At 45.7% G+C, this 71,833-nt stretch overlaps 3 protein-coding genes across 25 annotated transcripts in view; 2 read left to right on the forward strand and 1 right to left on the reverse strand.

Moving 5' to 3' along the window:
- Positions 1 to 532, forward strand: part of LOC125525592 (cysteine-rich receptor-like protein kinase 26) — a 14,266-nt gene extending 13,734 nt beyond the window's left edge. For 4 of the 7 annotated variants that reach the window (XR_007291363.1, XM_048690601.1, XM_048690600.1 and 1 more), the window contains one exon: positions 1 to 532. This exon is cut by the window's left edge. Coding sequence is in view for 1 of the 7 variants with exons in the window: in XM_048690605.1 (XP_048546562.1) it covers positions 385 to 462 (78 nt within the window). In the remaining 6 variants the exon portion in view is untranslated. The other 3 variants (XM_048690604.1, XM_048690605.1, XR_007291364.1) reach the window with 2 other exon arrangements.
- A 20,758-nt stretch (positions 533 to 21,290) lies between these two features.
- LOC125525107 (receptor-like cytoplasmic kinase 185) lies at positions 21,291 to 38,997 on the forward strand. Of its 3 annotated transcripts, XM_048690133.1 has the most exons (11): positions 21,312 to 21,448; positions 21,830 to 21,934; positions 22,576 to 22,720; positions 23,148 to 23,409; positions 23,608 to 23,827; positions 23,918 to 24,044; positions 33,777 to 33,989; positions 34,101 to 34,526; positions 37,307 to 37,456; positions 37,532 to 37,645; positions 38,585 to 38,997. In XM_048690133.1, exons 3-11 carry the CDS (start codon positions 22,580 to 22,582, stop codon positions 38,678 to 38,680), a joined length of 1,749 nt encoding a protein of 582 aa, XP_048546090.1. In that variant the 5' UTR covers positions 21,312 to 21,448; positions 21,830 to 21,934; positions 22,576 to 22,579; the 3' UTR covers positions 38,681 to 38,997. The 3 variants fall into 3 exon arrangements, with proteins under 3 accessions (XP_048546089.1, XP_048546092.1, XP_048546090.1); XM_048690132.1 differs by lacking the exon at positions 21,830 to 21,934 and having other exon boundaries at positions 21,291 to 21,448; XM_048690135.1 differs by lacking the exon at positions 21,830 to 21,934 and having other exon boundaries at positions 21,291 to 21,448; positions 37,535 to 37,645.
- Positions 38,998 to 52,564: 13,567 nt separating this feature from the next.
- Positions 52,565 to 57,067, reverse strand: LOC125524585 (DNA polymerase zeta catalytic subunit-like). 15 transcript variants are annotated; one of them, XR_007290847.1, is made up of 8 exons: positions 56,482 to 57,067; positions 55,991 to 56,302; positions 55,415 to 55,498; positions 55,189 to 55,240; positions 54,015 to 54,085; positions 53,493 to 53,608; positions 52,997 to 53,040; positions 52,565 to 52,860 (listed from the first exon to the last, which is right to left on the reverse strand). XR_007290847.1 is itself a non-coding variant. In XM_048689622.1 (6 exons), the coding sequence occupies exons 1-4, from the start codon at positions 56,659 to 56,661 to the stop codon at positions 54,065 to 54,067; spliced, it is 597 nt and encodes a 198-aa protein (XP_048545579.1). In that variant the 5' UTR covers positions 56,662 to 57,067; the 3' UTR covers positions 52,565 to 52,860; positions 52,997 to 53,040; positions 53,493 to 54,064. The 15 variants fall into 15 exon arrangements, 5 of the variants coding, with proteins under 5 accessions (XP_048545579.1, XP_048545576.1, XP_048545577.1 ...); XR_007290843.1 differs by having other exon boundaries at positions 53,493 to 54,085; positions 55,415 to 55,491; XR_007290840.1 differs by having other exon boundaries at positions 53,493 to 54,085.
- Positions 57,068 to 71,833: the final 14,766 nt, after the last annotated feature.

The raw sequence follows: 71,833 nt of genomic DNA on the forward strand, positions 1-71,833 counted from the left end.
TCATTTGGACATTATTTGGACAAAATTTGGGCAGCACTTTGGTAGTATTTTCCAATTCTTGCACATAAAATTGGAACAAAATAACAAAATGGACAAGCGAGAAATAAATTTAGAATCAGTATTCACATATAGATTCGTAAGCACATTAAACACACAAGTCCATGGCAAATACATCACATAAATAAGATTAATTACCAAAGGGAGGTTCCAGTTCAATCAACAATCAATGTTGCTAGCCACCAAGCAATTGAAGAAGCCTTTTCTGCATCAAGTGCATACTTACTCGAGGTATAATAGGTGCAAATGGAACATTCTTCTTGGCCTTCTTCTATTTAGAGGTAGTCTTCACAAGGGTTGTTTTCTTGGTGTTTTCTTGTGTTGTAGGTTTCTTCACATGGGTCTTTCTTCACTCGTGATGTACCTTTCTTCACATGGGCCTTCTGCTTTGGCCTTCTCTTGTGATGTAGCTATGTTAACACATATCTTCTTGGCTGGTGTGTTGGCCTTTTCATATATTTTGGCCTTCTTTGGAGTTCTTCTCAAGTTTTTTCTCTGCATTCACCGCATGTGTTTTACATTGAGAAATAACAGACTAAATTTGGCACTTGCAGGGACTAGCCCATGTCTTATTTTTTTAAGAATAAATACCTATAGAGCCAAGGCCCAATGTTTAAGATTGACACAATTAATAATTCACTCAGGAAAGTGCATCAATTTACCTTAAAAGATTTACTAGGATTTCATCATCTTCTGCATCAACATTTGTTATGGCAGTTGTTCCATCACCTTTGTTTCTATGATGCACAATAGATGAATCGTTTTTAAGTTGGACTAGTTATGAAAAGGAATTTAGAAAATACTTCAGGTGTAGAAGTTGTCGCATCACCTTTTGTTTATCTGTCTATATGGATCTGGTACATCTTTTGTAGGTATATCATTATCTATTGCCATGTGTTCATTATGCATGCCAATGCAATAGGCATGGTTATTTGGTCATAGGCTGGACGACTAAGCATTAGAGCCGTTTTAGGATGCCATTTTGATATGTTTTTTTGCATCATCTACAACATGTTCATTTTTCCTGATCCGCTAGAACTCCAACCACCTGCACTAGTAGCTCTGTAACATCCAAACCGCGCCCCACACAATGCTTTCTTGGCCACCATAGGAGTTTTCACCATAATCTTGATGTCGTTTCCATACAAGCATCTGCATCGGAGACATACAATCATGCTGACTTTGTCAACACTAACCATAGACACTTGTAGAAGTTGCCTGTACCATTTTCACCGTCACCATAGAAGCTTTTGTCGGCTCTCACCCATCAGCTCATCAGCCCTGATCTTGGACTTCAGCTCATCACACAGCCTTTGCCCCTGGCTCGTTTAGCACAAGCATCTCTCACATGCTATCCATGACATAGGGTTTCTTCTAAAACCGTTTTGTGATGGTGATTCCATAAGTTGTATGCCAAGTTCATTTTAGACTATTTAGTAAGTAATAAATGATGAAGAGTATTGGATGACCATTTTCTATGTTAGATAACTATGAGTTAAACAAATAATAAATTAGATTCCATATATCTAACTGTGAGTGCCAACTATTTTTCTCTACTCCTGTAAAAAACTGAGTTGGTGGTGATGGTCTGCCTGCCATCTTTCGTTTATGAACGTCCGATCTGCATCCAACGCACATGAGACAATATGCGACGATACTTCAAAACGACACCCAAACTTCGTTACACATTTCTATACCACTATATAGTGTAGGAATAAGTTTGAATTTGAACCATACGGTCTACACATCCAATGGAGAGTAAGTGGAAAATCCCTACAACATGGCCCGTTGATTTCTTCATCCAACTGTTGAAGGACACGTCTGCTCTGTCTCCCATCGCGCTCGCCATCCAGGTTCCATTTCTCCTCCCCAGCGTCCTGGCCTCCCTCGTCCATTGGCACATGCACGCGTCTCACATCTTCCTAAAGCGTTACCTAGAGCTGGCTTAATTTCGTTCCATGAGAACGCGCAGACCTCAGCATCAGCCAAAGCCACGGTGGCCAACAGGAGGACGGAGAAGTTGTGCATGGCAGCGGCCGCGGTGCTGCCTGGGAGGCCCGAGAAGCCATAGTCGTTGGGCGGCAGCTAAGTGATGTCGGCAAGCATAAGAATGATGGCGGTATTACTAGACTAAGGATGTTGTAGAGGAGATGAGAACAAACTGTGTGAAGGATCTGGAGACAAGGGGCGAGTAGGGAGAGAAGATACGTCCCCTGCAAAACAGAAAAAGGGAGAGAAGATACGAGAGAGTTCGAGGGACACGCATAGATTCACCGGATGAGGTGCAGCGCAGTCTTAGAAAGCAGAGTGTTCATGGGCCGTGGATTACCTCTGCTCCGACAAGGTTGGTGGGCTGTATTGGAATTTCTTGTTCCAAGTCAAAAAAACTGAACCCCCCAAAAAAGTAAAAAAAATCAAAGGTTTGTCTAAAAAAATCTCAAAAGAAAAAACATGACGTCGGGTAATAGGTGGTAATAGGCATAAAGATACATAAAACATGACGTCGTGTAATAGGTCTGTAAAATACAGACAATCTACTTAATCAACTACTACATACATGCACACATGTTTGTACTTTACTAAATGCCAATATGAACCATCTGTGTGCACTTCATCAACGTGCAAGCACGTGCCATTTACTAGTAATATATATAAATGTGATTCAAACCGTATAGGTGATAGACCAAACTTGACATGGACGAGTCCGTATAGAGATGTTTGAAGTACATAAATATCACCAAAGATTTAGAAGTGGACACATGTGCGTGAAAGTTAGCTATCCACATGTCAGAAGTATGACTTGGTTTCAATATCTTATGTGTTTCAACTCTAAGCTTTGTTGTTCAAAGTAGACAGTGTTCCGGAGGCCTACTCTCTTGTGTGCATTAACGCACGCGCGAGAGAGGGATGCTATTTGGTGAGTGAGCGCACCTCCTTAAGTCCTTGACATCATGGTTCATCCGATGAGATCATCGTGGAACATGTGGGAGCCAACATGGGTATCCAGATCCCGCTGTTGGTTATTGACCGGAGAACGTCTCGGTCATGTCTGCATGGTTCCCGAACCCGTAGGGTCTACACACTTAAGGTTCGATGACGCTAGGGTTATAAAGGAAGCTTGTATGTGGTTACCGAATGTTGTTCGGAGTCCCGGATGAGATCCCGGACGTCACGAGGAGTTCCGAAATGGACCAGAGGTAAAGATTGATATATTGGACGAAGGGTTTTGGAGTCCGGGAGTGTTCCGGAGGTACCGGGTGATGACCAGCATGACCGAAAGGTGTTTCGGGAGCCCCGGCAAGTGTTGGGGGGGCTTCATGGGCCAAGGGAAGGGGGCAAACCAGCCCACTAAGGGGCTGTGCGCCCCCCTCACCTAATCCCACGTGACCAGGGGGTTTGGGGCGCCCCAGCTAGGGTTCCCACCTCCTGGCTTGGGGGCCAAGTCACCCAAGGGGGAGATCCCATCTGCCCTGGCCGCCGCCCCCCCTAGGGGAAACCCTAGGGCGCCTTCCCCTCCCCCTTGCCCCTATATATAGTGGAGGTTTTGGGGCTGCACATGACACGAGATGAGTTCCTCTCCTCTATATGACGCAGCCCTGCATCTCTCCTTCCTCCTCTCCCGCGGTGCTTGGCGAAGCCCTGCAGGATAGCCACGCTCCTCCATCACCACCACGCCGTTGTGCTGCTGCTGGATGGAGACTCCCTCAACCTCTCCCTCTCTCCTTGCTGGATCAAGGCATGGGAGACGTCACCGGGCTGTACGTGTGTTGAACGCGGAGGTGCCATCCGTTCGGCACTAGGATCTCTGGTGATTTGAATCACGACGAGTACGACTCCATCAACCCCGTTTTCTTGAACGCTTCCGCTTAGCGATCTACAAGGGTATGTAGATGCACTCTCCTTCCTCTCGTTGCTGGTCTCTCCATAGATAGATCTTGGTGATACGTAGGAAAATTTTGAATTTCTGCTACGTTCCCCAACAGTGGCATCATGAGCTAGGTCTATGCGTAGTTACTATGCACGAGTAGAACACAAAGTAGTTGTGGGCGTCGATATTGTCAATTATCTTGCCGTTACTAGTCTTATCTTGATTCGGCGGCATCGTGGGATGAAGCGGCCCGGACCAACCTTACACGTACGCTTACGTGAGACCGGTTTCACCGACAAACATGCACTAGTTGCATAAGGTGGCTGGCGGGTGTCTGTCTCTCCCACTTTAGTCGGATCGGATTCGATGAAAAGGGTCCTTATGAAGGGTAAATAGCAATTGGCATATCACGTTGTGATCTTTGCGTAGGTAAGAAACGTTCTTGCTAGAAACCCATAGCAGCCACGTAAAACATGCAAACAACAATTAGAGGACGTCTAACTTGTTTTTGCAGGGTATGCTATGTGATGTGATATGGCCAAAGGATGTGATGAATGATATATGTGATGTATGAGATGATCATGTTCTTGTAGTAGGAATCACGACTTGCATATCGATGAATATGACAACCGGCAGGAGCCATAGGAGTTGTCTTAATTTATTTATGACCTGCATGTCAACATAAATGTCATGTAATTACTTTACTTTATTGCTAACCGTTAGCTGTAGTAGTAGAAGTAATAGTTGGCGAGACAACTTCATGAAGACACGATGATGGAGATCATGGTGTCATGCCGGTGACGATGATGATCATGGAGCCCCGAAGATGGAGATCAAAAGGAGCAAAGTGATATTGGCCATATCATGTCACTATTTGATTGCATGTGATGTTTATCATGTTTATACATCTTATTTGCTTAGAACGACGGTAGTAAATAAGATGATCCCTCATTAAAATTTCAAGAAAGTGTTCCCCCTAACTGTGCACCGTTGCGACAGTTCGTTGTTTCGAAGCACCACATGATGATCGGGTGTGATAGATTCTAACGTTCACATACAACGGGTGTAAGACAGATTTACACACGAGAAACACTTATGTTGACTTGACGAGCCTAGCATGTACAGACATGGCCTCGGAACACAAGAGACCGAAAGGTCGAGCATGAGTCGTATGGTAGATACGATCAACATGAAGATGTTCACCAATGTTGACTAGTCCGTCTCACGTGATGATCGGACACGCCCTAGTCTACTCGGATCATGTAATCACTTAGATGACTAGAGGGATGTCTATCTGAGTGGGAGTTCATAAGATGAACTTGTTTATCCTGAACATAGTCAAAAAGGATTTTGCAAATTATGTCGTAGCTCGCACTTCAGTTCTACTGTTTAGTTATGTTCCTAGAGAAAATTTAGTTGAAAGTTGATAGTAGCAATTATGCGGACTAGGTCCATAAACTGAGGATTGTCCTCATTGCTTCATAGAAGGCTTATGTCCTTAATGCACCGCTCAGTGTGCTGAACCTCGAACGTTGTCTGTGGATGTTGCGAACATCTGACATACACGTTTTGATAACTACGTGATAGTTCAGTTAAACGGTTTAGAGTTGAGGCACCGGAGACGTTTTGAAACGTCGCGAAACATATGAGATGTTTTGAGGGCTGAAATTGGGATTTCAAGCTCGTGCCCACGTCAAGAGGTATAAGACCTCCGACGATTTTCTTAGCCTACAAACTAAGGAGAAAAGCTCAATTGTTGAGCCTGTGCTCAAATTGTCTGAGTACAACAATCATTTGAATCGAGTGGGAGTTGATCTTGCAGATGAGATAGTGATGTTTCTCCGAAGTCATTACCACCAAGCTGCTAGAGCTTCGTGATGAACTATAATATATCAGGGACATATATGATGATCCTTGAGATATTCGCGATGTTTGACACCACAAAAGTAGAAATCAAGAAGGAGCATCAATTGTTGATGGTTGGTGAAACCACTAGTTTCAAGAAGGGCAAGGGCAAGATGGGATACTTCATAAAACGACAATTCAGCTGCTGCTCTAGTGAAGAAACCCAAGGTTGAACCCAAACCCGAGACTAAGTGCTTTTATAATAAGGGGAACAGCCACTGGAGCAGAATTACCCTAGATACTTGGTAGATGAGAAGGCTATCGATAGAAGTATATTGGATATACATTATGTTAATGTGTACTTTACTAGTACTCCTAGTAGCACCAGGGTATTAGATACCGGCTCGGTTGCTAAGTGTTAGTAACTCGAAATAAAAGCTACGGAACAAACGGAGACTAGCTAAAGGTGAGATGACGATATGTGTTGGAAGTATTTCCAAGGTTGATCAAATATCGTATGCTCCCTCTACCATCGAGATTGGTGTTTGCGTTGAGCATAGACGTGATTGGATTATGTCTATCGCAATACGGTTATTCATTTAAGGAGAATAATGGTTACTCTGTTTATTTGAATAATACCTTCAATGGTCTTACACCTAAAATGAATGGTTTATTGAATCTCGATCGTAGTGATACACATGTTCATGTCAAAAGATATAAGATAGTACCACCTACTTGTGGCACTGCCACGTAAGTCATATCGGTATAAAACGCATGAAGAAGCTCCATGTTGATGGATCTTTGGACTCAATCATTTTTGAAAAGTTTGAGACATGCGAACCGTGTCTATTGGTGTATATGCATGAAGAAACTCCATGCAGATGGATCGTTTGGACTCACTTGATTTTGAATCACTTGAGATATGCAAATCTTACCACATGGGTAAGATGACTGAAAGCCTCGGTTTCAGTAAAATGGAACTAGAAAGCAACTTGTTGGAAGTAATACATTTTGATATACGTAGTCCAATGAGTGCTGAGGCGTGTAGTGGATATCGTTATGTTCTTACTTCACAGACGATTTGAGTAGATGTTGAGTATATTTACTTGATGAATCACGAGTCTGAATTATTGAAAGGTTCAAGTAATTTCAGTGTGAAGTTGAAAGATCGTCGTGACAAGAGGATAAAAGATCTATGATATGATCATAGAGATGAATATCTGAATTACGAGTTTGGACATTGTGGAAATTGTTTCACAACTAATACAGCCTGGAACACCATAGTGTGATGGTGTGTTCGAACATCATAACTGCACCCTATTGGATATGATGCATACTATGATGTCTCTTATCGAATTACCACGATAGTTTATGGGCTAGGCATTAGAGACAACCACATTCACTTTAAATGGGGCACCACATAGTTCCGTTGAGACGACACCGAATGAACTATGGTTTAGAGAAACCTAAGATGTCATTTCTTAAAAGTTTGGGTCTGCGATGCTTATGAGAAAAAGTTTCAGGCTGATAAGCTCGAACCCAAAGCGGATAAATGCATCTTCATAGGACACCCAAAACAGTTGGGTATACCTCCTGTCTCAGATTCGAAAGCAATAAGGGATTGTTTCTAGAATCGGGTCCTTTCTCGAGGAAAAGTTTCTCTCAAAAGAATTGAGTGGGAGGATGGTGGAGACTTGATGAGGTTAATGAACCGTCACTTCAACTAGTGTATAGCAGGGCACAAAGAGTTGTTCCTGTGGCACCCACACCAATTGAAGTGGAAGCTTATGATATTGATCATGAGACTCCGGATCAAGTCACTACCAAACCTCGTGGGATGACAAGGATGCGTACTACTTCAGAGTGGTACGTAATCCTGTCTTGGAAGTCATGTTGCTAGACAACAATAAACCTACGAGCTATGGAGAAGCGATGGTGGGCCCGGATTCCGATAAATGGCTCGAGGCCATAAAATCTGAGAGAGGATCCATGTATGAAAACAAAGTGTAGACTTTGGCAGAACGGCTCGATGGTCGTGAGGCTGTTGAGTACAAATGGATTTTAAAAGGAAGACGGACAATGATGGTAAGTATCACCATTAAGAAAGCTCGACTTGTCATTAAGATGTTTTCCGAGAAGTTCAAGGAGTTGACTACGATGAGACTTTCTCACTCGTAGCGATGCTAAGAGTCTGTTGGAATTATATTAGCGATTACTGCATTATTTATGAAATCTTGCAGATAGGATGTCAAAACATTGTTTCCTCGACGATTTTCTTGAGGAAAGGTTGTATGTAATACAACCGAAAGGTTTTGTCAATCCTGAAAGATGCTAATAAGTATGCAAAGCCCCAGCAATCCTTCTAAGGACTGGAGTAAGCATCTCGGAGTTGGAATGTATGCTTTGATGAGATGATCAAAGTTTTTGGGTGTATGCAAAGTTTATGAGAAACTTGTATTTCCAAAGAAGTGAGTGGGAGCAATATAGAATTTCTGATGAGTATATGTTGTTAACATATTGTTGATCAGAAATGATGTAGAAATTCTGGAAAGCATATAGGGTTATTTGGAAAGTGTTTTTCAATGGAAAGCCTGGATTAAGCTACTTGAACATTGAGCATCAAGATCTATAAGGATAGATCAAAACGCTTAATGGTACTTTCAAATGAGCACATACCTTGACATGATCTTGAAGGTGTTCAAGATGATCAGTCAAAGAAGGAGTTCTTGCCTGAGTTGTAAGGTATGAAGTTAAGACTTAAAGCTCGACCACGGCAGAATAGAGAGAACGGACGAAGGTCGTCCCCTATGCTTAAGACATAGGCTCTACAGTATGCTATGCTGTGTACCGCACCTGATGTGTGCCTTGCCATGAGTCAGTCAAGGGGTACAAGAGTGATCCAAGAATGGATCACAGGACAGCGGTCAAAGTTATCCTTAGTAACTAGTGGACTAAGGAATTTTCTCGATTATGGAGGTGGTAAAAGAGTTCGTCGTAAAGGGTTACGTCGATGCAAGCTTAACACCTATCCGGATAGCTCTGAGTAGAGATACCGGATACGTATAATGGAGCAACAATTTAGAATAGCTCCAAGTAGAACAGTTATTTGGAATAGCTCCAAATAGAACGTGGTAGCTACATCTAGGAGATGACATAGAGATTTGTAAAGCACACACGGATCTGAAAGGTTCAGACCCGTTGACTAAAACCTCTCTCACAAGCAACATGATCAAACCCAGAACTCATTGAGTGCTAATCACATAGTGATGTGAACTAGATTATTGACTCTAGTAAACTCTTTGGATGTTGGTTACATGGCGATGTGACCTGTGAGTGTTAATCACATGGCGATGTGAACTAGATTATTGACTCTAGTGCAAGTGAGAGACTGTTGGAAATATGCCCTAGAGGCAATAATAAATTGATTATTATTATATTTCCTTGTTCATGATAATCGTTTATTATCCATGCTAGAATTGTATTGATAGGAAACTCAGATACATGTGTGGATATATAGACAACACCATGTCCCTAGTAAGCCTCTAGTTGACTAGCTCGTTGATCAATAGATGGTTACGGTTTCCTGACCATGGACATTGGATGTCGTTGATAACGGGATCACGTCATTAGGAGAATGATGTGATGGACAAGACCCAATCCTATGCATAGCACTAGATCGTGTAGTTCGTATGCTAAAGCTTTTCTAATGTCAAGTATCATTTCCTTAGACCATGAGATTGTGCAACTCCCGGATATCGTAGGAATGCTTTGGGTGTGCCAAACGTCACAACGTAACTGGGTGGCTATAAAGGTACACTACGGGTATCTCCGAAAGTGTCTGTTGGGTTGGCGCGAATCGAGACTGGGATTTGTCACTCCGTGTGATGGAGAGGTATCTCTAGGCCCACTCGGTAGGACATCATCATAATGTGCACAATGTGATCAAGGAGTTGATCACGGGATGATGTGTTACGGAACGAGTAAAGAGACTTGTCGGTAACGAGATTGAACAAGGTATCGGGATACCGACAATCGAATCTCGGGCAAGTATCGTACCGATAGACAAAGGGAATTGTATACGGGATTGATTAAGTCCTTGACATCGTGGTTCATCCGATGAGATCATCGTGGAACATGTGGGAGCCAACATGGGTATCCAGATCCCGCTGTTGGTTATTGACCGGAGAACGTCTCGGTCATGTCTGCATGGTTCCCGAACCTGTAGGGTCTACACACTTAAGGTTCGATGACGCTAGGGTTATAAAGGAAGCTTGTATGTGGTTACCGAATGTTGTTCGGAGTCCCGGATGAGATTCCGGACGTCACGAGGAGTTCCGGAATGGTCCGAAGGTAAAGATTGATATATTGGACGAAGGGTTTTGGAGTCCGGGAGTGTTCCGGAGGTACCGGGTGATGACCAGCATGACCGAAAGGTGTTTCGGGAGCCCCGACAAGTGTTGGGGGGCTTCATGGGCCAAGGGAAGGGGGCAAACCAGCCCACTAAGGGGCTGTGCGCCCCCCTCACCTAATCCCACATGACCAGGGGGGTTTGGGGCGCCCCATCTAGGGTTCCCACCTCCTGGCTTGGTGGCCAAGTCACCCAAGGGGGAGATCCCATCTGCCCTGGCCGCCGCCCCCCCTAGGGGAAACCCTAGGGCGCCTTCCCCTCCCCCTTGCCCCTATATATAGTGGAGGTTTTGGGGCTGCACATGACACGAGATGAGTTCCTCTCCTCTATATGACGCAGCCCTGCATCTCTCCTTCCTCCCCTCCCGCGGTGCTTGGCGAAGCCCTGCAGGATAGCCACGCTCCTCCATCACCACCACGCCGTTGTGCTGCTGCTGGATGGAGACTCCCTCAACCTCTCCCTCTCTCCTTGCTGGATCAAGGCATGGGAGACGTCACCGGGCTGTACGTGTGTTGAACGCGGAGGTGCCGTCCGTTCGGCACTAGGATCTCCGGTGATTTGAATCACGACGAGTACGACTCCGTCAACCCCATTCTCTTGAACGCTTCCGCTTAGCGATCTACAAGGGTATGTAGATGCACTCTCCTTCCCCTCGTTGCTGGTCTCTCCATAGATAGATCTTGGTGACACGTAGGAAAATTTTGAATTTCTGCTATGTTCCCCAACATATATACCCCTCCACCTACTCTTCATTCGTAGAGAGATCCATCAGAACATACCTACACTTCCAATACACATTTTATGAGAGAGAACCACCTACACTTGTGTTGAGGTCAAGATATTCCATTCCAACCATATGAATCTTGATCTCTAGCCTTCCCAAAGTTGCTTTCCACTCAAATCTTCTTTCCACAAAATCCAAATTCTGTGAGAGAGAGTTGAGTGTTGGGGAGACTATCATTTGAAGCACAAGAGCAAGGAGTTCATCATCAACACACCATTTGTTACTTCTTGCAGAGTGGTGTCTCCTAGATTGGCTAGGTGTCACTTGGGAGCCTCCAACAAGATTGTGGAGTTGAACCAAGGAGTTTGTAAGGGCAAGGAGATCGCCTACTTCGTGAAGATCTACCGCTAGTGAGGCAAGTCCTTCGTGGGCGACGGCCATGATGGAATAGACAAGGTTGCTTCTTCGTGGACCCTTCGTGGGTGGAGCCCTCCGTGGACTCACGCAACCGTTACCCTCCATGGGTTGAAGTCTCCATCAACGTGGATGTACGATAGCACCACCTATCGGAACCACGACAAAAACATCTGTGTCTCCAATTGCGTTTGAATACTCCAAACCCTTCCCTTTACATTCTTGCAAGTTGCATGCTTTACTTTCCGCTGCTCATATACTCATTGCATGCTTTACTTTCCGCTGCTCATATACTCATTGCATGCTTGCTTGATATGTATTGTGTTTGTTAAACTTGTGCTTAAACTCCACTTAAACTTAAGAATATTAAAAACTGTAAATTTTGGCACTTAGTGTCTAATCACCCCCCCTCTAGACACCTCTTCTTGATCCTTTCAAGGACAGAGAAGAGAAGCGTGGCTTGAAGGATTGACGGGATCATCAACCACTCGCACCGACGAAGGATCATGGAAAACACTGTGGAAGACGGCGGTCCCCTCCAAAGTACGTATGTTCTTGTGGAGGTTATCTAAGCAATCCTTACCCACTGAGGATGTCAGAGCACACCGTAAAATGTCGACAACAAGTACATGCGGCTTATGTGGGGCTCAAGACTCATGGTGGCATTCCCTCCTACAATGCACTGTTTCAAGATGCACTTGGGCATTGGTCGACGAAGAAATGAGTTGCACCCTCGCGTCCTCCACAGAAACGAGTGCCAAGAGCTGGCTCTTTAGCCTGCTTGATACATTACCGCATGATAAATTTGTCCTACTGTCGGTGACCCTATGGGCAATATGGACAGCACGACGAAAGGCCATTCATGAGGCGATTTTCCAAACTCCACATGCAATACAAATGTTCATCACCCGGTTTATTGCAAACCTAGAAGCTATCCGTACTCCTAATCCTACACGGGCTCCGTTGGTAAGGACAGGTACTTCGATACAGCGGCCGCGGGCACCTCCAGCAACATACGCCAAAATCCATGTTGACGCAAGAGTACGCACCCGCAGAGGAGGAGCAGCCGTAGCCATGTGCAGGGATACCCAGGGCTTGTTCTTGGGTAGTTCGGCACTTGTCATTCCAGGAATTTGGGACCCAGCCACACTGGAGGCGATGGCATGTCGGGAGGGCATCGCATTGGCAGAAGATCTTAATATTCGGCGTTTTGTGCTGTCGTCTGATTGCAAGCAGGTGATTGGGGACATTGCCAAAGGAAACAAAGGACCCTACGGTGCCATCATCACGGAAATTATCTCTAGATCGTCACCACTATCTTGTACCTTTACTTTTGAAAGTCGTCGATGTAATTTCGAAGCTCATAAGTTAGCTAAATTTGCTTTGTCTTCAGCTTAGGGGGCGTCATGTATGGCTTGGCCAGCCGCATGACCAAACATGTATCCCACTTTCTGTGGATTTTGAATAAAGTGGCTTTACCCCTCAAAAAAAAGCAGACCGCGATCACAACAACTCCATCGCTCAATTCATCGTCGCCCTCGTCCGCCGCCGAACCTCTGCACACCGCACAGTCGCCGACTCCAACTCCAGCTCCACCCCCAAGCACCGGGGTTGTTGCCCGTTCCTACGCGGCGGTCGAGGCGACGCTTCAGCGCCCCATGGCGGGCATTCCTCCGACGGCGCGTGGTGCCGTAGCCTCGGGAGGGCCAAACCCTCGTGCCCCTCCGATCGTGGGGCCGACTCCCGCTCCTTCGCGTCCTCCGGCTCAGGCGCCGGGATACTCCGGTCCTCCACATCAGCAGCAGGGTCCGGCGCCGGTCTACAGCTATGGCCCACCAATGCAGCAGCCCCATGGATATGGCCATGGAGGGCAGTACGCCTTGACGTACGGTACGGTCGTCGCCGGAGGGCAACCGTCCATGTACGGGGTTCCGCCAACCGGGGTATCCGCCCCTCTGCTATTCCATCCCAGTGGGGTTGTGGCTCAGCCGGCTCAAAAACGCAAAAAAAGAAGAAGCCGCCTCAGCAGCAGCAACACCATGCGGGTGGAGATTTGCAACATGGTTTTCATCACCCGCCGCACCATGTGCCAGTTCAACAACAATTTCAGCAGCAATCCATACCGCAGCAGCACATGCAATCATATCAGCACGGGCAATATCAACAGGTTGTGCAAAATACGCCACAGGGGTCTGCTACTATCGATGTCACACCGTTGGCTGCTCTAGTGTCTGATGTGCAGGTGGATACGGCGCCCAAGTACAAGGCTAAGAAAGGGGTACGTTGCTGGAAGTGTGCGGTTGATACGCATGCAGTGAAGGATTGCACTGTGCAACACTACTGTTATATTTGTGACAAAATTGCTCATCCAACACTGCAGTGTCCGGTTCTCAAACTCCCTAGACCCAATGCTTTTGTTTTGGGAGTTGGTGCTGAGGAAACATACTTTTTCCAGTTGCCTGATTGCGTGGTGAAAGATCACTTAGCACCAACACAGACTCCGATCGCCCGAGTTCAGGCTACCGGTTTAATGGTACCGTCTAGTATTGTTGAGAGCCAGATTGCCAGGAGATGCCCGATACATGATCAATGGAAGTGGGAGGCTATTCAACACGGGCATGATGCATACCTTGTTAGCTTTCCGTCTTTCGAGGACTTGGACAGGGTGGATGGTATACAGATGACCGTTCCGTCTGTTAATTCTCAGGTGACCGTTACCGTATGGAGGTCTCAGGAGGTCCCTCATAAGCTAGAGCTCCAGAAGATTTGGCTCCATGTCGAGGGGGTTCCCCATACGGTGCGCCATTTTTGGGGCTTATGGGCCATGGGTACTTTGATGGGCAATACCTTGGATGTGGATCTTATTAGCCTGTGTCGCCGTGGAGTTGTTCGTATTCTCATGGGTATGACTAACTCTCAGATTTTGTCAAAGGACAAGGACGGCGCTGGGCCTTTTGTTGCTTCAGATGTGGTGGTTAAGATCAAGGGCTACACGTTCACGTTCAGGAGGGAGCCGGCAGGATACATTCCGGACCCTGAATTTGTCCCGTTCATTTGGAGATGCAAGGGTGATGATGTTGATGATGGTAGCGGCGCTAAGGAGAAGGATGATGAGATGGACACTTCGGAACACACTGGAAATCCGTCGAACCATCCGTCGTCTAGTTTAGCCCCGAAGGATAACACTCATGTGACTCAAGTTCAACGCCGGGAATTGTCGAGTGCTGGCTCTGGTGGTGCAACGAGAGGTGGTCCTGTGCTTTGGGCGGTCACTCCGTTTAACTCTTCGCCGCAGACGCCAAGAGGCATGGAGCTTGTCACGAATCTTAGAGTCAACTCCACTTTGAGTAGTTCTCTCGAAAGATCGCCGCGGGATCATACACAGGAGTCGTCCTCAACTTCTTCACCGTGCGCTTTGTTTGCATCGCAGCCGGCGCCGCATTCTCAGCCGGCATCATCGCAGTCCGCTGCCCTCCAGTTGGTGAAAGCCACCGGCGGCTCGGCGGGGCGCCCGGAATCTTCTTCAGTGCACCTACAACCTGCTGCGAAGGTGGCGTCGCAGCCGCCTCCGCCGACGCGGACGGCGGCGGCCAAGCCGGCCGTCTTCAAGCCGGTGCAGGCCGCCGGAGGCATAGCGAGACGTCCGGTCACGCCTGTGGTGAGCCGGCAACCCATGGCTTCAGTTGAGGCGGACAAGCAGGCAGCTCACGTGGAGCAAGACATGCATGCAGCTCACGTAGAGCTAGACATGCATGCTTCTAGTGGGCTTGGACGTGAAGGCCTACCCCAGGGTGTGCAGCCATGCATAGTTGAACCTACGGCTGCTGTTCAGTCTCAGTCGGAGCCGGACTTGTCCGCTGCTGCTCTTGGGTCTCAGGCAGAGCGGACGTGTTCGCCTCACCCATGCCTGCAGTCAGGCCATCTTTGGCAGCGGCGCCACGTGTACCGGCGGTCGAGATTGCCGGGGAGGGGGTTGCTACTCCACCCTCATCCCCTTCTCCAGCAGCAGTGCATGCGCGACATCCTTCACCAAGGGTGACATCCACACACCGAAGTGGCCGTCATGTGGTGGACAATGATGGAAGGACGGACACCGACGAGGACTCTTTGACCAAGGCTATGCGGCGTAAAACTGTGCAGAACCTTGACAACCAAGGTACTTCGTCATCGCCCAAATCATTTTTATCTTTTTCTACTTCATCCATTGTTGCTAAGTTAAATAATGTGGGTGTTAGTCTAGGAAATAATGAGAATGATATTTCTGTTTCTGCAAACGCTTTGAGACATTTGGAATATGACCGATTGAAGGTTACTCCACGTGTTATTAGCAAATCTTTTATCTCACATCTAGATGAGGAGGAGCTGCATGCCACATCAGATGGTCAGCTACTCGCTCATGTAGTAGGGGAGGTTTCAGACGTGGGTTTGGAGGAACCCGGGCTTAGTTCATTGATTGAGCTTACAGCTTTCGGTCGTAAATCCAAGTCTGATCGGTCGTAAAAAGGTCGTGAACCCTCTAAAAGGGCGAAATTTTCTAAATCTCCTATTGTTTCCTCATGAATGGCATGTTCTTTAATAGCAGAGGTCTTGGTGACTTGGCTAAACATCTATTCATTGCGGAATGTAATAGGGAGTACAATTTAGATTTTTTGGCTTTATCTGAAACGGGAAGACGTGATTTCTCAGTAAGTCTGCTTAACCGCCTTTCTGGCGGGATAGATTATAACTGGATTTCACGACCACCTCGAGGTCGTTCTGGGGGCATTTTAGTCGGCATTAACACAGAGACTATGGATGTTTTGGCTAGTTCGGAAGGAGAGTTTCATATTAAACTCCATATCCGAAGCAAAGCTGACAACTTCACATGGACCATCGTCGCCGTGTATGGGGCAGCCCAGGATGAACTCAAGGCCGTTTTTCTCCGTGAACTGGTTAATCTAGCGAAAGATAATCCCTACCCCATTCTTATTGGTGGGGATTTTAATTTGCTACGATTTCCAAGTGAGAAAAGCCGAGGTAGGTTTGATAATCACTGACCTTTCCTTTTCAACGCTGTCATAGACAGTCTAGATTTGCGAGAGGTTTCAATGATTGGAAGACAGTTCACTTGGGCGAACAGTCTTCTAGAGCCGACATATGAGAAACTAGATCGCGTTTTAATGGATACCGACTGGGAATCCAAATTCCCTATGGTTTCTGTTCGCGCTCTTCCTCGTATAGAGGCTATCTCAGACCATGCACCCATCCTCTTAACCACTGGATCGCCACGTCCACAACACCGACGCAAGTTCAAGTTTGAACTAGGTTGGTTGCATCAAGATGGATTCTATGAAATGGTCAAGGAGGTGTGGGATAAACCGGTTGCCGGGCCTACCCCAATACACAAATGGAACAACAAAATGCGTGCATTACGTAAGTTCCTTCGTGGTTGGGATAGGCACACTGCGGGTATCCTCAAAAAGGAGAAGCTTTGTCTTTCATCCATTATTGATGATTTAGAAGCTTTGGCAGAGATTAGAGCTCTCTCTGACCTCGAATTAGAGATCAAGAGTCAATCGAATGCCAAGTTAGCTCGCATGTTGCGCGAGGAGGAACTCAAGTGGTACCAACATTCAAACTCTCAGTTTATCCTCAAAGGTGATTCGAATAAGAGATATTTCCATGGTGTCGCCAATGGTAGACACCGGAAGAAACTTATTCATTCCCTACAACAGGAGGAGGGCATGATTGAAGGGCATGAGCAACTTAAGTCTTATATCACTAATTATTATAAAAATCTATTCGGGACTCCTCAGGAAGGAAACTTCTCAATGGATGAGTCTCGAACAGATGACATTCCCCAGGTTTCTGATGCGGAAAATAGCCTTCTAACAGCTCTATTTTCTGAGGAGGAAGTTAGAAAGGTAGTTTTCCTAATGGAGCATAACAAAGCACCGGGTCCAGATGGTTTTCCCGCTGAGTTCTACCAGAACTTTTGGGAGGTTATCAAACATGATCTCCTACTCTTGTTTGGCTGCCTTCATGCTGGTCAACTAGAGTTGTTTCGCTTAAACTTCGGTGAAATTATTTTAATACCTAAGGTTAATGAGGCTGAAAGGATACAACAATATCGTCCAATATGCCTCCTTAATGTTAGCTTTAAAATCTTCACTAAGGTAGCGACTATTAGGCTCAATATGGTTGCTGAACATGTGGTTCGTCCTTCTCAAACTGCTTTTATGCAAGACAGGAACATCCTAGATGGGGTTGTTGTCCTTCACGAAACAGTTCATGAATTGCATCAAAAAAACTGAATGGGGTGGTTCTTAAAATTGACTTTGAAAAGGCTTATGACAAAGTCAAGTGGTCTTTTCTTCAACAGACTCTCAGAATGAAAGGATTTTCTGCAGAGTTGCGCGCAATGATCCATAGTTTTGTGGCTGGAGGTAGTGTTGCCATTAAAGTCAATGATGACGTTGGCAACTATTTCCAACCAAAGAAAGGATTGCGACAAGGTGAATCAATATCGCCCATGCTATTCAATATAGTGGCGGATATGTGAGCGGTCATGATTGAGCGTGCCAAGGTTGATGGTCAAATTGATCGGGTAGTGAATCATCTAGTGGATGGTGGTCTTTCTATCCTTCAATATGCCGATGATACGATTCTCTTTATGGATCATGACCTCGAGAAAGCAAGAAATCTGAAATTAATTTTATCAGCATTCGAGCACCTCTCAGGGCTTAAGATAAATTTCCATAAAAGTGAATTGTTTTGTTTTGGCGAGGCTCAAGACGAGGCCCATCTGTATGCCGACCTGTTCGGATGCGGGTTGGGCCAGTTTCCGATCACTTATTTGGGTATACCGATACTTTATTGAAGACTCACAAATGCTGAATGGAAACACGTCGAGGAGAGACTACAAAAAAGGCTTAGCAGTTGGAAAGGTAAACTGCTATCTCTAGGTGGGAGATTGGTCCTCACAAATTCAGTACTAAGTAACATGGTACAGTATATGATTTCCTTCTTCCAATTGCCGAAAGGAGTTTTACATAGATTGGATTACTTCCGATCAAGATTCTTTTGGCAAGGAGATAGCGAGAGAAAGAAATATCGGCTGGCTAAATGGAGTGTGGTTTGCCGTCCCAAGGACCAAGGCGGGTTGGGAATTCATGACCTTGAGGTTAAGAATAGGGCCCTCCTTGGCAAATGGTTATGTAAGTTGTTGACCGAAGATGGTGTATGGCAAATCCTCTTTAGAAGAAAATATGTGGGTTCAAAGGCGATATCCCAGGTATACTGGAAGCCTGGGGACTCTCATTTTTGGGCAGGATTAATGGCAACGAAGAAATATTTCTTCCGCTATGGGTCCTTCTCAATTAAGAATTGCTCGGAAATTAGATTCTGGGAGGATAAGTGGTTAGGTAATGCTACTCTCCGGGAACAATATCCAGCTCTATACAATATTGTACGTCACAAGGGTGATACTATTGCCAAGGTTTTGGAATCATTTCCGCCCAATGTGACGTTCAGAAGGGATTTAATTGGACCTAGACTCCAATCGTGGAACATATTACTTCAACGATTATCCACGGTACAGTTATCACAGGGGTCCGATTTATTTCGTTGGAACCTACATGGGAATGGGCAATTCTCAGTGGAGTCTATGTATAAAGCTTTGATCCAGTTTGACGTGCCAGTTGATAATAATAAGAAGATCTGGAAGATGAAGATACCTCTTAAGAATAAAATCTTTGCATGGTATCTTTGTCGCGGAGTCATTCTTACTAAAGATAACCTTATTAAGAGGAATTGGCATGGAAGTACGCAATGTGTATTTTGTCCGCATGATGAGACAATAAAACATTTGTTCTTCCAATGTAAATTGGCTCGTTCTATATGGTCAGTCATCCAAATAGCTTCTGGCTTGTACCCTCCTTGTAGTGTTGCTAATATATTTGGCAACTGGTTACATGGGATTGATCACAAGTTCAGAATTCTACTTAGGGTGGGAGCGCTTGCCGTGATTTGGTCGCTTTGGCTATGTAGAAATGATAAGATTTTTAACGATAAAAGTACTTCCCTTATGCAGGTTATCTACAGATGTACTGGGACGCTTCGTTTATGGTCCTCTCTACAACGAGTGGAGAATCGAGACCTGTTTACGGAGGTGCGTACACGATTGGAGGCTACGGCGAGGGATACTTTTACCCAACTTGGGTGGCAGCATGATTTAGGATTGGGCCACCGACGGTTTAGGCGCTATACAAATATACATTTTTCTTTGTATTTCGCCTTCCTTTTTTATTTTATTTTTCGCTTGTCGTGAGGACATTGTTGGCTGTGTGCATCTTAACTATGCAGAGGCCGGGTGTTACTTAAATCTTTTAAGTAATAAAGCGCCCCTTTTCGAAAAAAAGACTATATTTTTCTTCTATTTGGCCATCCGATGGACCACAAGCATCAAAGAACACTACTAAAGCTTAAGCTAGATCTAACCTAGAAGTACGAGCCAGTACAAAAACTGGAGCTGTGCCATTTGTTTAGCAGGACAGACCGACCATTGAGGTCGTTGTTTCTGACGCTGTATGATTAACCAAGAGAGGAATCTTAGGCCCCCATTCAGACGGATGGATATTCTTTACACGTAGCATTGTACTCCTAGGCATCAATCAATTGGATTATACGAGGACGCAGCGTGAACCTCCTGACATGGTCATGGTGCGCACCAAGGACATGTTTTCCTAATATATACGCTTGAACCCCGGGCCATTTAAAATAACACAACCCAAGGTGGACAGTCCCATGTGAAGTTCAGGTTTCTTTACCTGTAATGCAGAGGAGGCATCCAAGAAGTTGCCAACTCAATCCCTGCAAGACTAGCGGCCACTAGGTAAGAAGCAAACAAAGAAACAAAGAAATGAAATGATGGTGGTGATCAAGGTTTTGTTATGGTCAGAAAACCACTAAACACGCACATCAAACAAAAAATAATGATTTGCTTAAAAAATTTGAACTTAAACTTTCGATCTATATATAGGTAAATACCATACAATCATTTATTTATAATAACAAACATAATAAGAGGTGGCGTACTTGTAAAAAAAAATCCCTCCATATTGGCATTTCGAATCCAAGGTGCTTAGACTTTTTCTGTTGTTAGATGCATACATATGTTGACAATAATATGAAAACATATATGGCCAATGAGGTTAAAAAAGGTGAAAGATTACTTGCAACGCCAGCAAGTTGCATGTAACCTTTTGCTGCCAGAGAATGGCTGTTCCAGTATGTTATATAACCATAAAGTTACGCGACTTAATTATCTATCAGAACTGAAATACTCAAAGCAGTCAGGGACTCAAGGCACACCTAAGACACCTACCTACTATGTAGGTGGAAGAATTCTGTACCAGAAAATGTATGTGGAAGAACTACCAGGTACCTTCCGAACTCTGAAAATGGTTGCTTATTTTGCAGGTGTATTTGTACATAGGTTATGTTTTATTGGCTATAAGCATGTATTTGCTCATTCATATCTTGCATTCTTGAGTTATAAGCTGATTGTCTACTCTCGCTGTGGACGTAGTGATGTTGTTCTCCTCTTGTTGTATTCTGCTGCTGCCTCTACATATTCTAGATCCGTGCATATAGTGTTGCTCATTTCATGATTTTAACGGTTAGTACTAGGGACGGTTTGTTAACACGCAACAAAATAGGATGTTATTAGATTTCCGCTATTTTAGTGCTGACCTACAGCTGCACCTGTGAGCCATCACATGCACTGTCCTCGTATGAAATTGTTAAATGTAGCTATATATTCTGTTCATGTCGTTCATTTTCCTTTTTCTTCTCGAGATCCACTTGAAACTTTCGGCTACACTGAGACTACCGGGGTTATCTAGGCGGGATTTGTCAGCCATCACGTGCATCATCGTAATCTGACGATGTTAATTAATAAATGTCTATAGATCTCACCCACATATAACGTTCGTCTCGTCTAGCACCTCTCCTCAGTCCTCATTTCTATGTATACCACCCCAAGCCCTCTCCTCCTTTCTACACCAACCTGATCCAGTCAAATCTTCCTGCGCCCCTCATCTAGTTGGATGTTCCTCGAGTAGTTAGCTGGATCCCCAAAGAGTTCTTCCAGGTTAGAACCTCCAGCCCTTTCTACCTAAATAGCCTGCAGTTTTAATGTTTGTATACTTTCTATTGGATTATATCCTGTCATTTTTCACATTTGAGAAACAGATGAAACTCCCATTGTTAAGTAGCTTGTTAATTGTGAGCCGGATATGTATTTGCTTACTAACATGTGCAGGAATTTCAGTTACAGTAAACTGAGAAGCTGTCGATCCGTGGTTTGGTAAACTGGGAAGTTGTATTGTTAATCCATAGCCTGTGCCTGCTCAATTCCTAGTTGCTCTTGCTCTTGCAGTCTTATCACCTCCGCTGGCCGGAGAGGACGGGAGCTTCTCTCTCCCTGTTCATATCCAGATCCAGAGTAGATAATAGATACTGTATGTTCCAGCGTTGTCTTCTCGATGCAACCTCAAGCGGTCGGACAGCAGTAAAGCGTCTCGCCCAGATCTTAAACTTACGGAAGCGAGCGGAGCAGCGTCCCTTCAGATCCGAGGTTTCCCCCCTTTCCATTAATCTCCCCTGCTTTGCATTTGCCTCCAGATCTGACCAATCAAGTGTCTAATCTATGGCCATTTCCACGCACTAGGCTGCTCCACTGCCTTAACTCTGCTTCTTTCTGATGTTCTTCACGCCGTACTCTACTTCTTTCTTCGTCAGCAACCAATGCCCCGGCCCTGCGGCAAAACCGGTTTCTTCCTTCTGCCCGTGTGCGCGTTTCAGGAGGCGACGGTGCATCCAGATGGCCGGCACCGAAGCTTGTCGCTGCTGCTGCACCATGATGTCCCTACTTCCTGACGTACCGAGCCCTTGTCTGCCATTTTGGACAGGCAGCGAGCTATTTCGTTTGGGGCAGGGAAGGCTCTGCAAAATATACGCATGATTAATTAATCTCCGGGAGCTTCTAAATGCTGCAAAATATGTAGAGTAGTGTTCTCTTCGGGATCTCTGAAAAATATTTGTTGTCGCGTGATGATTTACTAGACAACTTTCTCGTACAACCACCATATGCTTCTATAGAAAGGTACCAGTGATCTAGTCATTCGTCACTTCTCCTTGCAATGGTGCTCTAGTTGGAACAAACCTTTTTTTTTGTTAGTGTTGAAAGTGCATAGTATGAAATGTATTCCACAACAGATACATGGATCTTCAGTTCTTGGAGCGTATACTTGATGGAAGAGAGAAGCCAACAAATCTATCATTCACACTTTTGAAGAGTATCACACAAAATTTCTCGGACGATCGAGAAATTGGCCATGGTGGATTCGCAACGGTTTATAAGGTAAGTTAGCTTAACAGAAAGAGAATTACGCATATGTCATCATCTAAAGATCATGCTTGAAATTGTTATACCGACTTGAGCCTCAGTAGTTAAAATCACAGTATATATACAGCAGGTGTTACATACATTTCCAAGATACCCCTTAGTTTCTGGGGAACCCTGCGTATATATTGAAGTCAGTCAACCAGGCAGATTCTTGTACTAAAAAAAAGGGCAATTCTGCGTGTGCCGTGTGGTACACCTAGGATAGAGACACGGTGTGTCGCGCTAATGGCACAAACCTGTGCCCATGCATTAATTAGTTGGCCAGGGAGCCTCAAATATATGGTGGCCCGAGTGTTGTGTTACTATACTCCATCTCTTTATTGCATAGCACCTTCAAATTCAGCTAGACATTCTTTAAATGCTCACAAGAGAGGTTAAACAGGGAGTGCTCCCAAATGGGAACGTTGCGGTAAAGAGGATAAGGAACAGTCATTCAATCAAGGAGGCATTATTTTATCGTGAAGTTGACAGCCTGTTGAACGTTGAACATAAAAATGTGGTACGGTTTCTTGGCTTCTGTGCTAGCACAGAGCAAACAGCCATACAAATCAAGGGATCAAAACAACATATTTATGCAGAGGTAAGAGAAAGATTACTCTGTTTTGAGTATATCAGCAATGGAAGCCTGCAAAAATATATTACCGGTACGTTGTTGCATCCGATAGCTGTTATCTCTGTTTATTTATCTTTTTCCATTCATTTCATGTTGACGTGTTTTATTTACAATAAAGAAGGTGTAGACTAGAACACATATGTTGATGTCACTTATTGTTCAGTATATAGCATGCATAAATCAATTGTTGGAAATTTTCATTCTCGCTGCTACTTTTTCTATTATTCAGATGAATTAAGGGGACTTGAATGGAATACACGTTATAAAATAATTAGAGGCATCTGTGAAGGTTTGCATCATCTGCACAAGGAAAAGCAGATGTATCATATGGATCTGAAACCCGATAATATACTACTAGACAATGATATGGTGCCGAAAATCACAGATTTTGGTTTATCGAGACTTGATGAGAAGTCAAAAACTATGAGTGAAGAACGTCATGGATCACTGTAAGCTATGCATCAAAAGAACATGTTTCTTTGCATTTACTCTCACATTGTTTGATGTTCTAACGCATTGAAATACAACCTTTTATGCAGAGGATATTGTGCTCCAGAATATCTACATCAGGGAAAGATGTCATTCAAATCAGACATGTACAGTTTGGGTGTCATAATTATTGAACTAGTGACTGGACAAAAGGCGATCCCTAGTAATAATAACAATGTACGAAGGTTTTATCTCGCCATGGAGCAAATCTCTTTTCCGAAATATAGTTAACTTTCTACCTTGCATATTTGTTACAACATTTTTGACTAATCCTACTTAATTTGCATATTATGGTGTTGGATGGCATGCATATCTAGTAAAATTATACATGTTAGATGAGAAAAATAAGCCATGCGATGTTCTTTCTCAAAAACCTATCTGCGCACCATCGAGAAGTAAACTCTTTGGCAGATAGTGATATTGAGTTACACATTACTCGTACCACAGTTTAGGAAATTGATTCTGATGGATGGTAGCTTCATGTGATGGCTCATAACATTTTCAGCCATCTGGTCCCGGGTCACCAGCCCTGTCTCTTCATAGCTTCCCAGAGTCCTTGGACCACTCTCCCTTCACGCTAAAATTGTATAGTATACCATGCTAGGTTGCTTATATGTGACTTTGGTGGATTTAGGAAATACCCACACACTTGATTTATCCACAACAAAAATTAATTAGTTTTGCTAAATTTTAGTCGATTGAGACTTAGTTATGTCTCAATTAATGCTATATTCATGAGATCTTACGGAGAGATCCGTGCAATTTTTTCTTTTTTCATTTTTATATGTTATGTCACTCGATTGAGACTTGGTTAAGTCTCAGTCGACTAAGATCTAGCCACACCCAAAATTAACAGGAAGGTTCTTTTCCTACTAGAAAACACAAGTTGTGGGCGTTGTTTATTCTGTTTTTTACAAGACCATGTCAAAAGGGTAGCGAGCTTCTGCACATATAAGTAAGGCCGTTGTCGATTAAAGGACGACCAAGCAAAACCGTGACAAATGAGACAAATTCCCTAGCTAAACTAGACCAGGAGTGTTATCCCGGAGAATAGCAACACCGGCAACCCGATGGCACCAACTTGTTTTAATCACCTATGCGCCCCCTTGAAGTTGACAAAACCGATGCCAGCCCAAGCCAACCTCCACGTGGAATTTGTTCGCCATGCCTAGTGAATTGTGACTTGCGAGCAAGTTCTTTGGCAACTCCTCCAAGGAGGAAAACAACACACGTGGGCACCATCTTTGCCAGCATCGACCCCATTGAAAACGTATGATTTCGCCTCGAACCGCACATGACCACCCTATCAAACCTTGCGGAGGGGCTCACTACACCAATAGCCCTCTCTTGCTCCAGATCCGACATCTCGAACATGGGAGAAGACGAAGGAAGGGGAGAAGGCCCTGCTGTTGCCCAAATTGCCGTCTACGTTGTCGCTAGGTGAGTGTAGAAGGGAGACGGTAGGTGAGCACTAATTTAGAAGGGTGACGCCAAGGGGTGGCTCCCTGGGTTCCTCTGCCATCTCCTACCCTAGATCCGAAGTTCCGACATGACATGCGGGACCATGATGGCTATAACGATGTGGAGGATGATGGTGACCCAGGTGGCATCCTTGGACGACAACCTCTGCTCGTCCCCATAATGTGTCTGTTCCGGTTTGCGGATAGCGACGATGGGGCAGGCACGGGCTGGATGGCTCGTGATTTTTTGTTTTTGTAACTAACCCCCCTAACCAGCGTGTTTGTTGCATCAACGGTGAAAGTAGTTAACAGTGACGTTTAATCCCTGACCAGCCCAAAAACCGTCAATCCCGGGGTTTAGGCACCCATCAGTGATGTATGAATCCATAGTAGTGAGTGTTGGCACTGTTATCTCTAATGCAGTCTGGTAGGTGTTAAGTTCTTGTTTGAGTTCAGGCGCTTGCTGTAGTACTGGTCTGACAAGTATTCTTGGAGGCGTGGACGCTCAGCAAGGTTGTATTAGAGTCGGTTTGTCGATGTGTCTTAGTAGTGTCCGTTGTTAGTGCTGATTGATTCTAATTTGGTTTAGGAGTTCAAGTTTGAGTCAATTAGGAATTGTAGCACCACGTGTACGTGGTGTGCTCGAGTCTAGATACCAGGCAGGTTTAGTTATCCGAGTTCGAGTGGTACAAGTGCTGGTCTGGTTGATGTGTGTACATACACAGTAAACCACGTTGTGCTTTGCATTAGATTGTGTCCTTGGCCACCGAATTAGATAGTGCGCCTTCATCCGGTTTGGAGACATTATCAATATTATAGCTGTTGTGACTTTGTTTATCAGATAGGTAGTTTCAGGTTAGTCCATGTATTCATGATGTCAGACTCTATTGATGGCTGTATGTATAGATTGATGTAGAGGCATGGGTTATCCTCCTTTTCAAAAAATAGGAAGAAAAATAAAACCACTGCTAACTCGCAGGACATAACCGAACCAACCAGATTTGAGGAAATCCAACAACCACCACAGCCACCATGAAGTTCAACCTATGTTGACGGCCAGCACCACCCCCACCGCAACAGTTTTGGCTCTGGCCTCCACCGGAAGTTATGGTCCTTATATGTGTATATATAGTCCCCTTTTTGTATATCCTCATTATATATAAGGGGCTTCATGCATTTTACCATACATATACATGCATTGACCTTTGGCCCTCTGTGAATGTTAGTTGCTCATTATCCAACATGATATTAGTTGCCAGGTTAGCCTCTCTCCCGCAAGATGCAACTCCGTGGGTGCTCCACCCAAGCCGCCGCTGCTGCTATGCCCCGTCCCTAGTCAGCCGTTTGCTTCATCTCTGGCCCCCTCTACTCGGATCCGCCAGCCGCCGCTCCTCTGTGCCCGCCGCCGGCCATCTCCTGCTCGGCTCCACCCGGATCCGCCGCCACTGCTCTGCCAGATCCGCCCCCGACAACCTCCTCTCGACATCGGTCGCCCCCTCCTCGTCCGGCCGTGGCCACCTCCTACTCCGGCCGTGGTCGCCTCCTGCCCGTCCGGCTGCCTACGCCCTTGTCCGGCTGGTTGGGTGTTGTCCGTCGCCCGGCCGCTGACGTCCAGGTCGATCTGGATCCTCGGCTCCCCGCTCGCGTTTTGGCTTCGGTTGTGCCTCTGCCCGATCCAGATCCCGTCTCCTGTGACAGTTGACTTCCAAAAAAATATAAAAAATTAGAGACCTCGTCATGTCTTCTTCAGGCTATGTGGATGTTCCTCGGCGCTCGGTGATCTTCGACGGCACCAACTATGCCGAGTTTGTGAGTTTCATGCGTATCCATATGCGCGGTCTTCTCCTGTGGGGCATTCTGGCCAGATCCCCTCTCCACTATGCCGTGTTGCTCCCGTGGCTCCTACCCGCTGGTGCCGGCCTTGCTGTTGATGCTTCTTAGGCTGATTGGGATGCAACCAAGGCTCTCGATGATGATGCGGTTGATGCTTATGATCAGCAGGTATCGTCTTATTCAAATGATCTTTCTGTCTACCGAGATGATCTGTCTCCTTACACTCAGTGGTGCAATGATGATGCTCGAGCTGCTGTTGTTCTCACTGCGAGTGTCATCCCTCAGCTTGCTTCGGAGTTCATGGGCCTTGGCACCATTGCAGCGATGTGGTTTTATCTCTGTCAGCGCTACCAGCCCTCTGGTGATGCTCTGTACTTATCTGTGGTGTGTCAGGCGCACGCTCTTCAGCAAGGCGACTCTTCTGTTGATGAGTTCTACACAGAGAGCTCTGCCATTTGGCGCCAGCTTGACTCTCTCCGGACAGTTGTTTGTGGTGCTTGACGTTGCTGCCAGACCATACGGTCCGACTTGGAGTTTCGGCATGTCCATGAGTTCTTATCTCGCCTCCATTCCGAGTTTGAGCCTCACCGTGCTCACTTGCTTGCTCGTGGTTGTGTTCCTATGTCGGAGGTGCTTGCTGAGATTTGTGCTGAGGAGACCCATCTTCGTTCTGTTGGGTTGCTTGTCGTTTCCTCTATGTTGGCTGCTCGAGCTCCTGTGTCGTCCGCTTGCCTAACGGCTCCACCGTTCCTGCCCACACCTTCAGGGGGTGGGTCTCCCTCTTTATGCAGAGAAGGGCCGGTCACGCCGTGACACCTCCTGTGGCTATTGCTCCAGGTCAGGTCACCCAGAGTTTGATTGTCGCCAGTAGTAGCGAGACCCGAGACGCTCTTTTTCTAGTGTGACTAATGTGTCTTCCGCGACTCGGTCACTCACTGAACAGGACATTGTGCGGCTCAAGCGCATACTGGCTTCCTCCGAATCTTCATAGGTGGATTCCGCTAATGATGTAACTGCTTCCACCTCTCCATCACTCTGGCACATACATAGTCACGTACATCTTCATGGGTTCTGTATTCTGGAGCTTCTTTTCATATGTCTTCTGATTCTTCCCCGTTGTCTTCTCTCTGACCTCTTGATTCTCCTATTAATGTTCTCACTACCAATGGCACACCCCTTTCGGTTGCTAGTCGTGACACTCTTTCTACTCCGTCTTTTTCTGTTCCTAGTGTTTCTCATGTTCCCCCGTCTTACGATGAATCTCTTTTCCGCTGCCCAACTTACTGATTCTGGTTGTCGTGTCATTCTTGATACCGAATCTCGCTCTGTTTAGGATCATTGCACCAAGGCTCGGGTTGGTGCTGGCCCTCAGCGCCGTGAGTTAGAGGGCCTTTGGGAGGTCGACTAGCTTCGTGTTCCTTCTGCTGCCACCACTTCTGCCTATTCTCATGCTCTTGCTGCCTCCTCTTTCGCGTCTTTCTAGCAGTGGCATTGTCGACTTTGTCATATCAGTGGCTCCTGCTTGTCATCGTTGGTGCGTCAGGGCATCTTAGTTAGGGTCTATCTCTGGAGATGTTTCTTTACATTGTGATGGTTGTAGACTTGGCAATCAGGCCCAATTACCTTATCCTACTAGTGAGTCGGTATCGCAGCGTCCTTTTGACTTAGTTCATTCTGATGTTTGGGGTCGTGCTCCCATTGATTCGAAAGGTGGTCATCGCTACTATGTTCTGTTTATTTATGATTTCTCTCGCTATACTTGGCTTTACTTTATGAAATCTCGTAGCGAGGTTCTCTCTATATACAAGCGATTTGCTGCCATGGTACACACCAGTTTTCCACGCCTATTCATACTTTTCATGCTGATTCCGCTGGAGAGTGTATCTCCTAAATGTGGCGTGGTTTTCTTGTGGAACAGGGCACTCTTGCCCAGTTCTCATGTTCTGGTGGCCATGCTCAGAATGGCGTTGCAGAACGTAAGCATTGTCATCTGCTTGAGACTCGTGCGCTGATGATCGCCGCCTCTCTTCCACCCAACTTTTGGGCTGAGGCCATTTTCGCGTCCACTTATCTCATCAACATTCAGCCTTCAGCTGCCTTGTAGGGTGGTAATCATATGGAGTGTCTCACCGGCCACTCTCCTGACTACCTAGCTCTTCGCATGTTTGGATGTGTGTACCATGTTCTTCTTGCCCCGCGAGAATGCACCAAATTGATTGCTCAGTCAATTGAGTGTGTTTTTCTTGGCTACAGAGATGAGCAGAAGGGCTATCGATGTTGGGATCCTGTTGGTCGTCGGCTGCGCATTTTGCGTGATGTGACTTTCGATGAGTCTCATTCTTACTACCCACGTCCTTCCTCCTCGAGCTTTTCTGTGGACGATATTTATTTCCTTCTCCTTGATACACCCTCCTATGTGCCTCATGTATTGCCTCTTCCTCCGGCACGTCTCACTCTTCCTCATACACCGGCGACACCACCTTCCCCTCCATCCTCCTCCACACCATCCTCGTCGATATGTCGGCCTCTCTCTCGGTTTGCTCTCCACTACACTCGTTGCCCTCGTGTTGAGGATGATCCTACTGACGCACATTCCACTTCCGGAGCACCTCCTTTCACGCCTCCACCGGTTCATAATCTCCGTGCTCTGCCTCGCCCCCACTAGATCGCTATTCTCCTGACCGGTATGATCTCTCTACTATTGCTGAGCCCACTTCCTATCGAGCTGCCATGACTCAGGCTGAATGGCAGCTTGCGATGGCCGAGGAGATTGCTGCCCTTGAGCGCTCTAGCACGTGGGATCTGGTTTCCCTTCCTTTTGGTGTTCGTCCCATCACGTGCAAGTGAGTCTATACGATTAAGACTCGCTCCGATGGTTCTCTTGAGTGTTACAAAGCTCATCTTGTGGCTCGTGACTTTTAGCAGGAGCAGGGACGCGATTATGATGAGACATTCGCTTTTGTGGCCCACATGACCACTGTCCGCACTCTCCTTGTTGTGGCTTCGGTTCGTCATTGGTCTATGTCCCGGCTTGACGTTCAGAACGCCTTTCTCAATGGTGAGTTGCGTGAGGAGGTTTATATGCAGCCACCACCGGGGTACTGTGTTCCTGATGGTATGGTCTGCCTCCTTTGACGCTCCCTCTATGGTCTCAAACAGGCCCCTCGCGCCTGGTTCGAGTGGTTTGCCTCTGCCGTGACTGTCGTTGTCTTCTCGCCCAGTGATCATGATCCCACTTTGTTTCTTCACACACCTCCTCGTGGTCGGACTTTTCTCCTTCTATACGTATAGATGACATGATCATCACCATTGATGACTCTGATGCCTTTGTTAAGCCCTGCCTTCGCGACCAATTCCTAATGTCTGATCTTGGTCGCCTTCGCTATTTTCTTGGGATTAAGGTTTCTTCGACCTCTGCTGGCTTCTTCATCTCCTAGGAAAAAATATATTCCAGATCTTCTTCCCGAAGGCACAGACTCGAGTGCAGCATCGGTTCTTTCCCTCCAAACTTAGTGTTGTTAACCCACCATGAGTTTGGGGGGGGGGGGTGTGGGGGGGTGTTAGATGTGTATAGTCCCCTTTTCTGTATATCCCCATTGTATAAAGGGCTTCCTACACTTTACCACACATGTACATGTATTGGCCTTTGGCCCCCTGTGAATGTTAGTTGGTCATTATCCAACAATGATCATCAACATTTTGCAGCGTCCCTGTATAGAAGTGACATAGAGGAGTAGCAACTAGGAGATGGGTGCTGCAGAAGGACAAACTGGTGATTCAGAACAAGCGATCATGACATGATGAAAGCGTCGCAAGCTTCAGGCGCATCCCATGCAAAGTTAACGTCCTTGTTCTGCATCAGACATGAGACATCAAGGTTCCAAAAGCTACGGTGCATGCCTGACGTTTAGTCTACTCTGGAACGCCCATTCTTACGCCTTGGAAGCATAGCACCATGAAGCTTTTGTGTTGTGTATAGATTGACTATTTGTCACCCTGGATGAGGAATAGTTATTCTTCACCTCCTCTATTTTAACATCAAAGCACCGTAATTTTACGTTTCATCAATTTTGCCTTATTCTAGACGTAAAATGAGAACGTAGGAAAATGTATAATCGCCATAAAAATATTTTATGTTATGTAAAATTATTAATATAAAATTACAGTGTAAACTATACATAAAATGCAATTTTTGAATCTTGTGACCTATATTTTTGTTTTCTTATGCCAAATTTTAGTAGTGAATAATATGAATGTACCTATTTGTATTTCAAATGTAATTTATTTGTGAAACGACCGTAAGATTACCTCGGGTGAAAAATAACTTATTTCTGTACCCTAGATGATGAATAGTATTACTATATGTATAATAACGGTAACTAAGCGTGACTGCAGAATAGCTTATTATACACCCCTAGTAACGCTCTATTCAAAATATAGTAGCGTATCATACAAAATATAGTAATTTGTTTCACAATGTAGTAAACTAAAAACTTGGACAGTATTTTTTTTTCATAATTACTAAATTTTATACAGTGTTTTACTAGATTTTTTACATAGCGTTACTAGGTGTGTAGAACTATTCTACACTCAGCTTTCGCAAACAGATTTTTTTTCTTTTGAAAAAGGAGGTTGAACCCCTGGCCTTAACCAACAAAGCCTTATAAGATAAAACATTAGGCCAGTTTTATTAAATTATGCAACAAAGCCTTACAAGATAAAACATTGATCTATTCGAAGCCACACTCTAGGAGACAAGTGTCGCCACACCTACAACCTTAATGATGGGGGTGGCATGATCTGGGCGCCCTGACCTTACACCTATGCACATCACCTAAAACCGGAGCACTGGTTTAGCAGATCCTTAACGCGCGCCGCATGCGCACGCTCCCAAAGTCGTTGTAGCCTTCTTTCACGAACCCATCTTCAGGACGGGGGTCAACGCATAGACCTTGCCAGACTTGCCATCAACGCCATAAGGATGCCAGGCAATGCCACCGCCCTGCATGGGTGCATAATCATGAGACCGCCGCCGAGACCCCGTTAGACCAAGCCGCCGAGACTCGCCGTCTTTGACTAGGAAGAAAGCATGCCGCTCCACCTCAGCACCCCTCCAGCCAGCACTTGCCCTAAAAAACAATGCCCTCGGGAGGGAGAACGGCACCACGCGCTGCCGTCGTCTGATCCAGGTCTCCCCGATTAAGGGTTTCCCTAGAGTAGCCCTGGCTAGAAGACGAGAGCTATAGTAGCGATGCCTTCAACAAGGTAACGACACAAATACACCACCATCGCCCGCCATGACCAAAGTCGGCCCGTTTTTCACCGGCAGCCGCACATCCCCGAAGCCGCAGCCGGCTAGATCGCCACCAACCACGAGGTCAGTGTCGACACCATCATCTGGAGCCATTGCCCTAGCTTTCGATCCGTGAACCCAAAGTGTTGTGGTTCTCCCGCATCTAGCGTCATCGACTTCAGATATAGCTCCAGCCGCCACGCGCCTCCTACGACGAAACTGGGCACGGGATCCCGTGAATCGCCGCCCCGGAGGCACCGCCACATGGAGCCACCTTCTCGCCTGTCATCCCCGGCGGAGGGGCGCTGCCGCCAGCGTTTTCATAGCCAATGCTTTGAGGTTCTTGTGCCTCAAACAGGTCACACCCTTGCCAAGTCCGCCGTCCTCGCGATGCCATCGGAGCAACGTCGTTCCATCAGGAGGAACAACCGCAGGAGGAGGATCTCGCACCACCGTGCACTGCCCCTTTAGATAGCCGCGAGTTGCCAGATCCCCGCCGTCCCCTTCACTAGCGGCACGCGGGCTTTCCCGGCGTCCGCCTCCGGGGATGACGAGGGGAGAGAGGGGAGGGAGGAGGGGGCTGCGGCGGCGGGGGAGGCCAGGGTTTACTCCCTCGGTCCTCCTGGAGGATGTGACGTGAGGGAGCCTCTTCCTTTGTTCCTTCGGAAACTGAAATACTCTGTTGAGAATTGAGATGCTACGATTTTTTGCTTCACCATTTTTCTAAATAAAGGGAGAACTTTCCAGCTCTGCATGGAAAGACTACAACAACCAGATTTGCACATGTTAAAGAACATAGTTTGGATGCGTTATATAGGGAAAGCTTGAAGAACCACTTGAAAAACTTACAAAACTAGAAACCATTTTTTTAATATAAATCAACAATATTCAGAATATCGAATTAGTAGCCACAACTTCACTACGTGCATGCCGGGAGAAAACCCATCTGTATTGTCTCTAGCGCCTCTTTGTATGTATGAACCCTTCTCACGTCTCTCTCTCTCTCTCTCTCACACACACACACACACACACACACAGAGAGAGAGAGAGAGGAGAAAAACAAAGAACATGGGATGCTCGGTATGGCAAAAGATCTTTGGAGTGAGTGAGAGAGATATTGGGATCTTACGTGATTGATGATATTGGGAATTAAAACCTTATCTCTCTCTTTTTGCATTGATCCTTAGCATCCGTCGCCTTGCCTAATTTTGTGTAGATCAGAGAGGCTTGTCTAAGCTGGTTTACATGTCATCATCCCGATGCTTGAGTTTTTTGTTGTTGAACATTTCAACTTATTCTATGTCACATTTTGCGGGATGACAGGTACTTAGGAGATGGAGGCACAGATGGAAGAAAACTGGGAATGAAACACCATTTGTTTACCAACAAGTAGCAAAATGCCTCGAAATTGGGTTACTCTGCAAGGAAATTGACCCATCCAAACGGCCTTATGTATGGCATCTGATACATGTTATAAGAGAAGTTGAAGGTGCTAATGCAAAAATCAGCAATGCCTATGAACATACATTTGGACATGTAAGCTCGTAAGCTGCCTGGGAATGATTAGTTCGCTTTGGACTATTTAGCCCCCGATTTCTTTCTTTCTTTCTTCTTAACACATATATGTACTCCTGCTCCTTTATGCAGATAAGCCCTTACTTGGAAGATGATATGCTTGGAATTGAGCCACTCCAACTACATTTTCCTTTTGAGCTCAACAACCAGATGTCATGTGAAATTCAGCTAACCAATGATACAAACTCTTACATTGCCTTCAATATCGAAAATACAAGCCCCCTGTCATACCACACACAGCCGCAGAAAGGCATTATGCCACCACAGTCCAAGTGCAATGTTGAAATAACAATGCAGCTGCAGGGAAAGGCACCAGGATATATGCATCGTGCAAATGAACTTATTGTGTGGAGCACCAAAGTGAATGATTGCATTGCAGTTGAGGATATAACTATGGGAATGTTCATTAATGATGCGGTCAGAGCTGTTGATGAGGTGAATTTGGATGTTGTTTTTGACGACAATGAGCCACAGGAATCAAGTGACAAAAGCAATGAGGTCAGCTCTCTAAGAATACTAAATTGCAAAGCCTCGTCTATTTCGTTTGTGTCTAGTGCAAATGATCTTTGATTGTAGTTAGAGTGCCAAATTGATAAATATCCAGCTCAATCTGATTTTTAACTATTTGATACCACAATATAATCAGTTGTCCTATTGTATGTAGATTAGATTGTCTTGTGCTTCCTTGTCTTTTCTTTCATGAAGTATTAATTCAACAAATTATTTAACTGTTCATGAGTCAGAATTTTGTTTGTTCATAAGTCTCGCTAGTTGTGTGTGTGCATCGGTGCGTGATACTCGCACCTAGAATGAGGTGAGATGGAAATTAAGAAAGAGAACATTTTGTGAAGCTCTGTCCAGTTAATTATAGGTAAGTCCAAATGTAACTTGTGTGCAATGAATAATGGTGCAACCAAGGGTGATGTATGGAAGAAAAAAGCGTGCAAGACAAAAATCTAAGACATTCAATGTATATTGAGATAAGTGAACTATTGGTTACGAGGGTGTCTCATGCTTTTTTGACCAAAACTATACATAACACTAATGCACCTGACTCCCAAGCAGGGGCCCGTGCGCGTGTGCATTGCACCAGCGTGGGTGTGAACGGCAACATGGTTTTAGTGTTTGTTGGGACGCGGTCAACATGTTGGTCCCATCCACGTGACTCCCCCTTCTCTCTCATCTTCCCTTTCCTCTCTTCGTGGGGTCCATACCTTTGTGCGCTCCCATTTTTTTCGGTTTTTCTGTGAAGCTCCAAAAGCTCATAGATACCAATTTTCATATTCGTTGAAATTAACACTTGAAAACAAATTAATTTTAGAATTTGGGGCAATAGCTTCCGAAAGTCGGTAGTGTAAAATCAGGAAAGTGCCAAAAATATAAACTTCCCTTTTTTGTATGTCGGAATTGATAGTACCCTGGCTCCCTGGTGTGTAACGGCTAGTTAGCCCTGCTCAGAATTGAATTAACTATTATTGTAAGTCTATGACTCCAGCACTTGTTTGTCACATCGGCTACTATGACCAAAAGAAGTGATTAGGATCTAGGATGCTACAGAATATGATATCTTACATTCAGTTTTTCGTAAAGAACCGCAATGTTGGAGAAGGTGTGGAGTATATATAAACTTTGATAGGTGAAGTGGTGGTTATGGTTCAATGGCACATGAATAATTACTGAGCCATGAGAAAAATTGGACCAAGTAGTTCACTTACTGATCTTCCACATGAAGTTCTATCAGATACAAGTATCCACTGGTTGGACTAACTCAGATCATATTATTATAGAAAACTAGGATACTTGCCCGCTCAAAATGCATGGGCAGCATCTTGAATTTAATTTAACTTTTTCATCAAAAAAGCATTGCTGTGTATTAATTTAATTGATTAAAAGGTGTGTAGCGTGATCTTTTTTATTTTAATGAAACACAACTCTTCCATCAAATTTGGCACCGACATCACGCACAAGCATCTTGCACCCCAAAAAAATATGGATTTTTTTTGCTATTTTTAACTATTTTACTGTTCGGCAGGAGTAGATGACCCTGGGTTCAGAGATGAATTATCGAGAAAACAACTTCTATCTTATGATATGTGATGTTGATGGAAAACATAAACTTCGATACATATGTTTTTACTTTGCTTTTATTTGAGATGCTTGTAAGATCAATGTTGCAGCTCTCCACTTAGTTGTAAAAGCGAACTCGAGTTCCATTTTTCTAAAGGGATAGTTTTGTGAAAGAGATCTAATTAACCATTGCAAGTTTACAAAAACTGCTTACCAGAGACCGCTTCATCCCTTGCAACTAGTGTTGCCGTTCTTGTGGGTGGCAAGGGAGGATGAGGAGGAGGAAGCGGGGAGCGGCAAAAATTTACTAGTGTGAATCACAATATACTGTTACTAAATTCTTTATTCAAGAAATCTCACACATCGAGGAATATTTTTGAACTATTAAAAATGCAGTAATGATATGATTTCCATAAGAGTCCAAACTTAGCATCCCATCGTCCTTGGTTACATGGTTGTCTTCCCCGCGGCAGATGGCACGCAGCCTATTTTCCCAAACAAAAACGACATGGCCATGTCGTTCTTAATAGGAACAACATGTCCATGTGGTGGGGCGGCCCTAGTTATTGTCGTCGTACCTAAAGATGAGAAGGCATGTCAGCCGTACTGCAGTGATTTGCTTGTACGGTGAAGCTAAGGGCTTTGTCTTATGTTCTTCTGGCACACAGCGTGGGAGTGTTGCCATTCTTGTGGGTGGCAAGGGAGGAGGAAGAGGAGGAAGAGGGGAGTGACTACTGCCGAGTTGCATGACATGCGAGGGGCCGCTCGGATAGCTGGTGGCCATCATGGGCCGAACAGGGCTGGCAACACGGGCTGGGTGGTGTTCGACGCAGAGCTAGTAAACGTCTGCCCAAGACTGGCATTTAGAACTACTACCAATTTTTGAATACTAGTTGATCATGTGGTAGGCTAGTGGTCCCTATTGCTTATGGGACACTGATTAAATCTGCTTGGGTCCCTAGAATTATGGGAAAACACCTCTAGCAAATATGTGCTAGAGCTGCAAGTATACCTGCCTATGAATGCCATGGTATAAGATGCAAGTATTACCTCCCCGCAAAAAAAAATGCAAGTATTACCTGTCTATAGTTTTAAAAAAGTATTAACCGTCTATGAATGCTATTGTGTAAAATTATTCGAAGCAAATATGCTGCCTACAATTTCCATTGTTCAAGAACAAACTACTGGTATTCTGATTTTGATACATTCAGGATGACCAAGAAAATGAAGAAGGTAGCCTGAGCAAGTCACGAAAGGAATTAAAGAAGGTACTTGGTTGTTCTTCTGGACAAAATAAGTCGGATGCCGATGATGATGATGATGATGATGATGATGATGATGATGATGATGATGATGATGATGTAATAATCCATTCACAGAGAGTTAATATTTATTTTTATTTTATTGATATGGATTTCATTCTTCCCTTATTTCAGCAGGATGTATCTCCTGTGACAGAGGATGAGATCAGGACTGTTCTTCTTGGAGTGGCTTGTGTCACCACACAAGATTTAGTGTCCATATTTAAGTCTAGACTACGAAGTCCAGAGGTAGGATTCTTCAGCATTATTGTTGCAACTTTTAAGGCTGTTGCATTCTTTTTCACTAATTACTAATAATGATGCAGCATTTGTTCTAACCACGTATATTAAGAATTGCAGGCAGTCCTGTTTTGCATTAACTCAGAATATTTTTTGAAGGATTTAGTTATGGTTTGTTAATTGTCACGCATGAAGACACCTCCAGTTTCTTGGACCTCGTTGATGGTGTGCCTGATAGTCAGAATTTCTTGTTTTTAATAATCACAAAGTGTCATTACTGAACTGGGAATTGTCGGTTGGCAATTTGAAAAATACTCCCTCCGTCCCAAGATAGGTGTCTCAATTTTGTACTAGTGTTAGTACAAAGTTGTACTAAGGTTAAGACACTTATTTTGGGACGGAGGGAGTAGGAACGAAGTTATTGCTGTTAGTAACTTGGCATCCAGATTTGGATACAGTCAGTTACACCGTCTGCAAGAGTGTCGTGCATTGGGGCATGGACGCTATCAGGCTCCCCATCCACCGCCTTTTTTTTTTTGAAAGGCCATCCACCGCCTTCTGGTGATGCTATGGTTGGCTGGGTGCCTGGATGGAGAAGTCCGCCCATAGTCTACATCAGCGGCTGTGCTATTTGCTAATTCGATCCCAACTTTATCACATCTAATTTTGGTAGTACTATTTATATTGTTAAAAAAATCTCATGTTGTTAAAAAAACAGTTGTGGGAATAGTTCTAGTGGAAAAAAACATGTTTCTTTGATGTAACTTGCTAGGCAAAGCTTTAAAATTCATAGAAGAAATCATGTAAAGCTCAAAATTGGTTGTGTTTTGCACTCGCTAAATGTTTAGTCCTTCTCTGTAACCAAAAGTGTCTATCATGCTCTTTCTACCAGTTTGTTGAGTTGACAACCCAATTTGTTTCTTGATCTCATTTTGTCTTGCATCGCAGTACAAGAACGCCTTTGCTGAAATTCTGAAGAAAATTGCGACGATACGGAAGACTAATGGCTACAAATATGTCGTCCTCAGAGAGGATAAGAAATGATGAGCTCAAAAGTGGAGATTTCCTTCATTGCGAAGCTTCCTCTTGTGTCTTTCTAGGGATAATAGTTTTGTATTATATTCGGTCTTCTGACAAGTGTATGACGAACTTCTACTGCAGCTTGCTTGTAGAAATCAAATAACGATAGGTGCTATGTTGTCATTCCCTGGAGTTATTCTAGAAGAAGTTGGGAATTACAAGGTTACGATGATGTGTGAGAAGAGGTATATTCATGCCAGGACAGTGTTTTCTGTTTGACCAGGTTCTTTAAACCTATGAATCCAAAGTGTAAAATCTAGAACGATGTTCCTAAGAGTAAAGTTTCATTGTGTTACTCAGTACAGTTTTTTTTTGTTGTTGCAATTTTCGAGTCCCATGTCACCCAAAGAATAGTGAGCGTCCCTAGAAGCTATAGGGTCTCTACCTATTTATCCCTAATAATAAAGCAAATAATGTTTCTAGTGGTACTTCATAAGATTTGCCCCCAAAATTGCCAATAATTACCCCCATGCCACCGGTAAGTGGGAAAACGATTCCTTTTTTTTACAATTCGCTACACAGGACTTGGTTTATTACCAGGCAGCAGAAGCGGACTAGGAGCACTCGGCAGCGCAGCACCCTGAAATCCTGCCCGCTACCCTAGTCGCTCGGGATCCGTGCCACTTTTGACGAAATGTTTTGTTACGTGTGAATACACAACCCACGTGTAGAAAGAAACATTTTGTACCTGTACTGCTCCATTAATATGAACACAGAAGAGTTAAGAGCGGGCAGCAGGAGGCTCGATGCGGCACTATTTGTACACGAACACGTCACCGTATACCTCCAACGCCGAGGGTGATGCACCGCAGCTCACGTCGAAGGAGACCCGTCCGGAAGTGCGGTACGCAAGCAATCTGGTGGGCACTTTTCAGGACCCAAAGCCCCACGCGCCTGGGCGGGACCCCGTCAGGGTGCGCGGCGGCTATGGGCTGCCGTAGGTCGACCTGATCGCCCCTAGGGGCTCAAGGTTCGCCGCCCTGCAATGAAGAAGAACGAACGAAGAACGAGGAAGGAGAAGAACAAGGGAGAAGATAAAAGTAAAGGTAAAAGATGATAGATTGATTTGTTCGATTTAGTGTTCTTCAATCGGCCATCACCTCTCATCTATTTATGAGGCGGCCGGACTTCCCGTACAAGAAAAGGACTCAAAATCTCATTCAAATCCTTCCAAAATTAGCCGAACTCGGATTAGGTATGTCTGAGACGGTAGTTTGGTTTTTGTGTTTCACAGGCCAAATACGACCTCGGATGAAGATGTACCCGAAAGACAATTTCACAGTTTCAACGAGATGAACAACTGTCGTGTTGAACATTTTTCAATTCGAAGTCGTCTTGTGGGCTGAAACGCTCACGCAATATAAACAACTAGATCGGAATCGCACCTTGGCACGAGGGTGCCGGTCCCAACATTTTGATCAAGCAGGTAATAGTAATCCAGATTATGGCGCCGTATTCTTATTTTGTTGTTGGCGGGTGGTGCCCTCAACACATTACCCGGACGTGTAACCAAAGTATAATTTTTTGCAAGAGTAATAACTGTTGCCAACACATCTTGGCCCATTGTCTCCAATAGATGCAGCACGCCTAATCCTAAATGATGACATAATGTCAGATCAAAATAAAAAGAGCAAAGTAGCTTCTTATGATAGATTGCTATTTGATTATAATGCATAAAGACCCGAGCAAGGAATAGTAATCGCCCATGTCAATAGGTTCACAATTGTACATTCATTACAGGGGATAGATGCTTAATATACCAGAAGCAAGTCAGATTACAAAATAACAAAGCGCAGAGTAGCTGCCCTTTGATAGATTCTATTTAATCACAAAGCCATAAGGATCCAATTCATACCATACAATGGTTGTCCACAAAAGCAAGAGATACATCATAGTAACAAAAGTACATCGAAAGGTGTAGCGGCTGCCGATGCATCGGAAGCTCGTAGCAAGCACGCAACTTCCCATGCAAGCTGGTAAGAAGAGAAAAGGAGGTGGAGCACCACAATACATAATTTATTAGACTAAAGGGCACTAAAATATCACAATAATTTGAAGGAGCAATTGTATGCCTACTCATGATCTCGACAGATGCAACTTTGGTACATGTATTTCTTTGAACATTTTTCATTTGAAGAATGCCGATCTTAAAATTATGACGGTGCAGTTTGGTTATAATTAAATCAATCAACCAACTATGCAAGTATGGTAGTTATCAACAAAGAGCCACATCGCACCAGTTCTTGTTAACTAACACTTGTTCTATAGCTCAGTTGTATAGCTCTCCCACGACATGCACGATCACCACGATCTGCAGCACGTCGCCCCACTGCGCCATGCGCTCTCTCTGTTGTACTGTAACACCATATATACCCCAAGAGGAATACAGCAGCACCAAAGGTGCATTGCTTCCCCGATCCTCCTTGTTCACATGGTATCAGACGCCGGTCTCCTCCTGCGTCGTTAGACCTCTTCCGCTGCACTCTCCTTCCAACTGCTCCACCGCACCCCATCATGGTCGCTCCATCTCCACCACCTCCCCCACCACCTTCCCCCCCTCCCGGCTTCGGTCTCGGTGGATGTGCCGGCGGCTCTCCTGCCGCCCCAGCAGCTCACCGCCCCACACTCCTCACCCCATCCCTCTTCAACCGCGGTGGTGCTCTGTTCGCCCCCGACCCCAGCGCCACCTCCTCCACTGCACCGCCCAATCCATCTCCCCTCTCCGGCGTGTTCATCAACCAACACGTCCCGATCGTGCTCTCTCTCAACCCTCCCAACTTCTCCCACTGGCGTACCCTGTTCGAGGTGATGTTCCAGAAGAGCGGCGTCGCCGACCACTTCACCGGCGCACCGCGCCGTGCCGATCCGGGCTGGATGCAGGACGACGCTCACATCGTGTCCTGGCTCTACCACCGCGTCGGCGCCGACATCTTCGCGCTCATCCATCAGCGTGGTGCGACTGCGGCCGAGGTGTGGGCCACGATCTGCACCCTCTTCCTCGAGAACAGCGAGCACCAGGTGGTCCTCCTCACCACCGAATTTCGCCGCCTCGAGCAGGGCAACATGTCCATCATCTCCTTCTTCGCCAAACTCAAGGAGTGCGCCGACCGGCTCGCCGATCTCGGCGCCCCTGTCGACGATCGTGATCAGGTACTGAACATGATCCGCGGGCTGCACCCGTGTTTTCGGTACGCCATACCTATTCTCACCATGCAGACCCCCTTCCCCACTTTCCTCCGCTGCTGCGCCTTTCTGCTCCTGGAGGAAAGCCGCCAGGCCGCCGACTCCACCACCACGGACACCGCTCTCCACGCCGCCCGCGCCCCCAACACCAACCACGGCGGCGGGAACACTGGTGGTGGCACCGCCCGCGGTGGCGGCGGCTAATACAAGGGCAAGGGGAAGAGCTCCAACTACGGCAGGGGGCAGTCCTCCAACTTCGACGGGGGTGGCGCGCCCCCTCGCCCCGCTGCTCCAGCCCCGACACCGTGGACTGGCATGGTGCACGCCTGGCCCATGCCTTGGCGTCCACATGCTCCGGGCGCCGGCATCCTCGGGCCACGACCTGGCGGTGCCGCCCCGTTCGCCGGCATGGCCTACCACCAGTCCGCGGCGCCGACCAACAACACCAACTACGGGGTGCCGACTGTCTGGCCGCCCGCCGTGCCGCCACATCCGCTGTACGGGGCCCCGGCTGCGGGCTCTGCTGCCTCTTCCACGCCCAGCTGGGATCAAGCCTCCCTCGTCCAGGCCCTCAACAACCTGACGATGCAGCAGCAGCAGCCGATCACGCCGCCCGGAGCGGAGTGGTACCTCGACACTGGAGCCACGTCGCACATGGCCTCCTCCTCTGGTATGCTCTCCTCCTCACAGCCTTGTCATTCTGCTCGCATTGTAGTCAGCAACGGGGATTCCTTTGCAGTCACGCACTCCGGGCACCTCAACATCCCCACACGCACCTCCCCTCTCTCCCTCAACGATGTTCTTGTCTCCCCCCACCTCATCAAAAACCTAATCTCTGTCAAAAAGCTAGCCCGAGAAAACCCCGTTAATGTTGAGTTTGACGATATTGGTTTCTCTCTTAAGGATCGAAGCACGAGGAAGGTGATCCTCCGGTGTAACTCTGACGACGACGAGCTCTACCCCATGCCCCATGCACCAGTTCAGGCTCATCATGCACTCACCGCCGTCTCGCGTGACTTGTGGCACCAACGCTTCGGGCACCTTGGCGCTGATGCTCTTGATCACACCCTTCGTCGTTCCTCCCTCGTCCACACGGGCGGTGGCGGCCATGTCTGTCATGCTTGTCAACTAGGCAAAAGTACTAGGTTACCTTTCAGTTCATCCGATCATGTGTCGTATTTCCCATTCCAGTTAGTTCATTGTGATGTATGGACCTCGCCCGTTATGAGCATATCTGGTTGTCAATATTATCTCCTATTACTCGATGATTACAGCCATTTTGCTTGGACCTTCCCGCTCAAGCATAAATCAGATGTCTTTCCTACACTGCGCCATTTCTTCGCTTTTGTGCGTACTCACTTTAATCTCCCTGTTCTCACCCTACAAACAGATAATGGTAGAGAATTCGATAACCAGGCCGCGCGCACGCTCCTCTCCTCCCTTGGCGTTGTCCTACGTATGTCATGCCCGTACTCCTCGCCACAGAATGGGCGGGCCGAGCGCGCACTGCGCACGCTCAATGACATTGCTCGCTCGCTTCTCGTGCACGCACACATGCCATATGAGTACTGGGCGGAGGCACTCCAGACTGCCACGTTCCTGCTCAACCGTCGACCATGCCACCCCCGCCATGACCAAACTCCATTCTTCCTACTCTATGGCTCATACCCAGACTACACCTTGCTCCGCATGTTTGGGTGTCTATGCTACCCCAACATGACGCCCACTACGCCCCACAAGCTCGCGCCCCGCTCCGCACCTTGCGTCCTCCTCGGGTACTCACCTGACCACAAGGGCTATCGGTGCCTCAACAGGATGACCAGGCACGTCGTCATATCGCGCCATGTCGTGTTTGATGAACACACGTTCCCGTTTCAAACACCTACCCCTACACCACCCACGGACACCGCTCCTCTCCTCGATCACGCGATCGTCCGCTCGTACCGCGGCGTCCCCGCTCCCAACGCTCTCACGAGCGTCCTGCTGCTGCAGCGCCTCCCGCTGCCCCCGCGCCACCGCCCTCCCCGCCGCGCGCGCCTGCTACCCCAGGTGACGCGCCTCTCTCCCCTACCGTCGCCGCGCCGTCGCCGCCAACACCTCACCAAACTACCCCGACCCCGGATCCTGCTATCCTGGCAGCCGAACCGCCTGTCGCGGACACGGATCCCCAGCCCGCACCCACCGTCCGTCGTCGCGCTCCCCCGCCACCTCCCAGCCACCCCATGCAAACCCGCGCGCAGGCCGGCAAATTTCTCCCTAACCCTAAATATCAAACCAACCTCTCCGCTACCACTGACGCATCCATCTCTCCCGTTCCAAAAAGTGTGCAGGCTGCTCTGCGAGATCCACGTTGGTTGTCTGCGATGCAGGTGGAGTACAGGGCTCTGATGGATAACCAGACGTCGCGGCTCGTTCCCCGACCGGCCGGCGCCAACATCGTCACCGGCAAGTGGCTGTTCCGGCACAAATTCAAAGCCGACGACACGCTGGAGCGGTACAAGGCGCGCTGGGTCGTCCGCGACTTCTCCCAACGCCCGGGCGTCGACTTCGACGAGACCTTCTCCCCTGTGGTCAAGGCTGCCACCATTCGCGTGGTCCTCACCATCGCTGCCTCCCGCGACTGGCCGGTTCACTAGATGGACGTGAACAACGCCTTCCTACACGGGCACCTCTCCGAGCAGGTCCTCTGCCAACAGCCAGCCGGCTTCATCGACGCCGCCCACCCCGACCACGTTTGTCTTCTTGACAAATCGTTGTACGGCCTCAAGCAGGCGCCCTGTGCCTGGTTTGCCCGCTTCGCGTCGTACGCTCGCCGGATCGGCTTCTCCAGCTCGCGCGCCGATCCCTCCTGCTCTACGTCGACGACATCGTCCTTGCCGCCTCGTCGACTACACTGCTCCAACACCTGCAACGATAGCTCTTCGCGGAGTTCTCCATGAAGGATCTCGGGCCACTGCACTATTTCCTCGGCATCACAGTCACCCGCAGCGAGCGTGGCTTCTACCTGTGCAACGCAAGTACGCGGAGGAACTGCTCGACCGCGCCAACATGCAGGCCTGCAAGCCCGTGTCCACTCCACCGACGGCGCCCCCGTCTCCGATCCCTCGGAGTACCGCAGTCTCGTTGGCGCTCTCCAATACATGACCATGACGCGGCCCGACATCGCCTATGTCGTCCAGCAGTGCTGCCTCGTCATGCATGACCCGCGTGCTCCTCACCTCGCTCTGGTCAGACGGATACTTCGCTATCTGCGCGGCACCACCACACATGGTCTACACCACCAGCGCTCGTCGCCTCTCGAGCTCGTCGCCTACTCCGACGCCGACTGGGCAGGGTGCCCCGACACGCGCCGGTCCACATCGGGCTACGCCGTCTTCCTCGGTGACTCCTTGGTCTCCTGGTCCTCCAAACGCCAGGCCACGGTGTCCCGTTCGAGCGCCGAAGTGGAGTACCGCGCCGTGGCCAACACCGTTGCTGAGAGCTGCTGGCTGCGTCAACTTCTCGGCGAGCTCCACGTACCCCTGGCCAAGGCCAGCATCGTCTTCTGCGACAACATCTCGTCTGTGTACATGGCGGCCAACCCCGTTCACCATCGCCGCACCAAACACATCGAGCTGGACATCCACTTTGTCTGCGAGAAGGTGGCGCTCGGGCAGCTTCGTGTCCTGCATGTGCCCACGCAACAACATTTCGCCAACGTGCTCACCAAAGGGCTGCCCACGGAGGCGTTCGAGGACTTCCGTTCCAGCTTGTGCATCCGGCCACCGGACGCTCAAACTGCGGCAGGGTGTTAACTGACAGTTGTTCTATAGCTCAGTTGTATAGCTCTCCCACGACATGCACGATCACCACGATCTGCAACACGTCGCCCCACTGCGCCATGCGCTCTCTCTGTTGTACTGTAACACCATATATACCCCAAGAGGAATACAGCAGCACCAAAGGTGCATTGCTTCCCCGATCCTCCTTGTTCACAGTTCTAAATTGCAGGATAGGTGCTTATTATAGTTTCTAAGATTGGCATGCATCTATTAGAATCAAGAAATACATGTATACACCAGCAACTAGTGCTCGGGAGGGGGCCCCAGGGGGGGGGGGTGAATTATGCTTATGCGGCGCCATGAATATCTAAATATATATTTTATTGAATATATATGATGCATTTACTTTGGTTTTTCAATAGTCATGGTCAAAAGTTTTAAACTTGACTTGTATCCTACACAAATATTTACTTTGGTTTTTCAGCTGTCGTGGTCAAAAGTTTTAAACTTGACTTGTATTCTAAAAAATATAGTTTCCTAATGTGATCCAGTGTGTTGTTGCGACTAAAAATATATATTTTTAGTCAATCATTTGTACATCTCTAACCTACACGCTCTAGCTATGCTTACTATGTAATTATGAAGTTATTAACTTTCTTGTCATCATTTATAATTAGAACATGACAATGGTTTGATATATACCCTTCTTGACAGAGATCCTAAAAGACGTAAGGCACATAAGCCTAAACAAAACAGTGGTGTACCTTGGGAAAAGATCACTTTGACCCTTGTCTTTCTTCACCAATCAATGAACCAATACTCTTGATGGCCACAGATTGCCCATTCATTTTTTATAAAAGGTGTATTGACCGGGTAACTGACTTTTAGGTCTATTAGGTACTGAGCATTGTAGATGCAACATCGAAGAGCAAAGATGGTTCCTTAAATAGATAAGTTTTTTGGAAAATTCATATGGAGAAAGCTAGAAATCTCACCATGCTACCGAGGTAAAGCATCCGACAACCCAAAAGGGACAACATGATAATCATGGAGGAAAAATGGCAAATGAGACCATGGAAAAAGGAAAGCAGAAAGAGAAACTAATCAACTTAAGAGGAGAAACGGATTTTGCCTTGGCGGACGTTGACCGGTCCATCCCCTTGATCTAGTGCGTCGATTCCAAAACGATTCCAAGTCCAGAACAACAAAGCACGACATATGAAACCAGAGCTGCTGCATAGATAGACAAAGTTGTTGTAAGCCATGTTTTTATTGCAGTTGAGCCCAGAAGGGCTATTAAGCTAAGTTAGAAATTGTAGTCTGAGAGCTCAATATATAAAGTGTTTAGTACATCCAAAGGAAATAGCAGTCACGAAGTATAAATCAAAATTACTAAAGACTAATAAAACCAAGGTATAGTCAACCTACATGATAATTAAGGCCCTGGCTTTGATTAATGTAGCAGCCACGATTAATAGCCATGTCAACAACAGTTTTCCGCTTGATCTCCTAAAGAGCTGGTTCAATGATATAGAGAAAATTAGACACATGTTAAAACTGACACCTTTTGAAATTAAAGCGTGGGGTGATCATATTTCACATACATGTAAATTGCTTTCAGATCATCTGGAATCTCGGTGATCTTTTGGACAGACATCTTTGTAGATAGTACTAATTTTCAGGACAGCTGACCAGAAATAAAGTTCAGTAGTCTGTCGATTCGTTTCAAATGATGCAAATAAAAATTGCCGAGTAGGGTGGCTCACCTGCTGCTGTAGGCATTGCTTGGAGGTGCCGGCAGATGCCAGATGGACAGGCTGTGTTGCGAATCAGATCCGGCGCATGCGCAAGCTCGACGGGGAGCTGTGAGAGCTTCGATGTTGCGGCGTCTCACCTCTTCCATGTCCATTCTCATATAATCAAAAGTAGACACGGTAGATCCGAAGCAATGTATCAAAGACATAAATTGAGGGGGAAATGCAAACTGATTAAAGATTGAAGCCGTAAATTTTGTTAGGAAACATGCAACTTAATATTATCAGGAGGCAAACGCCATCATATATACATATGTACAGGGGAGGCCAAAGGCCAGAATGCAAAAGGCCAAAGCACACCATAAATATAACTCTAACACCCCCCTCAAACTCAGGGTGGATCCACAACACTGAGTTTGGAGAGATAAAATCCATGTTGCGCTCTAGTCTGGGCCTTCATGAAGAAGTCCGCCAGCTGTAACTCTGAAAGCACATACTGAAGAGCAATAACATGGTCCTGCACGCCAGCACGCACAAAGAAAGCATCAACACCAATATGCTTGGTAAGCTCATGCTTCACTGGGTCCCGCGCAATACTGATAGCACCTGTACTATCTGACAAGAGTGTAGTAGGTGCGGTAACAGTAACACCAAAATCCTCAAGTAACCAACGTAACCAAGTCACCTCTGTTGTGAGAAGAGCCATAGCTCGCAACTCAGCCTCTGCACTTGAACGGGAAACTGCGGTCTGTTTCTTCATCTTCCAGGCAATGAGAGAACCACCAAGAAAGACACAGTAAGCAGAAAGTGAACGATGATCCGAAGGATCACTAGCCCAGGTAGCATCCGAATAGGCCTGGAGCTGTAACGAGCTAGAACGAGGAAGGAAGAGACGGTGAGAGATCGTGCCACGAAGATATCGTAGAACACGAAGAAGGTGACTATAATGAACCGAAGTGGGAGAAGAAACAAACTGACTCAGGATATGGACAGGATAGGAGATATCCGGACGAGTGACAGCGAGATAGACAAGACTGCCAACAAGATGACGATAACGAGTCGGATCAGACAAGGGCTCACCATCAGTAGCACGAAGGTGAACATTAAGCTCCATAGGAGTCTCAACAGTGCGCTCATCACTAAGAGCCGCACGAGCAAGAAGATCCTAGATATACTTTTCTTGGGAAATAAAAAAGGCATCAGAGGTGGAGGAAATCTCAATCCCAAGAAAGTAACGAAGTGGACCAAGATCAGACATAGAAAACTGGTCACTAAGACGAGCCTTGACAAAGGCAATGTACTCAAGATCATCGCCGATGATGATCATGTCATCAACATATAGAAGAAGAAGAGTGCGACCACGAGCAGAAAGGTGGACAAACAGCGCTGGATCATGAACACTGGGTGAAAAACCAGCTGCCGCGACAACCGAGGCAAAACGCTCAAACCAGGCACGGGGGGCTTGCTTAAGGCCATAGAGAGAGTGACGAAGACGACAAACCATGCCATCAGGAACTGAATACCCAGGTGGTGGCTGCATATAAACTTCCTCACGCAACTCACCATTAAGAAAAGCATTTTTAACGTCAAGCTGAGACACAGACCAGTGGCGAACAGAGGCCACGGCGAGAAGTGTGCGAACAGTGGTCATATGGGCCACAGGAGCAAATGTCTCATCGTAATCACGACCATGCTCCTGCTGAAAGCCACGAGCCACAAGACGAGCTTTATAACGCTCAAGAGAACCATCAGAGCGAGTCTTAATCTTATAGACCCACTTACAAGTGATGGGGCGAACACGGGGAGGAAGAGAAACCAGATCCCACGTGCCGGTGCGTTCAAGGGCAGCAATCTCCTCTGCCATGGCAAACTGCCATTCAGGATGAACAATAGCATCTCGATAAGAAGTCGGCTCAACAACGGTCGAAAGACCATAGCGAGAAGGAGAATATCGATCAGGGGGTGGACAAGGCCGAGAACGGAGACCATAAGTCGGCTGAGAGGAGGAAGGCGACACATCAGAAGTAGAGGGCACATAAGTAGACTCATCCACAACACGGCGACGACGAGTATAATGGAATGGAAAGGAGGGCACTGGATGTGGAGACGGGGAATGTATCGGTGATGAAGGTGGAGAAGAGGAAGGTATCGGTGATGAAGGTGGTGAGTCATGCGATGAGGGAGGAGAAGAAATCATAGGAGAGGATTGCGTCGGATCTGCAACAGCGAGACGAGGAGTAGGAATACTATTGGGCACAAAGGGAGGTGTATCCGGAAAGGTAAGAAAGGAGATGTCCTCCGTGGAAAAGGCCGAGGAGGATGGACGAGGGTAGTAGGGACGAGACTCATCAAAGGTGACATCCCGGGAAATACGCATCCGATGACCGGTGGGATCCCAACACCGATAGCCCTTATGCTCATCACTGTATCCGAGAAAGACACACTCAACAGACTGAGCGGTCAGTTTGGTGCGTTCACGAGGGGCAAGCAAAACATAGCAAACACAACCAAACAAGCGAAGCGCCGAATAATCAGGAGAACGACCAGAAAGACGCTCAAGAGGAATACCACCCTGTAGAGCAGCAGATGGCTGAATGTTGATGAGATAGGTGGAAGTAGTAATAGCCTCAGCCCAGAAGTGTGGCGGGAGAGAGGCAGCGATCATCATCGCACGTGTCGTCTCAAGAAGGTGATGATGCTTGCGCTCAGCCACACCATTCTGAGCATGAGCACCCGGACAAGAGAACTGAGCAAGAGTACCTTGCTCAGCAAGTAATCCCCGCAGCGCATGGGAGATATACTCACCAGCCGAATCTGCACGAAAAACACGAATAGGAGTAGAAAACTGGTTATGAACCATGGCAGCAAATTTTTTGTAGATAGATAAGACCTCACTACGAGAAGACATGAAATAGATCCAAGTGTACCGAGAAAAATCATCTATAAAGATAATATAGTAGCGATGACCCCCTTTCGAAGCGAAGGGAGCCGGACCCCAAACATCAGAGTGAACAAGATCAAAAGGGCGCTCGGACACTGACTCACTATGAGGATAAGGTAGTTGAATCTGCTTACCAAGCCTACAACCCAGACAATCTAACGAAGCGTTACCGGAGACAGATCCCAGAACACCACGGTGAACCAAAGACGAGAGACGAGAACCACACAAATGGCCAAGACGATGATGCCACTGCTGAAAAGAGCTGGTAGATGCAGCAACAGGGGCTGCGAGACTGGCGGCGGCGGCAGCGGAGGGAAGACGAAGCCAGTCAAGCTCCCAGAGACCATCAGAGCGTCGAGGGCCAGCACCAAGCAGAGCACCCGTGCGACGATCCTGAACAGAACATGAATCAAAGTTAAGAATGACCCTACAACTAGAGTCAACAATCTGACCACCAGATATGAGCTGCATAGTAAGTCGAGGAACATGAGCGACAGAAGGAACATGAAATGAAGAAGTGTTAAGAGTGCCTCGACTAGCTACAGGGAGGGGAGTACCATCAGCTGTAAGAACACGAATAGGAGACTCGACGGGTCGAATGGAGGTCAGAGTAGAAGAATCATAAGTCATATGAAAAGATGCTCCAGTATCAAGAATCCATGGGGATGTACCTGAATGAGTAGAAGGTGGTTTCTCAATGCCAGAAGAGTCAGTCACAGAACCTGCAGAACCAGTCGGTGAATACTCTGAAGCAGCAAGCAGACTTCGGAGCTGCGCAATTTCACGCGCAGACAGGGACACAACGAAAGAGGTCGAGGTAGGAACACCGGCCGCTTGTAGAGTCGACCGAGAGTAGCGAGTCGATGTAGAACGACCACCGCCACGCGCGGAGGCCGCGAGAGGAGTCGACGTAGAGCGACCACCGCCACGCAGGGAGGCCGCGAGAGGAGTCGATGTAGAGAGATCACCACCGCCCGCGGAAGCTGCAAGAGTCGACGAAGAGCAGCCACCACGACGTGTAAAAGCCGCAAAGGGAGCCGATGAAGAGTGACCACCACCGCCTATGGAAGCGTCGAGAGGAGTCGACACAAAGCAGCCATTGCTATCCAAAAATATCGGAGTAACAGAGTGCAAGGCGTGAGGAGGGGCACCGAGTAAAGATGGAAGGTGCATGTGTGAGCTGATGTTGGATAGACAACCAGCGCCTGAAGACAACGACATAGTACCTTTTTCTTTTTCTTTTTCCTTTTTTTTCTCTTTCTTTTTTTTAACACAGAAAAACGACCAGCAAAATCAGCCAAAAAGCAGCTGAAAGGTAGCGCACAGGCAGGAGGCAGGAAGCCAGCGGGCCGAAACAGCCCGATCGCAGCCGCCCAGCCAAGCGCCTCGATGAAGGAAGCGGGCGGAAAGCGCCCGATGGAAAGCAGGCGGCGGCCTGATGAGTGCCCAATCTGGAGGCGGCCGGCGACGGGAACCGGCAAACGGCGGCGGGAATCAGGTCGGTGGCGGGCGTCTCGGTCGAGTGTGACGAAATCGGGAGCGCGTCCCGATCTGAGCTGCAGCGGGCAGCAGAAAATCGTCTAGGAGCGGCGACTTGGGGCGGAACCGTCGCCGGCAGCAGAGAACCGGCGAGCAACCGGCAGCAGAGATGGAATCTGGGTGGGAACGAAGATCGTGACCTCCGATAGCAGCTGCTCCGTTTTCCAGTTCGAGATCGATCTCGCACGGACGGGGACGAGAGTAGAGCAGCGGCAGCAGAGAAAACTGCACGCGCAAAGGCAACGGCCAAGCACAGGGATGAGAAGATTTGGAGCAGCAGAGCCGGAAAAGGATGATCGTCACGACGTGATTGGATCTAGCACGAGTTGCAGCGTGCGAAAAAAGAACTTAAAGCTCTAATATCATGTTAGGAAACATGCAACTTAATATTATTAGGAGGCAAACACCATCATATATACATATGTACAGGGGAGGCCAAAGGCCAGAATGCAAAAGGCCAAAGGACACCATAAATATAATTCTAACAAATTTCACTCCCACAATTTGCAGATTGTAATTGTTTCAGATGAACCAAATGAATATATTTATATAAGGCAAGAGAAAACATCATCATTGATATTCCCTATAGACTTAGGTCTCTGCCAAGAATCACACAAATTCCTTGATGCTCCACAAAATATTGATACCGAAATTGAAGAACGATGCCAAGTAAGGGAAGGACACATGATTGATCTAGTAAAGGTGCACACTTTCAGCCAAGATTAATGTTGCAAGGTAATTGTCTCGGGACCAAAGCAACTTTTTTAGCACAAAGCTCCGATACAAAAAGGGAAAGGAATAACCACAACTGCACTTCCTTCTATCTAAGGTCACATACAACAACAATTTGAACTTATACTGTTATTAGGAAATTGAAACCTTTCTTCAATGTATATTTACCTAGAAAGATTCTCTCTAAACTAAGCCAGCATCCTTCATCAAGGCCACCCAGTTCGGCGGTAAAACCTGAGCACCCAATAAACATGCGAGGAAGCCAGTAATATTAGCCCAAACAAATCGAGCACTTCTCCAATAAAATAGAACTAAATCTCTACTCCCAAAGTCTAACAAACCGAAATCTGATCTAAAAAGCAACACATACTGTAAATTGAAGACCCTATTATGCAGATAAACTTGTGGTTATCCCTACAAAAAAAGCACCATAAACAATTGCAATTTGATAAGCAAACCCTACAGTGCTAAAAAAATCCTACTCTGGAAATTATTGTCTAAAGGTATAACTGAATGAAAAGATGGTTGGTCCATCTTCTGTATAACTGTATGTATAGATGACTTGTACATCTTCTATATCGAAGGTGTATCAATCAGCGGGAAATTAATACTGGCACTATCCCATACCAGGCACAGTCTCTATCAACTGCTCGCGCATCTCAAGTTAGCTATCCATGTTCAATCAGATAGAAATTCAGCAAGGGAGAGGAAGAGAAAGAGAGGCAAGAGACAGAGGAAGAGTGGGAGGGTGAGGAGATTGTCCAGACGCAGCCTGTTGCCCACACATAGCAACAACTCCTCTCCCTCTTTGTCCGTCTCCCTCTCCCCCAACTTCATGCTTGAACAGGAAGTGAGGCCGACCATACCTGGCGGAGCGAAGCCGAGCAAGGATGACGGCGGAGACATCTCAACCTCCTCGTTATCTCTATGGCCCACGCTCCTGGTCCTCCTACCTGGTGATGTCTCGATGGAGTATTTCAGTCTATAATGTACCAAAAAGCAAAGCAATCCATTAGACATATTACTGTATCACTATTTAGTGGCAGGCAACATAGTGGAATGAATCAATTCATCATAGGCACTACGTATTAGCAAATCATGTAGATGCACCTCCCACACCACTTTCTTGTCAGTGCTTTTCAAATTGAACAAAAAGGAAGATCCTAAACTCTAAAACTGAACCGAACCTTTTGATCTCCTTGTCAGATTACACACGTGAATATAAACATCCGGCCGATGCATCTAAATACTACTAAACTCTTATCCACGAATAAATTGGAAAGTGAAGCAAGGTATGCTAAAATTCATGTATCAAGTGACATAACTTGAGTGTTTTCGGAACATAAGATCAAAACTGAAGGCCCAATGTGTATCCAACATGAACACACCATCTTTTGGTCCATGGCATAAGCATAGGATAAAAATCTGTGTATCACCATCATGCCTCGATCAACTCAACCTGCGCAGAAAAAACAACAAAAGATCATTTCTGATAAACATAACCGAAATTGGACATTAACATATTTTTAGGAGAATAGCTACACTACCGAAATCAGGGGCTATGCCTACGGCCCAAGGCCGTCGGCATATGCCACAATGCCGTCGGCATAGGCCTATGCCTACGGCTGCCGTCGGCATACCCCCGTCGGCATAGAATACGTCAGCGTATTCTGTCAGGCCATCGGCATACTAAAGCCGTCGGCATAGCTGTCTATGCCGACGGCTTCCGTACAGCCGTCGGCATAGTTTCACCGTCGGCAAAAAAAGAACAAGACGGCAGCTGACGGCGCCGTCGCTAAGTAAAACCAACCAGGAGCTGCCACATGGCAAAACTATGCCTACGGCTTTGCCGTCGGCATAGATTTGCCACGTGGCAGCTCATGGTTGCTCCTGGCCGAGGACTATGCCTACGGCAAAGCCGTCGGCATAGATCATCTATGCCTACGGCAGCCAGGAGCTACCACATGGCATGAATTATTTCTACACACCACTAACACTGCAAGCAAATACAGCAATGCATATGCATAATCAAGTCAGTGTTTCCTTCATAATTATATAGAAATAAATAGAAAGTTCACATGGAAGCTGCTGGCACAAACATTTTTTCATATTAACAGAAATAGGCAAATTCATGTTAAAGAAGCAGTGCCTTTCTCAATATACATAGAAAACCTATCATAGCAGATCAACTCTGCATCCGGCCGCAAACCCCCATAACTAATATTTTGAACATAAGGGATTTTCTTGGCCATGTAGCAACAAGATCCTCGGTTAATATACAAAATGAGAAACATACTTCATGATATCTTTCCTGGAGAAATATCAAATTACGTGTGGTTTGCGTGCAGAAAATAGAGTTTACTAACAAATCAATGGAAAAGATGAACTATACTCAAATGTGAATAAGGTAGCAGTGGGCATTGATGGCAAGAAAGGGATAGTTCGTGACCTTTAGGAACAAAATGGAGCTAAAAGAAATAGAATTATTGAAGCTGACAAGTTGAACACCGATATGATATATGTATTTTAATATAGGTTCTGAAGTGTCAGATGAAAGCTCACCAAACTATCTCAGTCTCTGCAACTTGATTGCATAATGTTTCAGATCCCACAACTTGAATGTGATAATGCAAATAAACAAAATCATAATTAGACCATCCAGGAAGTTAAATAGGCAAATGTCCAACAATAAACTTGGAAAGATATCATCAAAATCCAAGTGAGCAGACTCTAAAGCAAATTCAATGTACTTCTTGGAGAACAAAGGGCTCGGAATGACTTCACTGACTAATTCATCATCAGTTGTTGGCTCCTCTCCAGCCTGTGAGGAGGCCATCCAGCTTAAAAGCCCAAGTGCTTCAGAATCTACATGCTACAAAAGAAAGTGACAAGAGGCGCTTTATTTATCAGGAGAAAGTAAAAAACACATTCAAATCGAAAGCATGATATGCAAATGTAGCCAGACAAAATGCACATACATAATCCCAAGACGGGAAATATCAGAACCCACATCTAAAATGATTGGCAAGATCAAACAGTGACCCTGTACTGGCATCCTCTACCATCTGAAGTACTCACTTCATACCAGACCTAAAATTATCTTCCACCCTCTCGAATTTTACCATTAATGTGCTTGTCAGGCATTTATTCTTGGACCACCAGGAGCACCATCTACCAATAGCCAGAAGCCAAACAATGCAGTTCTTCATCTTACAACTATTTTAGGTACATTATATAGGTTGGGAAAATTGGTTCGGCATGTTTCTTATTTATAAACTGCTTTGGATAACACTACAAACTGACCCAATAATATATGCATAACTTAGATCAAGCCATAACCAGATAACTAAGATCTGAGAACTACCTTTTCATGTTGGTCAAATGACTGAGATGTTCTTTGAGCAGAATTATCACTACCAATATTTTCGCAGCAGTCATTTTGTGAGAATGTGATAGTCCCAATAACATCGGTCAATGATTTAAAGCACCTCTCAAGATTTTTAGATGCTTCAACGGCAGAATCTTTGTGTTGGGACCCCTCCTCTTTTGGATCCAACGCAGAAAGAGCACTCTCATACTTAATACCATGAAGAAAACTTTTAAGAACAGCATCCCACGGTGGTCGACCAATATCAGCAGGTTTTGTTTCGTCTAGTAGTCTTAAGTGCTCAAGTTCCTAAGCAAAGCAGGTATGAGAGGTTTACCAATAAGTAAATCATGAGAAAACGAATGTAAAGCCAGATCTGCCTCTCCATATGAATGAACACCAAACCAAATCGCTAGGAAGTTTCTGAAATCTCTAGCTCCAGATTCTTTAGGGAGGGAGAGAGAGGGGGGAGGGGGAGAGAGATGTACCTGGAGGTCTAGCAGGCGCGGTGGGAGAGCCTGGTGAGCCCGACCGCCGCCGCTACTGATGGCTCCGCACTTGTGGTAGCCGGTTGCAACGACGCGCACCACCTGTCCTCCTCCCGTTGACGCGCCAGCCGTGGCAAGGGCGCGCTCCGGTTGACCTCCTCCCGTCACCTCGCCTGGCATCTTCCCATTGAGCGCGCAACAGCGCCCTCCTCGGGGAAGAGCAGCTCCACCTTCCTCTCCTCCCGTCGCGCGAGGTGACTGGGAAGAGGCAGTGCGAGCAGCAGATCCTCGATGGCGAGCGGCAGAGAGAGGCGAACGACGGGAAGGGGGACGAACGGTGGTGAGAGCAGGAGCCGTGAGGCTGGTGGCTAGGGTTAGGGTTTGGAGAGGAGAGAGAGAGAGAGAGAGAGGAGGCGGGAGGAAGAGGAGAGGGGCGGCGTGACGTCGTGGTAGGTGCCCGGGCGAGTGGCGACGGTGGCGGCGGCGGCAAGGAGAGAGAGGGAGGCAGGCGCGGGAGGGAGAGAGAGAGGCTGGCGCAGGAGGGAGAGAGGGAGGCGATTGGGCAGCGGGGATTGGAGGAGACAGGGAGGGGATTGGGCAACGGCGCACAGACGAATGAGAGCACGAACGAATGGGCCGCCGCCCTCCCCCACCCCATAGCCGCACGAGCCAACCGCTACACGCCACGCACGACCCTGTCAGCGAATAGACCAAAATACCCTCGGCGGGGGCAGGGTATTACGTGCGGTGGCACGAGATCTTTCCCCCGCCGATGCGCGCGACGAGACGACCGGGCCATATCCAAGCCACGGTCGCTGACAACCGAGGCCCACCTGCAAGCGGACCCACATGTCAGGGACTTCGGACCGAAAAAACGTAGTAAAAAACGAGCGCTGGGAGGCGTTAGAGGCGGTTACTATTCATTCCAGCAGTAACTTATTTTGATCCGACGGCCCAAATTCCTCAAGATCTTGATCCAACGGACGAAAACGCATCAAAAGAACCGATCCAACGGCCCAGAATCACTGATCTCTGAGGAGGCCTGTAGAGACATTCTTCTCTTATTTCTGGATTGGTGGCGCTACCTATGAGATATATGTCTTACTAGATCATTAGAGGCGCGCGTTGCTGCATCCGTCCATTTTGACAATATAAGGACAGGAAGTTTTCCAAATATATAGAAAATTGATTGCTGAGTTGGAAGATAATTCTATTTTCGTTGAAGCCAGATTTTTCCATCTCAATTTTTTGCAGGCATGCTTATGAGATAGCATATGTCGACAGGAACAAAGTAAAAAGCCAAATTTACGTTCTCATAAATGAACTATAGTATGAGAGAGGATTATCTCATATCAAGCTCTTGTTCTCACATTTCCACACTATCAGCATTTTTGCACATACATAGGCAGGCACAAATAAAAAATGTTAATCTGGCGAACATCTATCAGTTTGCCAGCATATGATTAGACATATAGAGCAAGAAGATTGAAAAGCTTTCATCAACATCACATGGATTTTGCAACCACCAATAGCACTACTTCCGTGACCTATGATTGTACCTTCAAAACATGTCTACAGAGTATGTGGATCTTTTGTTCCTTCCTTATTTGTGCTTGTCTTCCTTCCATATGTGTGCTTGTCACTTGAAAATATGGCTTTCCAATCTGGCTCTTTGAGCAAGTATTGCTACACCATCTAAGTGCTACTTGTGACATGTTGTTGACTAAGCCTGAAAGTACCATTGTTATTTCAGAAATAGGGAAATCGACAACACTACGTAAACTCTAGCCTACCTTACATCAGCGAACTCGATGACTGCAAACTTCTGAATAGAGTGGGGATGACGATTTGACCACATATTCTGCAATAGACAATCTTAAAGACAGAGAGGAAATTTAGTATTTAAATATTTGCAAATTTCCAACACCACATCTAACAACACAGCGCAGAGAATTGCATTACAATTTACTATCATACACATAACCTGGAAATGACTAAAATTAGCATACTACACACATTCAGTTGTTCGGTCAATTCTTGTGTACACTGATTTAATGCTTATTGACCAAAAATATCAGTCTTACACAAGTGGGGCCAAGGAATATATATGAAAACATAGATAATGGTTAAAATTAGGGTAGCTGCTGAAGCTTATGGTAAAATATTTACCATGACTCCATGAGTACACTTAACTACCACAAAGGGTCATCACATGCAATAAGTATCTTTCAGTATTGAATTCATGATATAAAAACAATTAGCATTTTATGTTCGTTCGGAGCAGATTTGAAGATCACCAGAATGAGCTGCTGAAGCTTATGGTAAAATATTTACTATGACTCCATGAGTAGACTGAACTACCATAGGGGTCATCACATACAATAAGTATATTTCAGTATTGAATTCATGATAAAAAAAATCAGAATTTTATGTTTGTTCGCAGCAGACTTGAAGATAACCAAAATGAATGAACAGTAAATTTCTGGACATAGATGTAAATTGTGCAATAAGAATTCATGTTACAGGAAGGAGAGTGGCTAACCTTGATGTTGACATGTAATATTTGTAGTCAAATAGTATAAACTCACAAACTCTTGCATGGTCTGTTTGAGGCAGTTGTCATATTACGGTATAAACCAAAGAGGTGAATTTTGAGAGGAATAATGTTATACACATGGCAAATTCTTTAGTACAACACATCACATTAAGCCGTCCGTGCGTAGAGCAGAACTGGCCAATACCATTCAATCCTCTGTCGTACAAAGTTCGGACGCAACCTGCCATACTCGCATTCGTTCCATGTGGCCAGAAATAACAAAATATGGAGAGAAGAGCCTAAGATGTACTTGTTGCACGTGAAAGGAAGGAGCAAAAGGAATCACCAGGAAACATGATAATCTATCCAGGATCCATGGATGCTGCAGTTGATGTGAAGAGTGGTCGGCCTTCGCTTTTCTGGCGTGAAAGACATACAGAAGATCATTTGACCAAAAGTCATATGTTCAAATATTAGAGATCAACCTTCACGCTTTCTTCTCTTTTCCCCATAAGAGATTAACGGATCTGGGAGCATCTGGGTGCGATGGATGGCGACGAAATCTAACGATACCTGCAGACAAAACAACAGACGTGAAGGGAGGGTGGAAGCATGACGGCCCTCTTCCTCGCCTGGGGACGCCGGTTCTACCAGCACTGCCGCAAATCGTGGTGGACTCTGCCGTTTGAGTTCAAGATCGGCGGAGGGGGAAGCGCCGTTACCATGGTGCTCATCCAGATCGCCGGGAACGTGGTGGTTCTCCATCTCTTATCCAGATCGCCGAGAACGTGGTGGTTCGCCGTTGTCGTCGGGGAAGCCACCGCGGCCGCGCCATCAGCCATCATCGTCTCCTCCATTAGGGTTCACGAGGCGTGGCATTTTTTTTCTTTTCGGGATATCAAGGCACTGCGTCAAATGAAATAGAGGACTACGTGGGCTTCTTGCGGGTGTTGGCCCAATAAACCAGAATGCTACGATTTGGCCACCGGAATAGCTGCTCGCAGGACAACCAGCCCACTTAGCGGGAAACCATGAGATTCCTTAGCAATCGGACGGCCACAGATGATCGGTAACTAAAATCTGACGGCCAAAATTGCTAAGTGCGTGAGAGGGCTCCGTTTAGGCTCGGTTATACTGTCCTTAACTAGATCATTGATGGCGCGCGTTGCTGCGCCCGTCCTTTTTTCCAAGAGATTGGTAGTAATTCCCACAAATATATGGAGGTAATAAAGGGACTTCATATTTCTATTATTTCAAAAATAACAACGCAACCATTCAATTTATTTTGAAGCAACAATACACATATTTGGGAGACATATATGGTCATATGAAATTGATAAACATGACACAAATTTCTTAATCCAATACTTGCTGGAACAAACTGAATCTTCGAAAATAACAAAATCTGAAGGAAATCATTTAATAAACAAACTACTTGGGGTGACATTTGGTTCAAGCTATAATAAAAGAAAAAAGAAAATATAAAGCAATTTGATAATAAATATGCATGAAAGGTAGCTTCCAAACAACCAATTTATTGAAGGGTAAGTCTTGTTTATGTGTTACAAACATTCTAGTTATAAATCTGTAGGGGTGACATTTTGGCCGGATACGTGTTTACTTAGAAAAAGGATAAAAATGAAATCTAGTAGATCCATGGCCATGCTAAAAACTAAATATGCATTGGTAATGGGAGTGAGATCCTCTCGTGGAAATCGGAAATATAACGCAGGAAGTAAAACCAAATTCCAACTTGATCATGGCCTCAACAACCTTCCAGTATCGGTGAAGCAAACACGTAAACAATATTTCTATCGAAGTACCAAGGAGCACTGCTATATAAAATAGGAGGGGCAATTGAAAGAGTTGTATACACACAAGTTAAATTGTGTAAAGTTTTTTAAACATCTCTTCAATCTATGGAAATAAGATTGCTAGTTTGTTGAGCTTTCTTTATGATGGACTTGTTTCGAATTACCATATATTTACTTTTTTATGTCAAGGAAATATATCTTTGTAAATCTTGGAATGGACATCAACTATTGTGAAAAGGCATAATGGTTGCTTTGTGATGTCTATGATTCTAAGAAGCCAAGTGGTTGTGTTGTGTTATAACTGCAGACAAAAAAATACTTACCATTCATACCCACGTCTAGTGGACACCTCAAGAACGATTACACTGTAAATCAACTCCAGTACTTCTCAAATGAACAAATCAGCTCAGGTGTTCACATTTAAAAAAATGTTCTTGAATTTTACCTTTGCTTTTTCGAAAGGATATATACTAACAAGACAACTCAATGTGTATGCTCCCAAGATAGAACCAACAAAGAGTATCAGAACATGAAAGTCACCGTTGGATAGTGATATATAGCTCCCCCTGATAAACATTAAAAAACAACACTTTTCATATATGTTGCTGCTGCAGAAATTATGTGCTTCAGCCAGTAGTTCTCTAAGTAAAAAGCGGTTTATGTTCTTTATGTGCTAGTTGCAAAATAATAAACACAACCTGGTACCTGATTCATAACAAGGTTGACTAAATTCAGTGTTGTTAGCTAGCTAACTGTCGTAGAATCAAATGTAATTGTTGTTTTATGGCGTTTATTAGTAAAAAATAATACTATTTGCATATTAGTAAAGATATTTCATTCAAAATTTTGTGCTAAACTGAACGGCAATATAACCCCCAATCAAGTAACATACCTAATGTATAGCATTTTGTGAGATACATCCAAGAAGGGTGTGCTAACTGTCCCCATTATTCTGCACTGATGCACAAGCGCAAAGAGATGTTCCTCCCAATAAACATCCTCGCAATGGTACCCTAGCAGTGTTAATGGTGTGCTTAAACCAGATTAACTTAGAGAATCTGCATAGACCAATTTACTTGACATCAATGTTGGAAGATCAATTCAACAAACAGTAAAATTTTACAAGAGAAGTAGCAGTGGCTATATATAGAGAGCAAATACTTACCTCCAGGTCGCCAGAATCACTATGGGATGTTACAAATGAACTGGACGTGATAGAGATGCCACTGACCATTGGGGAATTCTGTGCTCACCGACTTTGTTCAGTAGTCCATTAGCTGCCTCTGCTTGGATTTGAGCTCCTCTGATGGCTTGAGGGATTCAGAAAGAGAGAAAATGAGAGAGCAACATCAATGTCAATATGTCGATGCCATGGTGGCCTTTGATCCATCCTTTTGCACATTTTGACTCGCAAGTGCAGTAACAATTTGATCACTAAAAGATTCTGCAGAGAAAAAAAATTAACATGGTCGGTTAAGCAAAATTTCTTGTGTAAATCAAACATGATAATAGTATTGCACTCAATTTCATGATCAATTGAAAAGATAAATAGTTAGTGTGATATCCAGTACCTCACTTTTGCTGCTTGCAAATTACATATGGAGTTGCAACAACTCAGTCGTAAACGACGGCATGGCCTAATATATTCATATGTACTGATATGCTTAATGCAAACTAAAATGTTCAAGGATTCTAGACTTACCTGGAAGCCAAATCCATGCTAAATCAATTCACGAGATCAATCAAGAACTGCCTCTGCACAAGAAAAATTCAAAAGTAGTAGCACCTTGAGCTTGCAATTGGTGGAAGATTAAAATGCTGCAAAGCATCTAAATATTCAATGATCGTGGAATTGGAACTGCAGCGCTTCATTGCATACTTATATCTATATTGTATCCACATAATTAGCTGCTTTTAAAACCAAGATCTGACCATTGAGCAGTTTTATGCACTGGATCTTCCTTGAAATAATGCAACAAAGAATGTACGACAAAGCTAGCTAGCCTTCAACGTACCATCAAAGATGTATGAGCCTGCTAACTTGTATGTAATATTCGTGGACTATTTAACAAGTTCAGTACAGTCACTCGCGGGTCCCAAAGCACAACAATTTGATTACACAATATCAGTTCTGGACCTCTTGGTATAATCTCAGATTGGAAACTACAGGCATTCTTCCCCACCGGCGGGAGCAATTGCCCTTCATGCCACGGCCGGTGTTTGGGATGGGCTCTGTTCTGCAGATCGCGATGGCGTACCTAGAGGAGGAGGGGTCTGATCGCCGGCAGAGGTCGGAGACGGGGAGTGGAGCGCCGTACCCATCGCCATAGCCGATGGGAACAATCGGCGGCGTCATCACAATCGCCGTGGTGGAGCAGAGAGGGGAGGTAGAGGAGTGGTCGGAGATTAAGGCAGGGGAGGACGTCGAGCCTTGATGTTTGGATCGATCCGTCGCCCGCCATGTTTGTCACCGGTCATGGGGATCGGATGGGAGAGGCGGACGAACAGAGAATAGGAAGGGGCAACCTGCGTGGGTGAGAAAAAGGATATTGGTGTGGGAAGGAAACGCTTGATGACCGTCCGTCCAAGATCGGACGTTCCTTCATGCAAGCGAACGAGAGGGCCTCGATTTGGTTTCGGGAGTAGCTGGCCGTCGGACAGTCGGCCGAGGAGCAGCCCACGTGCGACAGGAGCAGTATCGGACGACCAGCAATGATCGAGCAATGAAATCCGACGGCCACAAACACGAATCGCTGAGAGAGCTCGCTTTAGGTGCGGTTATACTGTCCTTAATTGGGCAGGCGACTTTTTGCCTCGTGGGAGGGCTGCACTGGAATGACTCTAACTTTTACATACGACTTTGGATTGAGACGATTGTTATATCAAAACCGACCATTTCGACAAGACAAAGACAATTTGTGTAGAAAGTTTTCTCATTTGAGGCCGTCCTTGAGGCATAATCGGCCAAACAGTGCTCTGGATACAAAATCTCAGTATTGCGAACACAACTTTGATCTTCGAGATGAGATCGGATGGCGATGGCCTAAACTTCAAAGATGTTCATATAAACAATACATAACTTTTTCATGTAGATCACTTCTCCATTTGAGGCCATCTTAATTAAGTTCTTAACCGTGCCAAAATCTGGTGTGAACACATGCCCCCCTGTTTTTTTGGCAAAAGTTGTGTGCCGAAAAATAACTTGCACGAAGTTTGTTCTAAGGACGATGGCAACAGTCCATCGGCCATTTGTATGTGCTTAGGGCGATAAGTATATATCGGCCATCTATATGCTTAGCGCGATAATTATATATCGGCCATTTCCCATTGCTTACTTGAACTTTGTTGATGCGAATTTGGGTGGGATTTCCTCAACTCATTGCTTAGTTTTAAAACACTCGAAAAGAATAGCATCAATAGTCCGGCAATAAAATTGTATATACCAATGTGCATCGCAAAGTCTTTCGCCGAACCATCGTGTCCACCCTGTCGCTAGGATCTTACAGATAATCAATAATGAGCTTTCTTTCGCCTGTATAAAAATTGCATTAGTGCCCGAAGTGATGAGCTCCAATTAGGCCACTTCGGCCTTACCTACATTGGTGATGATCAGCATAGTAGCCGGATGCTAGCTGTGCAACTCGTTTTCTCTTCAATTGTCATGTCTAGATATATGAGAAGTATTAAAACAATCCAAGGTAAATTTTACATCTAGACATACCCTAAAATAAATTATAAGTGATTCGTCAAAACGTTGATAACCCTTGGATATTTGTTGCACTTCTCATAACGAATCACCGAACGCCTCAATATGTGTAGCACCTATGGCAACCAAAGGCTTGTCTCGCTTTCCAATCGAACTAAGGACAATGTTCAGAAACTACACCGTGTTGGGGAACGTAGTATTTCAAAAAATATCCTACGATCACGCAAGATCTATCTAGTAGAAGCATAGCAACGAGCGGGGAGAGTGTGTCCACGTACTCTCGTAGACCGAAAGCGAAAGCGTTTAGTAACGCGGTTGATGTAGTCGAACGTCTTCATGATTCAACCGATCCAAGCACCGAACGTACAGCACCTCCGTGTTCAGCACACGTTCAGCTCGATGACGGCCCTCGTACTCCTGATCCAGTTGAGCATGACGGCGTCGCGATGGTGATGATGAAGTTACCGGCGCAGGGCTTCGCCTAAGCACTACGACAATGTGACCGAGGTGTGTAACTGTGGAGGGGGCACCGCACACGGCTAAGATAAAACTTGGTGTGCCTTTGGGGTGCCACCCTCCCACGCATATAAAGGAGGGGGAAAAGAGGTGGCCGGCCCAAGGGGGGCGCACCAGGTGTGGGCAGTCCTACTAGGACTCTCTAGTCCAAGTAGGCTTCCCCTCCTCTTTCCTTTTTCGGAGTAGCAAAGGCGGGAGGAGAGGGAGAGTAGGAGAGGGAAAGGGGGGGTGCCGCCCCCGCCCCTTGTCCAATTCGGACTCGCAAAGGGGGGACACCTCCTGTCCGGCCCTCTTTCTTCTCCACTAAGGCCCATGATGGCCCACTAACTTCCCGAGGGGGGGTGAGGGAGTCCTGGATTAGGGGGTATCCGGACAGCCGGACTGTTGGACTATGAAGATACAAGATTGAAGACTTCGTCCCATGTCCAGATGGGACTCTCCTTGGCGTGGAAGGCAAGCTTGGCGATACGGATATGTAGATCTCCTCCCATTTGTAACCGACTCTGTGTAACCCTAGCCCCCTCCGGTGTCTATATAAACTGGAGGGTTTAGTCCGTAGGACAACAACAATCATACCATAAGCTAGCTTCTAGGGTTTAGCCTCTACGATCTCGTGGTAGATCAACTCTTGTAATACTCATATCATCAAGATCAATCAAGCAGGAAGTAGGGTATTACCTCCATCGAGAGGGCCCGAACCTGGGTAAACATCATGTCCCTCGCCTCCTGTTACCATCCGCCTTAGACGCACAGTTCGGGACCCCCTACCCGAGATCCGCCGGTTTTGACACCGACAGGGGGGGGGGGGGTCCGGTAACCCCCGGTACTCCGAAACATCCCGAACTATTCCGGTGTCCGAATGTGACCTTCCAATATATGAATCTTTACCTCTCAAACATTTTGAGACTCCTCGTCATGTCCGTGACCTCATCCGGGACTCCGAACAAACTTCGGTCATCGAATCACATGAATCATAATACAAATCGTCATTGAACGTTAAGCGTGCGGACCCTACGGGTTTGAGAACTATGTAGACATGACCGAGACACATCTCTGGTCAATAACCAATAGAGGAACCTGGATGCTCATATTGGCTCCTACATATTCTTTGAAGATCTTTATCGGTCAAACCGCCCAACAACTTACGTTGTTCCCTTTGTCATCGGTATGTTACTTGCCCAAGATTCGATCGTCTGTATCCTCATACCTAGTTCAATCTCGTTACCGGCAAGTCTCTTTACTCGTTCTATAATGCATCATCCCGTAACTAACTCATTAGTCACAATGCTTGCAAGGCTTATAGTGATTTGCATTATCGAGAGGGCCTAGAGATACCTCTCCAATACTCGGAGTGACAAATCCTAATCTCGATCTATGCCAACTCAACAAACACCATCGGAGAGACCTGTAGAGCATCTTTATAATCACCCAGTTACATTGTGATGTTTGATAGCACACTAAGTGTTCCTCCGGTATTCGGGAGTTTGCATAATATCATAGTCATAGGAACATGTATAAGTCATGAAGAAAGCAATAGAAATAAACTAAACAATCATAGTGCTAAGCTAACGGATGCGTCTTGTCCATCACATTATTCTCTAATAATGTGATCCCGTTCATCAAATGACAACACATGTCTATGGCTAGGAAACTTAACCATCTTTGATTAACGAGCTAGTCAAGTAGAGGCATACTAGGGACACTCTGTTTGTCTATGTATTCACACATGTACTAAGTTTCCGGTTAATACAATTCTGGCATGAATAATAAACATTTATCATAATATAAGGAAATATAAATAACAACTTTATTATTGCCTCAAGGGTATATTTCCTTCAGTCTCCCACTTGCACTAGAGTCAATAATCTAGATTACATAGTAATGATTCTAACACCCATGGAGTCTTGGTGCTGATCATGTTTTGCTCGTGATAGAGGCTTAGTCAACGGGTCTGCAACATTCAGATCCGTATGTATTCTGCAAATCTCTATGTCTCCCTCCTTGACTTGATCACGGATGGAATTGAAGCGTCTCTTGATTTGTTTGGTTCCCTTGTGAAATCTGGATTCCTTCGCCAAGGCTATTGCTCCAGTATTATCTCAAAAGATTTTCATTGGACCCGATGCACTAGTTATGACACCTAGATCGGATATGAACTCCTTCATCCAGACTCCTTCATTTGCTGCTTTCGAAGTAGCTATGTAGTCCGCTTCACACGTAGATCCCGCCACGACGCTTTGCTTGGAATTGCACCAACTGACAGCTCCACCATTCAGTATAAATACATATCCAGTTTGTGACTTAGAGTCATCCGGATCAGTGTCAAAGCTTGCATCGACGTAACCATTTACGACGAGCTCTTTGTCACCTCCATAAACGAGAAACATATCCTTAGTTTTTTTCAGGTATTTCAGGATGTTCTTGACCGTTGTCTAGTGATCCACTCCTGGATTACTTTGGTACCTCCCTGCTAAACTAATAGAAAGGCACACATCAGGTCTGGTGCACAACATTGCATACATGATAGAACCTATGGCTAAAGCATAGGGAATGACTTTCATTTTCTCTCTATCTTCTGAAGTGGTCGGGCATTGAGTCTGACTCAACTTCACACCTTGTAACACAGGCACGGACCATTAATTTCTTTGCTTGATCCATTTTGAACTTCTTCAAAACTTTATCAAGGTATGTGCTTTGTGAAAGTCCAATTAAGCGTCTTGATCTATCTCTATAGATCTTGATGCCCAATATATAAGCAGCTTCACCGAGGTCTTTTATTGAAAAATTCTTATTCAAGTATCCTTTTATGCTATTCAGAAATTCCGTATCATTTCTGATCAACAATATGTCATCCACATATAATATCTGAAATGTTACAGAGCTCCCACTCACTTTCTTGTAAATATAGGCTTCTCCAAAAGTCTGTATAAAACCATATGCTTTGATCACACTATCAAAGCGTATATTCCAACTCCGAGAGGCTTGCACCAGTCCATAAATGGATCGCTGGAGCTTGCACACTTTGTTAGCACCTTTAGGATCGACAAAACCTTCTGGTTGCATCATATACAACTCTTCTTTATGATATCCATTAAGGAATGCAGTTTTGACATCCATTTGCCAAATTTCATAATCATAAAATGCAGCAATTACTAACATGATTCGGACATACTTAAGCATCGCTACGGGTGAGAAGGTCTCATCGTAGTCAACTCCTTGAACTTGTTGAAAACCTTTTGCAACAAGTCAAGCTTTGTAGACAATAACATTACCTTCAGCGTCAGTCTTCTTCTTGAAGATCCATTTATTCTCTATGGCTTGCCGATCATTGGACAAGTCAACCAAAGTCCACACTTTGTTCTCAGACATGGATCCCATCTCAGATTTCATGGCCTCAAGCCATTTCGTAGAATCTGGGCTCATCATCGCTTCCTCATAATTCGTAGGTTCGTCATGGTCAAGTAACATGACCTCCAGAACAGGATTACCGTACCACTTTGGTGTGGACCTTACTCTGGTTGACCTACGAGGTTCAGTAACAACTTGATCTGAAGTTTCATGATCATCATCATTAGTTTCCTCACTAATTGGTGTAGGAATCACTGGAACTGATTTTTGTGATGAACTACTTTCCAATTCGGGAGCAGGTACAATTACCTCATCAAGTTCTACTTTCCTCCCACTCACTTCTTTCAAAAGAAACTCCTTCTCTAGAAAGGATCCATTCTTAGCAACGAAAACTTTCCTTAGGATCTGTGATAGAAGGTGTACCCAACAGTCTCCTTTGGGTATCCTATGAAGACACATTTCTCCGTTTTGGGTTCGAGCTTATTAGGTTGAAGATTTTTCACATAAGCACCGCAGCCCCAAACTTTATGAAATGACAGCTTAGGTTTCTTGCCAAACCACAGTTCATATGTTGTCGTCTCCACCGATTTAGATGGTGCCCTATTTAACGTGAATGCAGCCGTCTCTAAAGCATAACCCCAAAACGATAGTGGTAAATCGGTAAGAGACATCATAGATCCATCATATCTAATAAAGTACGGTTACCACGTTCGGACACACCATTACGCTGTGGTGTTCCAGGTGGCGTGAGTTGCGAAACTATTCCACATTGTTTCAAATGAAGAACAAATTCATAACTCAAATATTCACCTCCACGATCAGATCGTAGAAACTTTTATTTTCTTGTTATCATGATTTTCCACTTCACTCTGAAATTCTTTGAATTTTTAAATGTTTCAGACTTATGTTTCATCAAGTAGATATACCCATATCTGCTCAAATCATCTGTGATTGTCAGAAAATAACGATACCCGCCGTGAGCCTCAACACTCATCGGACCGCAGACATCAGTATGTATTGTTTCCAACAAGTCTGTTGCTCGATCCATTGTTCCGATGAACGGAGTCTTAGTCATCTTGCCCATGAGGCATGGTTCGCAAGCATCAAGTGATTCCAAAAGCCCATCAGCATGGAGTTTCTTCATGCGCTTTATGCCAATATGACCTAAACGGCAGTGCCACAAATAAGTTGCACTATCATTATTAACCTTGCATCTTTTGGCTTCAATATTATGAATATGTGTATTACTACAATCGAGATTCAGCAAAAATAGACCACTCATCAAGGGTGCATGACCATAAAAGATATTACTCATATAAATAGAAGAACCATTATTCTCTGATTTAAATGAATAGCCGTCTCGCATCAAACAAGATCCATATATAATGTTCATGCTTAACGCTGGCACCAAATAATAATTATTCAGGTATAAAACTAATCCCGACGGTAGATGTAGAGGTAGCGTGCCGACGGCAATCACATCGACTTTGGAATCATTTCCCATGCGCATCGTCACCTCGTCCTTAGCCAATCTTCGTTTAATCTGTAGCCCCTGTTTCGAGTTGCAAATATGAGCAACAGAACTAGTATCAAATACCCAGGCGCTACTATGAGCATTAGTAAGGTACACATCAATAACATGTATATCAAATATACCTTTCACTTTGCCATCCTTCTTATCCGCCAAATACTTGGGGCAGTTCCGGTTCCAGTGACCAGTCCCTTTGTAGTAGAAGCACTCAGTCTCAGGCTTAGGTCCAGAGCAACTTGCTTGCCGTTCTTTTTGAAGTTCCCCTTCTTCCCTTTGCCCTTTTTCTTGAAACTTGTGGTCTTGTTAATCATCAACACTTGAAGCTCCTTCTTGATTTCTACCTCCGTAGCCTTTAGCATCGCGAAGAGCTCGGGAATTGTCTTATCCATCCCTTGCATATTATAGTTCGTCACGAAGCTTTTGTAGCTTGGTGGCAGTGATTGAAGAACTCTGTCAATGACACTATCATCAGGAAGATTAACTCCCAGTTGAGTCAAGTGATTGTGGTACCCAGACATTCTGAGTATATGTTCACTGACAAAACTATTCTCCTCCATCTTGCAGCTATAGAACTTATTGGAGACTTCATATCTCTCAATTCGGGCATTTGCTTGAAATATTAACTTCAACTCATGGAACATCTCACATGCGCCATGACGTTCAGAACGTTGTTGAAGTCCTGATTCTAAGCCGTAAAGCATGGCACACTAAACTATCGAGTAGTCATCAGCTTTGCTCTGCCAGACGTTCGTAACATCCGGTGTTGCTCCTGCAGCGGGTCTTGCACCTAGCGGTGCTTCTAGGACGTAATTCTTCTGTGCAGCAATGAGGATAATCCTCAAGTTACGGACCTAGTCCGTGTAGTTGCTACCATCATCTTTCAACTTAGCTTTCTCTAGGAACGCATTAAAATTCAAAGGAACAGTAGCACGGACCATTGATCTACAACAGCATAGACATGCAAAATACTATAAGGTACTTAGTTCATGATAAATTAAAGTTCAATTAATCATATTACTTAAGAACTCCTACTTAGATAGACATCCCCCTAGTCATCTAAATGATCACGTGATCCATATCAACTAAACCATGTCCGATCATCATGTGAGATGGAGTAGTTTTCAATGGTGAACATCACTATGTTGATCATATCTACTATATGATTCACGTTCGATCTCAGTGCTCCGAGGCCATATCTGCATATGCTAGGCTCGTCAAGTTTATCCCGAGTATTCTGCGTGTGCAAAACTGGCTTGCACCCGTTGTATGTGAACGTAGAGCTTACACTCGATCATCACGTGGTGTATCGGCACGACGAACTGTAGCAAAAGTGCATACTCAGGGAGAACACTTATACCTTCAAATTTAGTGAGGAATCATCTTATAATGCTACCGCGTTACTAAGCAAAATAAGATGCATAAAAGATATGTCACATGATATGGCCATCATCATCTTGTGCCTTTGATATCCATCTCCAAAGCACCGTCATGATCTCCATCGTCACCGGCTTGACACCTTGATCTCCATCGTAGCATCGTTGTCGTCTCGCCAACTATTGCTTCGACGATTATCGCAACCGCTTAGTGATAAAGTAAAGCAATTACATGGCGATTGCATTTCATACAATAAAGCGACAACCATAAGGCTCCTTTCAGTTGCCGATAACTTCTACAAAACATGATCATCTCATACAATACTTTATATCTCATCACAACATGCCCTGCAAAAACAAGTTAGACGTCCTCTACTTTGTTGTTGCAAGTTTTATGTGGCTACTATGGGCTTCTAGCATGAACCGTTCTTACCTAGCATCAAAACAACAACGATTTTTCGTCAAGTGTGATGTTTTAACCTTCAACAAGGACCGGGTGTTGTCAAACTCGATTCAACTAAAGTTGGA

Source organism: Triticum urartu, chromosome 7 (assembly GCF_003073215.2).
Source record: "Triticum urartu cultivar G1812 chromosome 7, Tu2.1, whole genome shotgun sequence".
Classification (NCBI taxonomy): domain Eukaryota; kingdom Viridiplantae; phylum Streptophyta; class Magnoliopsida; order Poales; family Poaceae; genus Triticum; species Triticum urartu.

What these genes read in the sequence shown, in the direction of transcription:
- LOC125525107 (XM_048690132.1), top strand. Translation starts at nt 22,580, where the DNA reads ATGGATCTTCAGTTCTTGGAGCGTATACTTGATGGAAGAGAGAAGCCA. An exon ending in CCTGCAAAAATATATTACCG is followed by an intron (nt 23,410 to 23,607) that starts GTACGTTGTTGC and finishes TCTATTATTCAG; the next exon opens with ATGAATTAAGGGGACTTGAA. An exon ending in ATGAACATACATTTGGACAT is followed by an intron (nt 33,990 to 34,100) that starts GTAAGCTCGTAA and finishes TCCTTTATGCAG; the next exon opens with ATAAGCCCTTACTTGGAAGA.
- LOC125524585 (XM_048689619.1), bottom strand. Translation starts at nt 56,661, where the DNA reads ATGCCAGGCGAGGTGACGGGAGGAGGTCAACCGGAGCGCGCCCTTGCC. An exon ending in CGCGCCTGCTAGACCTCCAG is followed by an intron (nt 56,303 to 56,481) that starts GTACATCTCTCT and finishes TGCTTTGCTTAG; the next exon opens with GAACTTGAGCACTTAAGACT. An exon ending in CATTTGACCAACATGAAAAG is followed by an intron (nt 55,499 to 55,990) that starts GTAGTTCTCAGA and finishes TTTCTTTTGTAG; the next exon opens with CATGTAGATTCTGAAGCACT.